The sequence below is a fragment of the Antechinus flavipes genome, chromosome 2 (genome assembly GCF_016432865.1).
Source record: "Antechinus flavipes isolate AdamAnt ecotype Samford, QLD, Australia chromosome 2, AdamAnt_v2, whole genome shotgun sequence".
NCBI classification, from domain to species: Eukaryota; Metazoa; Chordata; class Mammalia; order Dasyuromorphia; family Dasyuridae; genus Antechinus; species Antechinus flavipes.
This window is the reverse complement of record NC_067399.1, coordinates 642,158,515-642,219,462: the sequence shown is the minus strand read 5'-3', so window position 1 is coordinate 642,219,462 and position 60,948 is coordinate 642,158,515. Positions and strand designations below refer to the sequence as shown.

At 43.0% G+C, this 60,948-nt stretch overlaps 1 protein-coding gene across 2 annotated transcripts; it reads left to right on the top strand.

Moving 5' to 3' along the window:
• The first annotated feature begins 1,522 nt into the window (after nt 1-1,522).
• PML (PML nuclear body scaffold) lies at nt 1,523-40,569 on the top strand. 2 transcript variants are annotated; one of them, XM_051982266.1, is made up of 11 exons: nt 1,523-1,669; nt 1,908-2,023; nt 3,065-3,299; nt 9,170-9,645; nt 19,684-20,264; nt 20,643-20,722; nt 21,944-22,021; nt 23,082-23,370; nt 31,819-31,865; nt 33,568-33,721; nt 36,452-40,569. In XM_051982266.1, exons 1-11 carry the CDS (start codon nt 1,649-1,651, stop codon nt 37,519-37,521), a joined length of 3,147 nt encoding a protein of 1,048 aa, XP_051838226.1. In that variant the 5' UTR covers nt 1,523-1,648; the 3' UTR covers nt 37,522-40,569. The 2 variants fall into 2 exon arrangements, with proteins under 2 accessions (XP_051838226.1, XP_051838225.1); XM_051982265.1 differs by having other exon boundaries at nt 23,082-23,379.
• Nucleotides 40,570-60,948: the final 20,379 nt, after the last annotated feature.

Here is a 60,948-nt window from a genome sequence, read left to right as displayed (position 1 = left end):
CAAGGAAGTGATTCAAGACAATTCCATTAGACTTGGCATGGAAAGTGCCATCCACATCCAGAGAGAGAACTATGGAGACTGAATGTAAATGATAGTATAGTATTTTCATCTTTGTTGTCTTTTGCTCGTGTGTTTTTTTCCCCTTTTGATCTGATTTTTTTTTTTTTTTTGGTGGAGGTTGTTTGTTTTTTGTGCATCATGATAAATAGATGTTTAGAAGAATTGCACATTTAATCTATATTGGATTGTTTGCTGTCCTGTATATTTTCAGACTTATTTCATCATTAGGGGTTCTCCATTGATTTAGATGCCAACTCCCTTACATTTTTAGAATGTTCTGGGGCACTGATAGATTTTGCCCAGACACACAACTAGTGTTTGCTAAGACTTGAACTCAGGATTTCTCATGTCCAAGGCCAGCTCATTGTCCTTGTTTTCCTTTATCTCCTATTGTTCTCTCAGGAGTTCCTTCCAGTTCTGAGATCTGAATACTCAGTGCTTAATTTCAGAATTCCTTCTTGGCTGTGGCACTGGCTGGGAGTAGGAGCACATTGGGTATTCTTTTCTTGCCCATGCCCTTTTAATTTACATACCTTGTCCCCTAATTCCCATATGACAAATTTCATTTTCATTCCCAGAACATCTAAAAAGGGTTCTGGCAAGAAAGCAAAGCGGCCTATTCTCCCCAGACAAAGTCTGGACTTCCAAGCCCGAGGGACCTCACTGTCCTCCTAAGGCAGCTGTGACCTTTCAGGAAGCCATTCTAGACCAGCCACCAACCTGCCTCACACTGGTAATCTTTGCTCTCTGCTGCTCATCGGAAGTCCAAGGTGAAGCCTCGGCATTTATAATCCATCATCTGACAAATATTTACAGAAATAATAAAAAATGGGAAGCCTTTTGTAGGTGATAAAGTTTATGCTTCCTCTTATAAACTCAAACTCCTCGAGGGCTGGGATTCTGTTTTGTTCGTTTTTATAGCTCGTAAATTCCCTAGTATTTCATCAAACACATAGTAGGAGGTCAGTAAATGAAAGCATAGTCTGGTCCTTCCTCCCTGGAATCTCAGAATCTGGTTGGAGGAATGGAGAAATATGATTTTAAAAAACCACAGCCAAACAATGGTGTGGAGTCCATCCCTGGGCAACAGGGGGTGGCCAGTCAGAGGCAGATATTCGGAGCCAGAAGTGACCTTGGGGACTGACCCTCCCTTCTGGGAGCTGTGGAAACTGAGGCAACCCAGAGAAATTAAATGACTTGTCCAAGATCATGCAGACAGTGAGCAGCCAGGGTGGGAAATGAACCCTCTGGCTGCAAATCAAGTGCCTTGAAATCACATCTTTTTTGCTTTAGAAACTGGAATCAGCAGAGCAGGTGGTTGAACCAAGATCTACCATTAACTTGTGTGAGCCTCCAGAAACCACCGCACCTTTCTCAAACATTCAGCTCCTAATCTGCAATGAAGGGGCTGGACTACCCTTCCGGCTCTCGAGATCTCTCAGAGTGAGGTAGGGGTGGGGGTGGAGTGAGGGCGGGGCGGGAGTCCCTTCCTCTCCCGCATACGATGATTCAGAGATCAGCGTTGGCTCTGGTGGTCAGAGAAGGCTCCATTTTGAAGGTTGAGGAGGACTAGAAGGAGCTTCGTTCAATGAGTACAAGAACAGAGTTGGTAAAATTGAGTGTGTGCAGAAGGGGAGGGGGGAAGAGGGACACGGAGGAAGGGAGGAGGGAGAGAGGAGGGAGGGGATAGATGAAAAGACCGCAATTTAAGCAAGACATACATCTTGCTCTCCAGCCCCTCTCCCTGTCTGTCTCAGATCCTCTGCATAGACTGGGAGCTCCTGGCGGGCAGGGATCTGACTTCACCAGCAGCTTTTTTTTTCTCCTTCCCCGAAACACGACTCTAGGTGCAGAGGAGGAGCTCGGAAGATTGCTGTCATCCGGGACCACAGTCTGCACTGCCATCCCGCCAGGTCGGACCAGCCCAAGAAGGCCAAATGTCTCAGAACGAGAAGGAATCGGGGTGAGGCTGCCCTTTGCTTCCCATCCCCCACCCCATCCCATCCCCAGCCTCTCCCTGTTGCCAAGCCCCTGGGTTCAGACAGAGAAGGCAGGCGCATCTCGCCGACGCCACGTCTGTGCCTGCGCTGCGGGTCTAACGCCCTGCGGGCTCGGCTGCTTGACAACAATATCTGTCGCGGGCTCTCGGTACCCATCTTGACCCAATATCCTCCGCCTTTCTATCCTCCGACCCTCTGGCAGCCCAGACCCCCGGGGCTCCTGCATCAGCGTCAGCATCCGCATCCGCATCAGCACCTGTCTCTTTCCTTGCTCACGTCTGGCTAGCTGGAGTGTGAGCTGCATCCATCCCTAGGACCCGATAATGGCCAGGTCCCCTTCCTGAACCTATCTAGCGCAGAGCCCTGCAGTATCCATCGGGCTAACCCCATCCGTCCCTCTTTTCCTTCTCATCTTCCTCCTCTTCCTCCTCTAATCCTTCCTCCTGTTAACCCCTTTCTCTTCCTCCCTGTTCTTTTAGATAGGAATCTATCTTCTTCCTCCTCGCTTCCCCCTCTTCTTGTTTTTCTTTTCCTCCTCTTCTTCCTCCTCCCCTTTTCCTTTTTGATTTTCCTCCTTTTCTCCCTTGTTTCCCTCCTCTTCTTTTATCTTCTCTCCCTCCTTTTCTTTTCCTTCCCTCTTCCCCATCTCCCCTTCTTCCTTTTTATCCCCTCCTTTCCGTGTCCTTTCCCTCTTCTTCCATCTCCCCTTCCTCCTTTATATTTCCCTTTCCTCCTCCATTTTCCCCCCTCCTGTCTCGCTTTCCTCCTCTTTCCTTTCCCCCTCCCTTCTGGCTCCTGCTTTGGCCCCCTCCTCCCTTCCTCCTCCTTCCCTCCCCCCTCCCTCCTACTCTCCCTCCCTCCCTACCCCCTTCTTCCCGATGATGCTCTGAAGGACCGGCCTCTCGAGGAGGCGGGTTCGCGGGGTGCTCCTCCCAGATGCCGGCCTCTCCCAATGTGCCTCCCTCGCTGCCTCCCTCTGACCCTCTCCGCCCCGCTCCTTCCAGGTCACCCGCAGAGAATCGAAACCATGGGGGGCTTTCCGTGACTGCAGAGCCCACCCCCAGCCCCGGACCCATCCAGGCGGCGGACCCGCCTCCGCCGTCTTCCCCTCCTCCTCCCATCCTGGTGTCGGTGGCCACGACTTCCACCTGGTCCTTTGCCACCGACCCGGTGGCCCCCAACCAGCCTGAAGCCAGCACCAGCGAAGAGGACCCTAAAGCACGTCCCAGCTCTATGGAGGTGAGGGCGGGGGCAGGTAACTCACCTGGAGGGCGGGGACCAGGGAGGAGAGAATGGAAGGGATATACCCGGATGAGGTACTTACTATGTGCCATGCGCGGAGCCATGCGCTGTACAAAGAGCCTGGCATTTAATAGCAACATTAACGATAACCGATAACTGCATTTCGGGAACATTTACTAGGGGCGGGCGCTGTGCTAAGGATATTACCAATATTATCTCATTTAATGAGAAGAATAAAAGTAGCCAGCAAGCATATAACACTTACTATGAGCCATGCGCAGAGCCATGCGCTGTACAAAGAGCATAGTATTTAATAGCAACATTAACGATAACCGATAACCGCATTTCGGGAGCATTTACTAGGGGCGGGCGCTGTGCTAAGGGTATTACCAAAATTATCTCATTTAATGAGAAGAATAAAAGTAGCCAGCAAGCATATGGCACTTACTATGAGCCATGCGCGGAGCCATGCGCTGTACAAAGAACATTGCATTTAATAGCAACATTAACGATAACCGCATTTCGGGAGCATTTACTAGGGGCGGGCGCTGTGCTAAGGGTATTACCAATATCATCTCATTTAATGAGAAGAATAAAAGTAGCCAGCAAGCATATAGCACTTACTATGAGCCATGCGCGGAGCCATGCGCTGTACAAAGAGCATAGTATTTAATAGCAACATTAACGATAACCGCATTTTGGGAGCATTTACTAGGGGCGGGCGCTGTGCTAAGGATATTGGGAGCATTTACTAGGGGGGGCGCTATGCTAAGGATATTACCAACATTATCTCATTTAATGAGAAGAATAAAAGCAGCCAGCAAGCATAGAGTACCTACTGTGTGTCATGCGCGGAGCCATGTGCTATACAAAGAGCATAGTATTTAATAGCGACATTAACGATATCCGATAACCGCATTTTGGGAGCATTTACTAGGGACCGGCGCTGTGGTAAGGATATTACCAATATTATCTCATTTAATAAGAAGAATACAAGCAGCCAGCAAGCATATAGTACCTACTGTGTGCCAGGTGCGGTGCCAAGCTCTTTACAAACATCCCAGTTGAGCCTCACCCTGCCTTAGGAGGTAGAGCTATTAGGAGCACCCCCATTTTCCAGTAAGGCAACTAAGGGAGGCAGAATTAAGGGACTTGCCCTAAATTTTTCAGTTAGTAATTGTCAAAAGGTGTGATTTAATAACAACAATAATAATACACATACAGTGGTGACTGTTATTTCATATAATACACAATAGTAGTTGTAGTGATTAGTGTGTAATTAGTGCCTATTATCTGCCAGAAACGACACTAAGCGCTTTATAATTATTATCACCTTTGATTCACACAACCATCCTTGGAATTCTTGGAATTCGGTGCTATTATTTCCCCCACTTTACATAAGAGAAGGAAAGAATTCCTGATTCCAGCCCACCACTCTAACCACTTGCCCAATTGCCCATGCAAGCAGCTGTTGCAGTGGTTACAGCCTTGGGCTAGAGCTAGAAAGACTCCTCTTCCTGAGTTCAAATCTGAACTCTTAACTGTGTGACTCTCGGAAAGTCACTTAGCCCTGTGGGCCTCAGTTTCCCCATCTGTAAAATGAGTTGGAAAAGGAAATGCAAACCATTCTAGTATATTTGCCAAAAAAAATTAAGAGAATTCAACCCAACTTCCTGACTTCAAATTCTGTGCTCTATTTGTATCCCCCTAATTATCTTTAGGCAGTTTCCTAAAGGAAGCTGCTGAGACTAGGAAGGAAGGAATCCTGGGTTAAAACTTAAGAAATTCCAAGGTCGTTGATGTAGGACAGCTAGCCAGCTAAAGCCTCTTTATTTTATACCTGAAGAAAACAAGCCCTGAGGAGATTAAGGAACTTACCCAATTGGACTCACAGAGGAGGTAAACAGCAGCAGTGAGATTTGAACCCAGGCCTTCTGATTTTGGAGTCAATTCTCAATTAACTGGACCTAGAAATCTGAGTTTTCCTCTAGAATCTTCTTTCTCCTAGCTTTGTGACCTTGGCCACAATTTTTTTTAACCTCTCTGGTACTCAGTTTCTCCCTTTGTCAAATAAAGGGTTTGGGGTTAGACTAAATCTCTAAAAGAGCTTAGCAGTCTTTCTATGAATTTAGAAGGGCATCAAGGTATGGGTTACTTTATGGCAGGGATTGGAGGTTGGGTACCAGTACCAGTCACTCATCAAGCCATGCTAAGGCACTGGGGACAGCCTCAGCTCTTAGAGTTTAGGTTCTGGAGGTAGAGGGGAGAAGCGACAACACACATCTTTATTGACATATGCAGAAATAGATACTGGGTACCCTCGATGGGGAAGGTGCTAGGAGCTTCAGGACCCCAGGATATGAGCTGAATCTGGAAGGAAATCAGGAATTCTAAGAGGTGAAGTGAGAAAGGGATGCTTTCTGACTAGGCAAAGATACTGAGGTAGGAAGTGTCAGGTGCAGGGAAGAGCAAAGGCCAGTTTGGAGCGATTGTAGAGTACGTGTCTGTTGGTAGTGCATATGGTAGGGGCCAGCCAGCCAAGAGCTTTGAAGATTTTATCCTGATGGACAGAGGAGCCCACTAGAGAGTTTTTGGGGGGGGTTGTTGTTGTTTTAGGTGGGGGTGGGAAAGAGAATGGATTTGAGAAAGGAGATACTTGCAGATCAATTAGGATACTATAGCACCAGTCCGGGGTTGAGACGAGAGCTGACCTAGTGTGGTGGTAATTGTGTGAGTGGAGAAAAGGGGAGAGAGATTCCAAGAGATAGAAAAGAGCAAATTCTCATTAACTATTTATTTATGGTGGGTGAGTGAGGGAGAGTGAGCAGGATACCGAAGTTGCAACCTTGGAAGGTTGGTGATGTACTCTTCCCCCCCAAAACAAGGAAGTCCAAAAGAGGGATGGATCCAGAAAAAAGATAATATGATCTCTTGTAGACACATTGAATTTGAGATGCTATAGGTCATCCCATTGGACATGTCTGGATGTGACTTTACCTCAGGAGAAAGACTGGAGCTGGTTATAAAATAAAACATCTGAATAAATATAATATAGGAACATGAAAAAAAGTTAAAGAAAGAAGGGCAGAACCCCAGGGGGAAGAGGAATCCACAATTAAGTCCAGTGTTCATGAATGTAATGATGTAACAAAGGAAGCTGGAAAAATGGTTAAAGAAGCAGGGGAGAAGAGAAGAGAGGGAGACAGAGCCATGGGGAAAGAATAATAGAGAGAGAAGAAAGAGAGAGGGGAGGAGCGAAGGGGGAGAGGGAGAGAGGGAAGGAGGGAGAGAGAAGAAGAGATAGGGAAGAAGAGAGTAGGAGAAAGAGAGAGGGAGAGAGAGAAAGAGAGAAGAGGGGGAGAGGGAGAGAGGGAAGGAGGGAGAGAGAAGAAGAGATAGGGAAGAAGAGAGTAGGAGAAAGAGAGAGGGAGAGAGAGAAAGAGAGAAGAAGGGGAGAGGGAGAGAGGGAAGGAGGGAGAGAGAAGAAGAGATAGGGAAGAAGAGAGTAGGAGAAAGAGAGAGGGAGAGAGAGAAAGAGAGAAGAGGGGGAGAGAGAGAGAGGGAGGGAGGAAGAAAGAAAGAAAGAGGGAGAGAGAAAGGAAAGGAGAGAGAAGGCGGGAGAGAGGAAGAGAGAGAGAGGAAGGGAGAGGGAGGGAGGGAGGGAAAAAGAGAGAGAGACAGACAGAGCAACAGAGAGACAAACAGAGAAGAAGAAGGAGGAGGAGAAGGAAGGAGGAGAAGCAGGAGGAGGAGGGAGAGAGAGAAAAGAGAAAGATGGAGAAATGAAAGCGAGGAGTGAGGGAGAAAAAGGGGGGGGAGAACAGAAAGACAGAGACAGACAAATCAAGCAAGAGAGAAAAAGAGCAAGAGAAGAGAGAGAGAGAGGTGGGGGAGCAGAGGAGGGGAGAAAAAAAGAAAACATAATTAACAATATCAAATCATCTCCTGAGGTAAAAAAAAAAAAAAATGAATATCAAGAAAAGGCATTTAGATTTGGCAACTATTCTAACCTCTGTAATTCTCTTCCTGTCTACACTCATGCTAGCATTAAAAGTGTTGACAAGTTTCTACTAACTACTGTTATTTCTCAAGAGAAATCTCAGCATGTTAGACCTAGAAGGGACCTTAGTCAAATCATCTAATCTAATGCCCTCATTTTTCAACTTGGGAAACTTGAGCTTGAGAAGGTTAAATGAATTGTCCAAAGTCACACAACTAATAAGGATCAGAGGGACAGCAAAGTACTGGTAAACATTTAACAATAGGTTCCTCCTCCCTCCAAATATATACACATGTGTGAGATATAAAAAGACCCTTACTCAAAATGACTACTCAGAGATCACTTAAAGTAGAAAGCAGAAAGATTGTATTGAATCCTCATGAGATAAAGGGAAGTGAAAGCTCGTGGTAGGAGGGCTAAAGAATTAGTAAAGACACACAGCTTTTATAGATTTTGATACAAGAGATTACATCATAAGTAAGAGAGCATGGGGGGGGGGTGGAGGCATCTAATTGGTTGTTGCTATCTGGAGAGATTGAAATGGAAGGTTTCTGTTTCCCTGAAATCACTTGATTTCTGGGAAACAGAAAATCAGGCCTTTAGGCTTTAGATAATCAAGAAGACATGTTTAAACTAATAGTCTAAATATTGATAAATGTCAAATACTGATAAATGTCATCAGCTCAGGTTTAGTAAATATGTTTATAGCTGGCCAAGGCTCAAGTAAATATGGACCTGCACATATTGTACTTATGCGGGTCACGGAGACACAGAAATAAAGAAAATAAAATACAGAAAAAGAATTCACACATTCCTGTAAGTTCTTCACCGTATCTCTCTATTCCACACACTTTAAGTTTAATTTGCATTTTTAATATTTTCTCCATCATTTTCTTAAGTTCATGTAATCAACCAAAAAAGAAATTAAGTCCTGATTTGTAATGTTTACTGACTTTTTAGGACTAGAAAATCAATCAAACAAATCAAGCCCAATTTGTAGTGTTTCCTGATTTTTAAGTCTATTTGCAAATAGCAAATTAGTATTTCCTTCTTTCTACAACATAAAAGTTTATCCTGAAAATTTAACAATAGGTTCACTAGAGCTGGTTGGAGCCACCTCCAGGTTACCCCTGCAAGGAGGGAAAGAACCCCAAACCGACTCCTAGTCTAGTGTTCCATATAGTTTTCTTTGCATGAACTTGAAAGGGCTACCACCCATGATTTCCATTCAAGACTGTATAGAATTGATACCTACAATATTCTGCCTAGTTGCTCTCCATCTCTCAAATAAAAGGAGAAAAGCATAAATTGTAGGAAAAGTTTAAGCTAGCAATAATTAGTTATTCCAGCCTCCTAGATTTAGGGGTGAGCGGGGGAAGGGAACAGAATAAACATCCATGAATTGCCTCCTGAGGACCAGACTGCTAAGAGCTTTCCACATATGCCTTATTTGATGATAGCTCTGGAAAGGACCTTAAAGGTCGTCTCATGCAATTCCCTGCTTTCACAGAGGAGAAAACAGACCCAGGCAGATCCTCTGGCTCCTAAGTCAGCCATCTTTCCTATAGAATCCCCTTGGCTGCCTCTCTCAAGGTATTAAAAATAAAAGCCATGAAGTGGTCAAGCGCAACATCTCAGAGTGAGAGGGCTTGAGTTCCAGTCCCATCTTTAACCTTGGGCAAAACATTTTTCTTCCTGGTCCTGTTTCCTTCTCTCTGCCATGAGGACTATGTGGCCTTGATATTCCTAACTATTATTCAGACTTGGAACCCCCACGTAGTCCTTCCTGGTTACGGTTGTGACCTGGGACTTGGGCAACCATCGTCCTAAGGTACATTTTGTGATTCTCTGATGTTCTCTCCTCCAGGCCATAGGTGAGGAGTTTAATTTCCTGCTGTGTCACAGCTGTAAATCAGAATCAAAATGCCCCAAGCTCCTAGCGTGCTTACACACCATCTGCTCCAAATGCTTGGAGGTCCACGAGCCGGCTGGGAAATGCCCTATCTGCCAGTACCCCCGCTCCCAGGAGACCAACCTACAGTCCATGGACAACCTCTTCTTCGAGAGCTTGCAGCGGCGGATTTCTGTCTACCAGACCATCGTCCAGGGCGGGAAGGAAGCCTCTTGCAACCGGTGCCGGGAACCAGCTGATTTCTGGTGTTTCGAGTGTGAGCAGCTCATCTGTACCAGGTGTTTCGAAGCACATCAGTGGTTTGTGAAGCATGAGGCGAGGGCTGTGGAGGAGCTGAGAAAAGAATCTGCCAAGGATTTCCTAGATGGCACCCGGAAATCCAACAACCTCTTCTGCCCCAATCCTACTCACCGGACACCGTCCCTTACCAGGTAAGCTCCAGGGATCCCGAGGCATGGGAGAGGTCAGGGACCAAACCACAGCCCAACAGTAAGCATGCAGGGAACCAACCCATGTTTTACATAGGAGGGAACAGAGGCCCAGGAAGGTTAAAAGGCTTATTTAAATGAAACATGCTATCTGCCTCCAGAAAAAATTACGGATGGACTCAGGGGGCCTATTAAAGCAGATTGACTTCTGTTTTTTTTTTTTTTTTCTTGGAACCCAGCTAATAAGGAGATTTATTTTGCATAGCTATACATATTTGTAATGGGTTTTATTTTTCTTGCCTTTTCAGTGGAGAAAAGATAAAGGGGAGGGAGCAAGAAAGAAAAAGAGAGAGAGAGAGAGAGAGAGAGAGAGAGAGAGAGAGAAGAGAGAGAGAGAGAGAGAATTTGGAACTGAAAATGAAGTACTGAATTAAAGCTAAAAGATAGACAGAGACATAGAAAAAGACAAACAGGGACAAAGAGACTGATTTATTTGAGGTCTGGATGGCCTTGGAAGGCCATCTGGGATCCCAGGGAAGGAGTACCTTGAAAATGAGAGGAGTACACAGCTTCCCCCTGCCTGTCTAACCAGTGATTATTATTTGAATTGGTGAGACAAGGTAACAGATAGACTTGTAGTTTGGGGGGAGGGGGGAAATAGCAGATCATAGGTTTGGAGCTAAAAAGGAGCTCCGAGTTCCTCTCACCATCTCTGATTTTGCAGATAAAGAAAGCATGGCTCAGAGAAGGGAAGGGACTGGTTCAGCCAAGGTCAGCCAAGGTCATGCATAGCAGAGCCAGGATTAAAACCAGAGTTTCCAGTTCTGCCTCTGACACTTGCCACTTGGGTGACTTTGGCAAATACCCACCCTGGGTCTTGGTTTCCTCAGACTGGGTATATGCTGAAGTCCTTGCTGTCAGCAGCTGCCCTTGTGGTTTGTGCCCAGATGTTTAGAGTCTCCAACCTCCAGAGAGAGACAACTGGTTTGTAGAAAGTGTCAACATGGGGACAGAAGCATCTAGGAGCTGAGCTCCACCATTTGGCCAGATCCCAAAGCTTCTCTGGTTCTCAGTTTCAGGGTTTCAGAGAGGGATCTCCAAGGTCTCTGCTCTGCTATTTGGGACTCTCGGGTGACCTCCAACAAGATGTTGGACCTCTCTGGACCTCAATATAGCCTACATAAAATGAGGGCGTGTTATACTGGGCAAAGCTTGAGGTTCCTGCTCTGCTCCTTGCTCTGGGGGCCTTTCCCACTTCAGAGCTAAGATCAAACCTTCTGCTTTAGCCACAATTACAATTCACCCCTAGCCTCCCAGTGTGTGAGATCCCAGAACAAACCGGGCAGCCTTCCTCTTGTTCAACCCCTTTGTTTAATAGAAGGCGGTGGAGGGTCAGGAGGGAAGATGGTGGCTGCAGATCCTGAGTGGACTCCTAAATGTCCCTTTCATTCGAATAGTGTCCTATGCTTTTATAATGCTCGAGGGGGCAGGGCTGGGGTGGGATGGGGTGGAAAGATATGTCATTGTTAATTTTTTATTTTGTATTAATTTTGCTGAGACAATTGGAGTTAAGTGACTTGCCCAGAGTCACACAGCCGGGAAGTGGTAAGTGACTTGCCCAGAGTCACACAGCCAGGAAGTGGTAAGTGTCTGAGACCAGATTTGCACCCAGGCCCTCCTGACTTCAGGGCTGCTGCTCCATTGTTATTTCTTAAATAAAAAAGAAATTGTTTTCATTATTTGATCGGCACACTGTATAAAATATGCCCCACACAGATACTGTAAAAACAGAAATTGGTTACTTCTCTGGATACCCACGTGGCCCCTGATGGCAACAGAAGCAGGACTTTGTGGTTGTCCCCCTGCTGTTGTAAATAAGCTTGTGGTTTATGCAGCAGGGACAGACTGTGTACCTAGTCTTGTGCTGCTCTCTTGGGAGGTGAGAGCTGGAACCAGGCTTGACTGAACAGGAGGGTGTGAGAGCTGCTAATTTGCATCCTTTCCTTTCAAGCTACTTTCAGTTGTAGTGAGGCAGCTTGTCTCAAATAATGTTCATGTCACTGTTCCTTTGAACAGGACACACCTCTCCCTCTATGGCATCCCAGCCAAATGGTGACCCAGGCCCTTCTTAAAGGCCTCCAGTAAAAGGAAGCTCTCTGCCTCGGTCCTGTTTTGGGGAGCTCCATTGTTAGGAAATTCTCCCTCGTCCCCCATGGCCAGCATTTGGCACTATTGGTCACTTTCTCCCCGAAGCACTCTCTCTTCTCAGAATTCCATGACACAATGCTCCCCTGGTCCTTCTCCCTGTCTGACCCCTTCTTCTTAGAGTCCTTTGCTGGGCCTCCATCACTGTAATAGCCAAGGTGTGTGCCCAAGGCTTTGTGACAGGCTCTCTTCTTTTTTCAGTCAGTACCATCTCACTTGATGATCTCTTGAATTTGGTTCAGTTTTCATCCCTGTTTCTAGCCCCAATCTCTCTGCTGAGCTGCATTTCCAGCTGCTTCTTGGATATCTTGGATTAGCTATCCCATAAACATCTCAAACTCAACATGTCCGAAACAAAACTCATTATCTTTCCCCTCAAACTCTCCTGCTTCTGAACTTCCCTAATATTGTCAAGTCCAGCAACATCCTTTCATTTGCTCAGGATTTGTCAACCTCAAGGTCATCCTTGGTTGCTCACTCTTTTTATTATCATTATTTATTTATTCATTTCTCTATTAAGGCTTTTAATTTTCAAAACATATGCATGGACAATTTTTCAACATTGACCCTTGAAAAACCTTGTGTTCCACATTTCCCCTCTTCCTCTCACTCTTTCCCCTAAATGGCAAGTAACCCAATATATGTTAAACATGTTAAATCCAATATATGTATGCATATTTATGCAATTATTGTGCTGCATAAGAAAAATCAGATCAAAAATGAAAGAAAATGAGAAAAAACAAAATGCAAGCAAACAACAAAAAGAGTGAAAATGTTATGTTGTGATTAACACTCAGTTCCCACAGTCCTCTCTCTGATTATAGATGGCTCTCTCCATCACAAGATCATTGGAACTGGCTTCAATCATCTCATTGTTGAAAAGGGTTGCTCATTCTTAATCATCTCATACATTTAAGACATTACCAAATGATGTCATTTCTACCTTCATAATGTCTGTTCTATGTATCCTCTTCTCTCCACACACATAGCCACAGTCCTAGTCCATCCTCATTACCTCTTATCTGAGCATTCTTCCAGCTGGGCTCCTAGCCTTGTATAATTCATCCTCCACTGAACTACCAACATCAGTTTTTTTTTTCTAAATCATAAGATTTAACTATTTTATTTCCTTAGTCAATAACTCCCTGTTGCTTCTAGGATCAGATATATCTAGATTTTATTGGTAATGGTTCTAATTTGTCCCCATTATATATGATGCTTGCTGATGGTTTTGTATATCTATGTAGATGCTACTGATCATTTTAAGGAAAACTCCATTTATTCTTATACTCCCTGATAGGAATGGGTGCTGGATTTTTGTCAAATGCTTTTTCTGCATCTATTGAGATAATCATATGATTTTAATTTAGTTATTTATATGATCAATTATGCTAATAGTAATTCCTAATATTGAATATCTGTATTCTTGGTGTAAATTTTACTTAATTATGGCGTATTATCCTGGGGATAATTTGCTGTAATCTCTTGGTCACTGTGTTGATCAAAATGCTGATGTCTTTCAGTGCTTAGTCTTCTTTCTCTTATAACGGTCTTTGTTTAAATGTTTTCCTGCTTCTCTCTGTTCATGTAAGTGCTTAAGCACTTTACATCCAGTGTCACTTTTGATCCTCATAACAACATGCAAGTGCTTTTATCTTGCTTTTTAGAGAAGAGGAAATGGGGATTGAGACAGGGTAATGATGCCCCATTTGCCCCAATGTCTTAGAGTTGGGATGCAAAATAATATCTTAAAGGAAGAGCAGTGTTCTTCCTACTATACAACACGAGGGCATACCTGTTTATACCATTCAGTTAAATTCACCAAACATTTATTAAGCACTTATTCTGTACAAACCGCTAGGGAAGATATTTTTAGTCCTGGGAAACTACAAATTTTAGGGAAACTTTGGTGTTTGTAGTAGATCTATGTTCTCATTCCTGTAAGTACCCCTCCCAGAGATGTAGATTACAGCCCATCCAGCCCTTCATATCTTGTATAATTCTTGTTCTTGTCCCATAAATTTATTTTTACTTAATAATATATTTTTGTAATTATATGTGAGGATATTTTCAACATTCATTTTTGTAAGATTTTGAATTCCAAATTTTTCTCCCTCTTTTCTTTCCTTCCCTCCTTCCCCAAGATAGCAGACAATTCAGTGTTGAGTATACATGTATAATTATGTTAAACATATTTCCTGTTTAGAAAAATTGTATATGTTTAGCATATTTTGCATTAATTTCTGTCTAGAGGAAGGAATGGGAGGAAGGGAGGGAGAAAAAAATTTGGAATACAAAGTTTTGCAAGAGTGAATGCTGAAAACTATCTTTACATATATTTTGAAAATAAAAAGCAATTATCAAAAAATATATTCCTATCTTAGTCATGTTAGGAAGAAAAATAAGAACAAAAGGGAAAAACCACGAGAAAGAAAAAACAACAAAAAAGCAAGAATCATACACTTCTATCTGCATTCAGTCTCTGTTCTTCTCAGGATGTGGATGGAATTTTCTATCCCAAGTTTATTGGAGCTGTCTTGAATTATAGTATTGCTGAGAAGAATTAAGCTTATCATAGTTGATCATCACAATCTTGCAGTGCTCTGTTCTTCTGGTTCTGTTCACTTCACTCAGTATCAGTTCATGTAAATCTTTCTAGGTTTTTTTTAATCTTCCTGCTCATCATTTCTTATAACCTAATAGTATTGCATTATATTCATATATCACAGCTTGTTGAACCATTCCCAAGTTGATGGGCATCCAATCAGTTTCCAATTCCTTGTCACTAGAAAAAGAGCTGCTATAAATATTATTATACAGGTGGATAGTTTCCTCCTTTTTATGATCTCTTTGGTTTACAGTGATATTGCTGGATCAAAGGGTTTACACAATTTTATAGCCCTTTGGTTATAGGTCCAAATCAGTTCACAACAGTGCATTAGTGTCCCAGTTTACCCACATCCTTGCTAACATTTCTCATATTATTTTTGTCATCTTTACCAATCTGATAGGTGTGAGGTGGTACCTCAGAGTTGTTTTAACTTATATTTATGTAATCAGTAGTGATTTGGAGCATTTTTATGTGATTAGAGAAAATTTCAATTTCTTATTCTTTAACTATTTATCAATCCTCCCATAAATTCTTCCAAGAATATCCACTTGACATGCATGTGGCTTTCCTTTTAGGTCTTTTGACATTTTGTGGAAGCCTATGGAGTAGGTCACTTGTACACTGTACATTCCTTGTTTATGACATGTAAACAGACAGTAATATATATATATATAATATCACCGGAAAATTATTGTTGAAAAGATGGGCCTTTGTTTCCAGGAGAAACTTGAGGTCATTAAGATCAGTTTCCCAAAGGCAGCCTAGCCCACCCTCCTCATTTTGCTCATCATTTGTGTTGCTCAGTTCCTTTTTCATGAATAATATGTATCTTAAATAAGTGCACTATATGTGGTGATAGACTATTTCCAAAGATTGTGCATCCAACTGGATGCCATAGTATGGACAATAGGCACTATTTATTCACTTGACTTTTCCACTGTTTTTAGATGGGACTCTGTTGAGTAGCCTGGTGGTTCTCATTTGGAAGGTTTCTTAATGTAATCCAGGATTTGATATAATCCACTCATTGCCATCTGTGAAAAGTAGCATCTGGAAGAGATCACTACTTCCTTTTCCTTGTGCACATCTCCATATCTTATGCCTCACTTTATGGTAATGTCACCAAATAAAACTATCCCTGTGGTTACATATGTCAAGGAATAATATATTAATTTTGAACTATAAATGTCTTCACAACTTCACTTCATTGGAAGAGAGATTTTAAAGTAGCATTTTGCTCTGTCAAAGCAAATTTTTAAAAAATAATCTGGAAGCAATATTCTCTCAAAATCTCTAACTTGTATTTATAACATCTCTCCATCAATTTTATAATTGCCAAAATGTGATCTTTTGTAGAAATTATTCTTCTTATACTTTCATCAAAAATATTCTCTCTTTCTCTCTCTCATATATGTGTATGTATACATACATGGTTCTCATATATATTTTATAGAAATGAAAAAGTAGTCATATGAACTAGTAGTTATTTATATTTTTGGTTATTTCTTTTGGGTAACAACAGGTTTCAAGATACTGTTAAAACCTTTGATAACCTTCCCTCTTCCGGATATTTTATGGATTAATTTTTCTGTGCCCCCAAATATATAGTAGCATCTTTCCTGTTTTATTCCAGTTGTTCTTTTCAGTTTCATTTTCTTTAGTACCATTTCTAATTTTTCAAAGGAAACCAATTATATTGAAATACAGTTATAAAAATATTTATTAGAAAGTTCAAGGGCCCTGGAGTAGCTTGATGACACACTGGACAGAGCACTGGCCCTGAAGTCAGGAGGACCAAAGTTCAAATTCAGCTTCAGAAACTTAACACTTACAAGCTGTGTGTCCTGGGCAAGTCACTTACCAACTGCCTTGCAAAAAAAAGAAAGGACCCCATATTTGGGAACCTCTAGTCTATGATAATATTGACTCTTTATCCATTTCCCAATTTGTCAGACTTAACAATCAGTGTCTAACCTGTATTGCACACCAACTTAGGTCATTTTAATTCTTTTGTTTAATATGGTATTGATTTTGATCTTTGTGTGGTCATTGATCTGGCTGTACATAGGCAGCTGACACAGAAACAACTCACCAGTAACTAATCATTTCTGGCCGTTAGAATAGAATCAATCATTTTCATTTTTTATGTTATTTTATTTCTGACACATCTAATACCACCCAATTTCCCAACTCTCTTCTTGAAGAAAAATATTCATGATATATAAGTTTTGGAAACCAATTTGAAATTATGTGACAAAAGTGACCTATCCCTGTCCTTTGACTTAGAAATTTCACGGTTAGGAATATGGCCCAGGGAGGTCAGTGATAAAAATAAAGGTCCCCAAAAGCCCTGCACACATTACAGATATTTAGAGCAGCACTTTTTGTCATAGGAAAGAGCTGGAAACAAAATAGATGCCCACAGGTTAATCATGGTAAGTGAATGCAATAGAGTGTTATTGTGCTTGTAAGAAGTGATGAATATGATACATGCAGAGAACCATGGGAAGATGCATTTGAATTGATGCAAAGTGAAAGAAGTAAAATAAGAAAATAACAATCCCTCCAGCAATGTGAATAAAAAGAACAATAACAATAAAACAATAGGCACTGAACGTTGTGACACCATCAGGACCCCGCCAGGTCCCAAAGAAGTAACATGAGAAGGTCCTTTTCCTCACTTCTTTGCAGAAATAAAGGACTGCAGGTGAGGAACATGGCGTATAATATCAGACTTTTTCTAGAAGTTGATTGGTTGTAATTAATTAGGTTTCCTTCCCATTTAAAAAATCTTTGCAATAAGGACTGGCTCTCTGGAATAGATTGGGGAAGAGAACGAATTGGGAAATATAAGTGATATAAATGCAAAAGATGTGAATAGAAATTATTTTTATTTAAAGTAATTTTTATTAATTTGTTTTTTTCCAAGGCTTAGATTTCTGCCCCTCCCCCTGTATCTTTTTTCTTTCTCCTCCAGGAAGTATCTCTTATAACAAATAATTTTTAAAAATAAATAGGAAGGAGAGAAAAAATACATACAACCACTCAATACATTGAAAAAAATGTCTCCATCAGCAGATATAGATGCATAAATGACAGCTAGACAGATGATAGATGACTAGTGTCAATCACTAGATACGGATAGATAGATATAGGTAAATCAGTGTAGATAGAGAAGATAGACACACAGAGACATAGGTAGGTAGCTAGCTAGATACCTAGATAGATAATAGATATAGATAGATATAGACAATAGATCAGGATACAGGTAGGTAGGTAAATATATGAGTGATAGTCAGGGAGATAGTAAAGTAGGTAAATCTATAAATTAGTTGGTAAGTAAGTAGATAAATCAATAGGTAGAGTAATAGATGATAGATATTTGATAAGTAAGTTGGTGAATAATAGATGGATAGAGATAGGAAGAGAGATAAGGAAATTGATCAATAAAAAGGCAAATAGTTCAATGCTCTAAGGTAATCCCAATAAACTTTGGATGGAAAATGCCATTTGAAACCAGAGAGAATATAAATATGAATATAAGTTGGTACATGCTATATTCACTTTTTAAAATTTTTCTTCTGTTTTTTCTTCTTGTGGTTTTTCCCTTTTGTTTCGATTTTTCTCTTCTAACATGATTCACAAGGATATATGTAAAAAATTAATTTACATGTATAACCAAAAATGTTGTTTTTACATGTATCTAGGGAAAATAAAAATTAAAAAATAAAAAGGCAAATAGATTGATAAATGAGTAGATCAATAGAAGATAGACATACTAAAACAAACTAGATTTGCTCATCAAGCAAAAATAGATTAAACAAAAAGATCTCTACCTTAGCATATTTTCTCATCAGTTTTATTCCTTAACACACTCAAGTCTGTCTCCTTGGGTGGGGAGTTCTTTCCAGTGATGCAGATGGCAGCTCATCATGTCTAGTGCATCCTGTGTCTGCTCTTAAAACATACATTTTTAGCAGTTAAAATCCTAATATTTCAGTATTATTCTTTACATTACTTTGCCTCTAACTAAATTGTTAAAAATTACATTTGAATACGCCTGGTTTGTTTTTTTGTTCTCAAGCCTGCCTGCTTTCTGAATCTAGGTTGCCTCTCTCAAGCAGCCAGACTCCCTCCCAGAAGAGGGGGAGACCTCAGGTGAGACTTAGGCCGGCCTGTGTCTAAGCTGGGATCCCTTAAGGAGCCCCCACCTGCCCCTGGTCATCCAGGAGCACCTGTTATGGAGCCTCTGGGTCTGACTTGTGATTATGAGAAAATTTCTCCCTACCTAGAGCTCTCCTTCCTTTTCTTCCCAAGTTAGAGCAGACTCCATTCTAGGGCAGCCTGAAGCATCTCCTCTCTGTGTGTCCCTCCTTTGTCTTTTTAAAATGGAGATAAATGATGGGAACCAGTCCTCTTTCCCGGAGTGTGTGACTAAGCAGAGCTCAGAAATCTGATTTTGGAGGGAAGATGTTACGTAGGTTTTAAAACACAATTAGCTTATATGATATTAGTTTAAGTTAACCCTTTACCTTTCTTCACGAGATTACCCAGTGTCCTTGTATACAGCTTTATACCTGCTGGACAGCAAGTCAGACCCAGAGCTTTCTAGTCCCAATCCTCAGAAATTCACCGTGTGACAGTGAATCAGCCATTTTCCTTTTTGAGGGATCCTCCAATCCGATTCTTAGGCCACAGTTTTCTCTCTTTCTCTCCCATTTTTACTGCCATTTATGCCTTTAACTAGGTCATTGATTAAAAATGATCAAACAGCACAGGACCAAATGCAGAGCTTTGGGGTGCCATGTTAGCAACTCCCAAGTTCACGTTGAATTATTGGGCCTCAGAAGCCATCAGCTTATATTTATAGAGTCTTGGGCATCAAAAGGCACTTTAAATCCATTATCTGAATGGGATTTCACCAAGAACGAACAAATAAATAAAAACTAGCTTCTGAGAAGAGTCAGGGCAGGTATTTAATGCCTTTGTTTAGGGATAAAAAATCCCCAAGAACGGAATGAGCTACTTTAGGAGGTGATCAGTTTTGGGGCACAGCAGATGTTCCACAGAGAGCTCTTTTTTGGAATTCTGTAGATAAGATTTGTACTAATGGTTAGAGACTGGACCAGGTGACCTGGGATAGGTGACTTATCTCCATACAACCAGCGGTGCAGATGGAAGACCTCAGAGTTGAGTGTGCCATCCTGGTGTTTTCATTCCCACAGCATCTACTGCCGGGGATGCTCCAAGCCTATCTGCTGCACCTGCGCTCTCCTGGACAGCAACCACAAGGACCAGTACTGCGCCATCAGCTCCGAGATCCAGCAGCGGCAGGAGGAGCTGGTCAAGATCACCAGCGACCTGAAGACCCAAGAGCAGACCTTCAGTGAGGCCCACGAGAAGATCCAAGAGGCCATCACCCACCTGGAGCAGGTGAAGAAGGAGACACAGGAGCTGATCCATTCTCAAGCCAAAATGATGGTGGAGAAGATCCAGGCGCAGGAGAAGGAGCTTCTGGAGACCGTGGAGGGTCAGTACCATGAGAACCACGAGGAGATGGCGAGAAAGCTTCAGCACCTGACCAGCATGCTTCAGCGCATCCACAATGGCGAGCTCTTGGTGGAAAAGCTGCAGCAGTATGCCTCGGACCAGGAGGTCCTGGAGATGCACAACTTCATCCGGAAGGCTTTGGAGCACCTCAACAAGGAGAAGCCTGTGAACCTTCAGACCGCAGTCAAGGTGGAAGAGTTTAAAGACTGCAAGGCTAAGCTGCAGACTCTGTTTACCCGGGTCATCGAGGAGAAAGGTAAAGGTGGCTCCCAGACAAGTAGCAAAGAACTGGGAGTTCTTAGCCTGGGGGAAAGGAGACTTGGAAGGGAGTGGGATAGGAGAATTGCCAGGGGTCTCTGTAACAAGGAGCTTTACGGCTCCAGGGAGGCGCCTTTGGGAGTCCTATGGGAATAAACAAACTACACTTAGAGCTGACTTTACCCCACTTTGCTGTCTCTCCGAGAGGGACGTCAGGCAGACCTGTCAGAGGCTGGTCCCTTAGGCCAGCACTGTGAGAGCTCTGGTACTTGGGGAGCTGACAGGATTCAGGATGCTCCAGAGTCAGTGACAAAGGTCACCTTAGGAGCTCCGGGCCGCTTAATAAGCTTGATCTCTTCTTCTCTAATTTTTGAAGCGACTAATCTTGAGAACGAGGATAAGGAAAAGAAGAAAGACTCTGCAGAACCCCAGAGCGTCCCCATGGAAAGCAATTCGGTGAGATGGTCAAGGCACGGGGGGGTGGGGGGGTGGGGAGGGGGGAATGCACCGGGATAGAGACTGCCAGTCTTAAAAATGAGAATCTCCCCTTGTTTAAAACAAACTCCAAATACTTTTCTTCCCAAATAGTTGCATCTTGGGGAGGGGAGTGGAAACTGAATGCAAACTGGCCACACTCTGGAGCAGAAAGGAGATGGAAATGAAAAAAACAAACAGACCTGCATATCTCAGTTCCCTTCTGGTTTCCTCTTTAAACCAGTTATTTTAATGGAGCATTTTTTATTTGAAAGGCACTATGATGGTGTAGATGGAGAGCTATCTTTGGAGGGTTCAAGTCTTGCCTCCATTGCTAGCCATGTGATCTTGGAAAAATCAGCTTCTCTATCTCAGTTTCCCTACCTGTCCAGGAGAGATAATAATACTATCTTACAGGTTTGTTGAAGAGTACTTTGCAGACCTTATAAGTACCAGCTGTTATTGTGATTTGCAAAACTGCAAGTGACTTTCTAAGACAAAAGGAATCAATATGTCAGAAATCAGGGGGATTAGGGGAGAAGAGGCCACAGATTTAGAGCTGAATGTAACAGTGGGGGCCTTCAGACTTTGTCCAATACCTGGAACATAATAGGTGCTTAATAAGTGCTTGTTCGGTCAATTAAGATCACAGGAAATAACAGGACCTGGATTCACACTCAGCTCTTCTGACTACAAATAAAACATTTTTTTTTTTTTTTACATTCCTTCATTAGTTTAAGCAAACCCTATCTGTGGATATACTTATAGTTGCACAAAAAATTGGTACCTTCTAGCTAAGTTTTCCCTGTCCTCAGAGGTCAGGGGGAGAGCCAGTACTGTTATCAGGATCTCTAGCATCTAACGCAAGCTCTTACATGTAATATGTGCTTAATATATACTTATGAAATCGGGATGGAGTAAATTGAATTGAATTGAATGGAGAGGAACTGGCTCGACATCATCCATCAACCCGTGAGTCTCTTTTGTGTTCAGTCCTTGCTAAATCATGCTGGAGGAGGGACATGAGGAAGAAAGGATGATCCTGATCCTACTGGAGCTTGGGAATACAGGGAAAGGGTCGGGGTAGGAAGAAGGGGATTTACAATTTTAGCAAAATAGTCATTGAAGATCCAGAGCCCAGGCTAGGGTCTGTGAACACCATTTCGTGTTTATTATCAATTCTTTCCCCCCCTGATTTTGCAGAATGAGAAGAAAACACAGAAACAGGGACATGCTGTAGAAAATAGGGCTGGACCGATAGCCCTTCCTGCTCCTCCCTCCGTAAGAACCTCTTCTTTGCCCCTCGGGTCCTTGAGCCGCGTGGTCCCTGGAAGTGGACAGTAGCCTGGTTGGGGGACTAGGGCAGGAGGGGGATGTTAAAGTCCGGTTGGGAGCCTGGATCAGCGAGAAGTGGAGGAGGAAGCATTTCTGGGAGGGGAGAGCAGAATGTGACTGTAGCCCCAGTCATCATCTGTCCCCCTTCGCAAAGCCCCCAGCTCTGCCCTGAACCGCTCAGCCTGTGGGAGCTTGGCCAGGCTGACCGTGCCTCCAGCAAGCTCATTAGAGAGGAGCCGTTGGGTTCTCAGTCTTGGGTGTGGAGTGAGCTTAGCCCCGAAGTGGGGGGGTGACCCTGTAGCTCACAAGGGCTCCCGTGGTCCCCTGGGGGATGAGGGAAGATGCTCGTCCTTCGGTCTGGAAAAGGACCGTGGTATCACGGAGGGGACACCACAGTGTGAGGTGAGGGGGGCTGGGCAAGGGCTCCTGCCTCACTTTCCCCTCCAGAGCCCTTGGGATCCAGGGGCCAGACGTGGATCAGGACACTGGAGGTGCCCCTGGATGCACTGGGAGACCGGGGCCTTTTAAGCTACGGTCTTAACAGGTCTCAGCTGGGGCGAGGAGGCCGGGAGTGATAATTAAGCACCAAGCATGTGTCCAACCCAGGAGCCGACAGGAGGAGCGTGGCTACGGGCCGTGCCCTCAGGGAGCAGCTCTCGGCCTGTTCTGGAGGGACAGGGCTCTCAGAGAGACAAAGCAGAGACAGGGCAGCAGGGCTTAGTGTCTACTAGTTATAGTGATATATATATATATATATGTGTGTGTGTTTTTATATGTAGTTTTATTCATTCATATATGTAATTCTATATATAGTTAGTTAGGAGGGAGAGATCCCTGAATCCGGGGATGCTCAGGGAAGACTTTCTGGAAGAAGCCAGGATGAGAATGAACAGGATTTGGGGGGAAAAGAGAGGAAACCATAGAAAACCATTTCTGGAGCGTGGGGCAGGCCCCCAGGGCAGGTCCCCTTCTCCTTCCCCACTCCCTTCATTCTGCCCTTTCCTAGGCCTTCCGCTGGGCTAGAATGTGTGTTCCGGTGCCCCCCGTACCTTTCCAGCAGGGGCAGCAGCCCGGCCCCCAGTCGAGGAAGAGGAAATTACCCCACGGCAACAAAGTAACCATGCGGAAGATAATCAAGAGGGAGACTGGTGGAGACAGCGAAAGGCAGAGGGCAAGGGTCTTCAGGCCCCAGACCGGCCCCTTAGGAGCGAACCAGCCCGCCAGACCAGGCGCTGTCCCCGGCTTGGCCCCGGGCTCTGGCCAATCCGCGATGGACCCCAACAGCGAGGAAGGAGGTAGGCAAGGTGAGATGGGAGGAAGAAAAAAGGAGAGGGGGCGTCCATGGCTAACTCTCTCTTGCAGCGTCCGAGGGCCCCGTCTGAATCTGGGGACCCAGTCGCCAAACAATAATAATAGTAATAATGCATTAATGGAGCTCTTTGTGTTTGCCGAACACTTCTCTCACTACCCTTTGTGGTGGGCACTTAGCCGGGCATGGGGGCAGACTTGGGAGTCGGGATTCAAGTCTTGCCTGCCACAGGTTCATATTAGCTGGGCAAGACCCTTTGCCTCAGCCTCCTCATCTATAAAATGGGTGTAATGAGAGCATAAGGTACCTCACAGAGCTGTTATGAAGATCAGTTGAATTGAATTGAATTTGAATATTTGAATTGAATTGAATAATAATACGAAAAGTGCTTCACAAACCTCAGCATGTTACATACTCCTTAGCTATCATCATCATCATCATCATTACTAATTTTCACCTGCTTACATTTAGCCAAGCAAACTGAGTCAAAGAAAGCTTATGCCGTTAGCTGCCGTCTCAGGGCTGGTGAGCATCAGAGGAAGCCCGAGTTTCCTGACTTCCGGTTTCAGGCTCTCTCCTGTCCACCCTGTTGGCTGCTCAGGTGCCAGGCCACCTGGCTCCCTCGTGTCGGGGGGACCAGGCTAGCTGGAGGAGGAGGTTCATGGAGGTATAAAGAAGGCCTGATCCCTGGGCGAGGGCTGATGTGTGGTTCCGAGAGGGAGATGAGAGAGCGTGCAGGAAGTCAGGAAGGCCCCCGGGCTGGGCTCCACCCTGGAGGGAGGTTTGCGGGAGAATGCTGGGTACCCCACTCCAGAGGCACAGCCCCCAGATCTGCCCAAGGAGGGCCAGCCTCAGGTCGGGGGGATGAGCAGCCAGAACTTCCATATTATCAGTTCCCATTGGACCCAGGAGTGGCTGCTGCACTTCCAGGCTGGGAGAGATGGGGAGACGCAGTCTCTGAAAAGAAAAATGAAAAGGAAAGGCTTGCTCCCGCTTCTCGAGGGGAGGAAAGGCACCTCAGGAGGGCCTTCTGAGGGGAAGTCTCTGAGAAGCACCAGGTACTCGGCCTCCAGGAGGTCGTGGTCATTTCCAACCTGGAGACCGCCTCCCTTTTCTCCCATCCTCTTCCTCAGCTCTAGCTGCAGGCCCGGAATCTGGAGGACGATTCCACCATCTTGTGGATAATAGAAAGTCCACCAGGTGGTCTCTCAGGGCCAAAGGGAGGCACAGAGCCACCTCAGCCCACATTCGGAGACTAGTCTTCCTCAGGGAGCCTTCACACATGTGCAGACCCCTGTTCTCCCCCTTCGGGTCCACGGCTTTCTCTCTCCTCCTTTCTTTGCCTCCAGGCTGGGCTCTTTGCCTCCAGGCTGGGCTCTTGCGTTCCCAGTGAGGTGCCCCGCCTCTCCAGTCTCCGAGAAAGAAACCATTTGTCCCACTCCTTTTCCTACATCCCGGCCCTTTCACTCAGGCCGGACGGCCTTGCCTTCAGCCCCAAATATGGAAGGCTGAGGTAGCAAGCCCTCTAGGGTTATTGCTACTAGCCAAATGAGGGCTAAGAAGAACCTTAATGAAAGGCAAGAATGAAACAGGAAAAATGGATCGAAGAGACCAGTGGAAGTCAAAAGGCTAGGATCCCATGGTCAGTCCTTGGGTGAGGAATGGGGAGGAGTCGGAGAACCCAAAGGCTTCAAGCTGGGTGGCCCACTGACAAATCCCAGATTCCCAGCAGCCTATCTCTCAAAATTCTCAGCTTTCACCCCATGTTTCTAGTGAGCTTTGCTCTCTAGTCTTTGTGAGGGGCGCTGGGATCTCCTGGCTCCCCAAACCGTTCAGCATGGGGAGTGAGTCAATATAGTCATTGCAATCTTAGCGTGTAATTCATTTGCCAATACAAGTCTTCTTTGAATATGGAGATAGTCTGGCCTGCCAAGGATAGCCCATAAGACTGGGCCAAGGGAGCAGGGATGGGAAGATAGAGGGAGCAAGAAGCGGCTTTTCTTTACAAAGTTACAATAATAATCGCCCCCTCCCCTCATTGCTGCCCACCAGCCGCCCCCGCTGGATATGACCACAGCTTTTATCATCACTCTTCTGATCTTGGAACCTCCTGGTCAAGAGCTTTGGAACAGCACAAGCCACAGCCTCCGACTGACCTAGACACCTGTGAATGGTCTGCTTGCTACCACGAGGAGATGAGGAGAAAGACCCAGTACCAAGTCCTGGGAGAAATCACTGCTCCCCCCAATCCAGGCCAGGCCATGTTAAGAAGTCTTTCTTAAGATCTGGTTTGATGCAGGATACCCCAAGCTTCTTAGGTAGAGCACTAGATAGAGTACTTAATGGAGAGGAAAGAAATCCTCGGCTGAGATCTTGCCTCAGATGCTTACTGTCTGTGTGATCTTGTATGACGCATTTAATTTTTTACTTTCTCAGTTTCCTCCGCTGAAAAACAGGTATGATAATAGCACCTACTTCACAGGATTGTTGTAAAGGTAAATGAGATAATACACATAAAATGCTTTGCTAATCTTAAGCCATTATAACTTAGTTTTTTGGCAGACCTCCTCATACATTACGAACCGATCACTTTGGCAGTTTGAGGCAGTCTGGGAACATTGCAAGAGAATATTCCTGTGGTGAGCACCATCTGTGCCCTCCTCCTCTGATGGCACATCATAATTCCTGTCACAGTGACAAATAGCATAGCATCAATCAATCACCTGATGTTAACTGGGGGCCTCTTATTGCTTAGATGCTGGGCGGGAGTTTGAAGTCTTGAGACTGGTGGCAAAAAAGTCTAATGACCAATCAAAATTCAAAATCAGAAAATGCATCCAACTCTATTTATTGGGAACTGTGTGGGGTACAAAGCTCAGGTGATTTGCTCTCAGGGAGCTTCCCACTAACAAGGGGAAGGAAAGGATGTACCCCAAAATGACCTTAATTTAAAGTAGGAAGTGATATGAGAAGAAAAAGATCAATACTCAGTGCCTTCAGTGCTTTTCTCTGTATTGTCTTGCTAATCTTTTATCCACTATAATCATTAGAATAAGAAATAAATGTGTGATTTATAGAAAAATATAGATCCAAGTGAAAAACTTGTGTGTAAGCAATCTATGATTTAGTCTTAGGGAAATTCCTGTGTTAATTAACTTAGACGTATAGCTAAATCGTTATAAAGTGTGTACTTAAATACGAGACCATAATAATCATACTTCTATATTGATCTTCATTTTAAAATGTCGTTGTTTGCCCTGAGCTTCTGATTAAAAAGCATCATTTTTCTTAAGAGCCTTCTTGAGTTAAAAAGACTTTGCAAATAGCAGCTAGCTGGTAAATAGATAGACCACCGGCCCTGAAGTCAGAAGGACCTGAGTTCAAATCCGGCCTCAGACACTTAACACTTCCTAGCTGTGTGACCCTGGGCAAGTCCCTTAACCCCTATTGCCTCAATAACCCCCCCCCCCAAAGAATTTGCATACCAGGCAGCTTTTTTTTTTTTTTTTTTTTTATCCTACATGAATCAAGAAAGCTAAATAACTGAATTGCATATCTCAGGCTCTCAGACCCGTACTGGGTGAGCTGTAATCTCCATCTTTGTTTCTCTTGAGAAGTTGGATCCCATGGAAAGTGCAGTGCAAAATAAGTATCTGGAGTTTGGATGGAACAGATCTGAATCACTGTAACTGGGCAGCCATTAAGAGATTCTACCAGTAAACTTGCCTTCCAACTCATAAAAAGGGGCCTGTGGGGAATGGTGGATCCAGTTAACCGAATATGGGTGGCCATTAGTGTCTGTGCTTTTTGTCACTCAGGTCAGTCTTATAATCAGCATATTTTCTTAGGTAAGTTGCTTTTGGAAGTTAACCCTTGGCCTCTATCCCATTTGAACATCTCTAGATGGACTGTTACTGTGCCCAAATCAGGCATTTACACACATTGTCTTGTTCTTGTAGACCAACTCCCTTATCTAGCGCTACATCAGCCTTTGTTGCCAAGATTATCCTCCGAGAGATTGTCCCCAGATTTGCCGAACTCTGTGCTTTCATTGATTTAGATGGAGGAACTCATTTCACAATCTTTTTTTTCCTTAGTATTTTTTTTTCCAAATACATGTAAATACAGTTTTTAACATTTATTTTTATAAGACTTTGTGTCCAAATTTTTCTCCCTCCCTTACCTCCCTCCTTCCCAAGACAGCAAACAATTCGATATCCATTAAATATGCACAATACTTTTAAACATAATTTCAAATTTGTCATGTTATATAAGAAAAATGAGCTCAAAAGGGAAAAAACCATGAGAAATAAAAAAAAAAACAGACAACAAAAGTAAAGTAAAACATTCTTTTGGGGGGGGGGGTTGAGGCAATAGAGGTTAAGGGACTTGCCCAAGGTCATACAGCTAGGAAGTGTTAAGTGTCTGAGGCCGGATTTGAACTCAAGTCCTTCTGACTTCAGAGCCGATGGTCTATCTACTGTACCAGCTAGCTGCTATTTGTAAAAGTAAAAGTAAAAGTAAAAACACTGCACTTCAATCCATAGTTTTTCCTCTGGATGCAGATAGCATTTTCTATCCCAAGTCTATTAGAATTGTCCTAGATCACCACATTGCAGAGAAGAGCTAAATATATCACAATTAATCATCACATAATCTTGATGTTACATACAATGTTCTCTTGGTCCTTTAATCAGCATCAGTTCATGTAAATCTTTCATGATTTTTCTGAAATCTACTTGCTTATCATTTCTTATAAAACAGTAGTATTCCATTATATTCATATATCACAACTTGTTCAACCATTCCCCAGTTGATGGGTTTCCCCTCGATTTCCAATTCCTTGCCATCACAAAAAGAGCAGCAGTATATATATTTTAAATTATTTTATTTTTAACAAACATGCAAAGATAGTTGTCAACATTCACCTTTGCAAACTCCTGTGTTCCAAGTTTTTCTCCCTCCTTCCTCTCACTCCCCTCCCTTAGACAGTAAGAATCTAATATATGTTAAACATATAGTCTATACTTATTTCCACAATTATTATGCAGCACATACTGCACAAATCAGATCAAAAAAAAAAAAAAGAGAGAGAGAAAGAAAAAAACTAAGCAAACAGCAACAAAAAAGGTGCAAATACTATGTTGTGATCTCCATTCAGTCCCCACATCTTCTTTCAGGGTGGAGATGGCTTAGGGGTATATTTTTAAAAGCATAGTTTAAATCATTCCATGTTATTATCATTGACATGTTATTTAAATCAAAATCCAACGCAGTTACAATGTAGCTTCAAAATTCTCAGCCCACTTGATTCAATGGTGGCAATAACTAAACTTCATTTTTCTTATACTAGGAAAGGTTAAGTAACTTGCCAGGGTAACACAACCAAGAGGGCAGAATGATTCTTTATTTTACCCATACATTTTTGCTTTGTTTTCATTTTTTCTTTTATGACCAAATTTCTTACTTTTGCACTTATTTTGAGATTATTGTATTTATTTTTAGCAGTACACTGACTTCATTTGTTTCCTTTTCCATTCTATTTTATATACGCTCAGAGAAATAAAGTTTATTTTGTTGATTTAGTTTCATACTACAAATGTTCATGTATTGTCTTATTATAATTTTATTTATTACTTAGATCATTCATTACTGTATTTCATGTTATTTCTCTTAGATTTGTCTGAAAGAAACAAATTGAAGTAATTTACAATTACTGTTAAAGCATTTAGTTGTTTTTTTCCTCAATCTTTCTGTGAATGCCTATGATAATATGCCATTTGGCCATCTACATTGAATATTGATACTACTCCATGGTCTATTATGCCTTAGAGCATAATAATAAGTTTATTTTTTCTTTCTTGACCAATTTGATTTTGCTATTGTCTCACCTGAGACAAATCCTTTGCTTTTACTTTTCTAATGACCGTGATATCAACTATCCTGGTGATAATGCTCTCCCTGACTACTCAGGTCCTCCACCATCTTCCTACTAATTCTCATATTCTGCTATTTCCCGCCGTTTAGTCCCTCAACTCATCCTGACCCACCTGAACTTCAAGCCACCCATCCATTGTTTTAAAAAAAACCCTTTCTGGTAAGGGCTGCCCTTTGGTTTTGTATCACCTATATAAAAGTGCCCTCTTTAGAACTATATGCCATGCTTAGACTGTAATCAATCCAATTATCAATAAATTGATAAAATAATTGAAGGGGGAATAGAAAGGGAAAAGCTTTCAGTGCTTTGCTCTGTATTGCCTTGCTAATAATCTTTTTTCCACTATAATCATTAGGGTAAGAAATAACTGTGTGATCTATAATAAGAATATCGTTCCAGCTAAAAAACTTGTGTGTGACCAAACTATGATGTGGTGTCAGGGAAATTCCTCTGGAAGATGAGTCTTCTTGACTATGAGATAAATTAATCTCATTGGTAAATGAAAAGATGACTCAATGACCTTGTATTTAGTTCTCTTCTAGTTCTATTAATTTATAATCTTTTGAACATACTTTTGAGTTTGTGCAGATCAGTTAACCTCTTTGAGCCTTCATTTTGTCATCTGTGAAATGATAGAGTTGGGCTTGATTGACTTCCAAGGTTGGTTTCCACCCTTTTGTAAAGTGTTATGCCTTGAGTATGGCTTGACCTAGTGAAAATATGGATGAAAGAAAATGTGATCAGCACCAAAGGATGGGCAGGAGGGAAAGGATGCTTAGAGATAGAAGGGGAAAGTGACAAAGAGGTTGCAAGTACAAGGGAATGTGTCAGTGATGTAATAGGAATTCCATAGGGTACCATGGAAGGGACAAACAGAAGTGTGTGGGACATGGGAGGTTATAGTGGCAATGGATCGAGATGGACAAAAGTGTATTTGGGGTGGGAAGCAGTTTACTCATAGGCAACCTGGGGTTTCATTTCACTGGGACTGAGTGAAGAAGAGGTGGCAAGAGTTTTCCCCCATAGGGGATGAGAGCAAACAGATGGCGATAAATCACATCTCTGCTGACAGCTGAGGATCCAGTGTCTTGGCGCTAATTCAGCCCATCTTGATGTCCATCACCTCATTGTGTCTCATCCATGGCCACTGATCGATTACTTCAGTAGGTAGCTACTGATCGATTCCCTCATCCATTAATCCCAGATAAGGCTCACAGATTACACAATGTGCCCAGAATCACACAGGAGAAAAAAGATGAAACCTAGAAAGACCTCCATGGAATAATGTCAAGTAGAAAGAAAGAAGGAAAAGGAATAGGAATACACTTATCAAAGTGACAAAAATGAAATGGACAGTCAAACAAGGGCTGATGAGGAAAATTAGAAAGGCTGAAAATAATAATTAATGGCATATTATATGTTTATATATATAACTATAAATATATAAATATAAATGTGTTTAAATAAAAATAGTTGCAATTTAAGTTTAATTGGTAGAATTTGTGTTTGATGTTATTTATAATAATAAAATTTTAAGAGAAAATTACTGGACTTGCTATCAAGAAAGATCTGAGTTTAACCCCAGTTCCAATCATTTAGTGGTTTATATGATCTTGATCTAACTCAGTTTCTTATCTGTACAATGGTGATATCAAATCCCATAAGTTAAAAATGGAAGCAGAAATCGAAAGTCAATCAAGGAATTGTGATGAAACTTAGAGACAGTGACTGACAAAAAGAGTTGTGTCATATAATTCACTGAAATTAGTTTATATGGAAATAATTGCCAAGTCAGCTTATTTGGTAGAATTGATGGTTAGTATTGCTTATAATACATTAAAACTTTTTTTAAAAAAGATCATTGGATTCATTTCAGGAAAAATTTGGGTTTAGTCTCAGTTTCAACACTTACCAGCGGAGTGATCTTGGCCATGTCAACTTTTCTGAACCAGCCTCTTTACCTCTCAAATAGACATACTAATATTTTTGGCACATACCCCGTAGCACTGCTATTAGAAAACGGTTTATAAACTTGCTGTAGAAATCTGATCTCTTATGTAATGTCTTATGATTTAAAAAAATGTCACTGTTACTTATATGGTTCACACCCCCATAAAACCTACCGTTATAGCAAATACAATCAAGCAAGATGTTTGTCCCATTCTGACCCAGTTGTCTACCACAGGCAAGGGACATGTTGCACTTTAACCATACAGTTTTCTGAAGTCAGGACTGGATTCTGCCTCGATCACAGTTCCCAAAGTCTCTCAGCATTGTCGTGGTCATTGTGTAAATTGTTTTGGTCCTGTTTGCTCCACCCTGCCTCAGTTGCCATAATGCTTTTCTTTGCATCCCTCACAGTTGTCATCATGGCGCAATCGTGTTCTGTTGTTGGTCTGTGCCTTTGTTCAGCCATTTTCTATTCAGGATCGAAGCCCACTGCTGTGTCTCCCAGCACAGCCCTGGGGCTTACTGACTCCCCTTTCCATTTTGTAGATAATCCAATTGTAATCAGCAGCTCTGAAGAGACCGAAGAAAGTCAGGTGAGCCTTTTTTCTTCCTCTCTCCACTTGTTCTGAGACATTCCCCCATATTCTCTTTGGAAGAGGGCAGGAATCACTCCCCTCCATTAGCTGTGAGCTCCTAACTTCTCCAACATGTCTGAACTCCCATGTCTATGTTCAGAGACTCAGGTGAGAAGATTCCCTGAACATCCGGGCTTATGCCCAGTACAGGAGGGGCGGGTGTCAAGGTAGTAAGCCTTCCTTCTAGCCTTAGGGGTCAGGTCTTGTAAGCTGTTTCTTGTTTCCATAGTACTTTCCTCCATTTCTGATTTTCTCAAAGAAACAGCTGTTTTCCCCGAAGGGTTTCCATGGCCATAGTACCTGGGAACTCTGGGGCTTGGAAGGGATAGGAAGGGGGGACTCTTTTGGTGATGAGTTTATTGTGAGTTGGAGGCTGCCCGTAGTAAATATTTGTAATACAGCAAGGGGTTTGTGGATAGGATCATGTCTCTTGTGTCTGTAAAAGAGTGGTTTTTTTCCCCCATGGTTGCAATGAATGGAAAACCGAGGGGTTGCTCATCTATTGGGGAATGGCAGAATTGGGGTAACGGCATGTGATGGGATAGTGTTATGCTATCAGAAATGAAAGGGAAGGTTTCAGAGGAATCTCTATGAACTGATTCAGAGTGAAGTGAGGAGACCCAGGAGAACAATTTGTAAAAACAAACAGCTTTGAAAGACTCGAGAACTCTGAGCGACAGTGACCACCTGTGATTACAGAGAAACCCTGAAGAAGTGCTCCCAATTTTCTGACAGATAGACTGCAGGTTAAGATTGTTTTTGGACATAGTTAAAGTGGAAATTGTTTTTTGCTTGACTGCATATTTTTGAAAGGTTTTTATTTTTATTTTTTTCTAATAGTGAGGATAGAGAGTGGAGAAATGGGAAGGAGAGAAAAGGGATTTTTGCCAATTGAAAAAATAAATTGGAACTGACTTTTGTGAATTGATCCTCCTGGCTCAGTATCAGGACTGGATCAGTCCTGGACTGTATCCGGGCCTGGAAGGTGAGAATAAGAGGCAGCACTAGGTAGCTTGGTGAAAGCTAGATGCACGATGCCCAGGGAGAGCAGATTTACTCTGGGTTAGGAGGAAACTTGTTAAACCATATTTCTATTTGAGCACCAACCAGGATGGGTGAGAAACAAGAGGACTAAGAGCTTATACGGTGCATGATTTGTGAGTACTTGGAAAGGGAAGCGGGGGGCCACTAGGGCAAGGAAAGTTTTTGGTGAGTGGAATGATTCTTGGTGCTCGGTTCTCTGTAACTTAACCAGGCTGGCCCTCCAGTTAGCCTTTCCTAGAATGGTAGAACTGCCATAACTTGAAGTCCGGGGTTATAAATCCTTAAGAGAATCCAGGGTTGCCTTGATGCCCCAGTAAAGCATCAGAGGAGAACCCTAGTAATCTCCAGCATCTTCTTCGTGAGACAGCCACATAACCTTGCTGCCCTTTGCTTTTCTCCTATCCATGTACCTTGTTCTGGCTCTATTCAGGAGGTCGATGGATGAGTTCCTTTTGTTGATACCTTTTGTTTTTATATGACAGTCAGCATTTCCTGATATATCCCACCCCCATACACAATTCCTCTTCCTTTTAATGAAAAGAAAGAGCAAAACCATGGCACATTCCGCACCCACAGACCCCTTCCTGAGCTAGTCACCATGGTTGCTGTGTTTCAGTCCTCCAGTGATTACGGGGACAGCAGCGACCCTGAAGATCTCATGGAATGTGCAGACGGCACACGGCCCGCTCCTGGCCACCCCACCGACAGCTTCAGAGACGGGCAGGAAAACCGAGCCCTGGTGTTCTTTGACCTCAAGATTGACAGCAAAAGTGAGTCTTTCCCCTTGCCCCTCCTGCTTCACCTACAGGGTCTCAGGAGGTAACAGGCCACATGGGTATTCTTATGTCATCTCTGAATGGGGAAAGCATCCCCAAGCTGGCCCAGTGAGGTGGTCAGCCAGGGAACATTTGCCCACAGGTCTCTAAGAGTGTGGAGGTCAGAACTAAGGTCCTGGGGAACGAATCACGGATGGATTCCAAATCCCACAAGTCAACACTTTCATAGTTCCGAGGGATTTAAACCTGGGAGGGACCTCAGGGAATCATCTGATCCGATTAATTTCTTTCTGAAAATTGAGACCTAGAGACTTCAGCAATTTGCCCGATTTTCATGCAGGCAGGAAGTAATCCAGGTATCAGCACCTCTGCCCAAGGGACACTTAAAGATCTTAAGTCCGGTTCTGACATCATTTTAGGGAGAACAAACCAGGGAGGGGCAACTCACTCCCCATCTCAGTTTCCTTATATGAAAAAATGTGGATGTTTGAACTAAATGATGGTTAATACCATGAGGCAAGGCAGGTTCCCCAAAATTCCAGCCTCAAGAGGCACTGAAGAGGAGGAGGAGGATTAGTTCTTCAGCTCAATTCACCTCTTCCTGAAAATAGAATCCTGCCTCTGATTTTTATATGATTTTTCTATATGGCCTCTGGGGTCCTTTTGAACTGTAATCCCAGAATCTTAGTTAAGAGGCTGGTCCATGGGCTATAATGGGGGGTGGAAATAATGGGCATATAGAGACAGATTTTAGACATCCCTGTAAACTGATGAAGAGGAGAAAATTTAACATGCTTTCCAAGCCCTAAACTCTAAAGTAGCCCCCTGCTTACTTTAGTCTGCAAGGAAAAAATCATTTAGCTAGTACCTACTGTATACCAGGCACTTTTTACAAATAGTATCTCATTTGATTAGCATTTCCCAAACAACTCTGTTATGAAGGTCAAATGAGACAATATTCATGAAGTGCTTTGCAGACCCTAAAATATCATTGAGATGTTAAATAATAATATTATTATTATTTTCATTGTTGTTAATATCGTTTCCTCAAGCAGGTAACCCAGACTGGGAGCAAAGCCAGGTTTGTAATGAGGTGCTAGTATAGTTAGAAGAAATCCCTGAGGGACACATTGTCAACGTAATACTGAACCTGTATCCCCCTTGGTTTCCTCAGCTATAAAATGGGGATAACCATCACAGGCTTGTTGTGAGGATCATATGAGATATATTTGTTCTTTTTTTTTTTTTTAAACACATTTATTCTTGGCACATAGGAGGCCTTTAATAATTGCTTTTTTCTTTCAGTTAACAAACCTTTATTAAACACCTGCTCTGTGCCAGTCATGGTGCTGACACAGGTTCCCCTGTAATATTCCTCAGATAACCTTCATCAGAGAAAGGATCAGGGATTGGTGGGTCGGTCATACATAGGAGAGGGATTAGGAGAGACACTGGATCTAGGACTCCACTGAACAAGGGTACTCCTGAACAGGGAAAGGTCTTCTACTAGTGCAAAATAGTCATAATAGAATTCTAGAATCCTACATGGCTACCTGGAGCACTAAGAGGTGAATGGATTGCTCAGGATCACATAGCCAGTATGGCTGAGTCAGAACTGGAACCAAGTCAGATTTCTGACTCTTTCCACCATACCATTCTGCCTCACATACTTTTAGCATTCAACAGGTGCTTAATAAATACTAATGTATTATCTTTCCCACCCCCTCCCATGCCTTTTTCCTCCCTTCCTCCCTCCCTTTCTCCCTCCTTTCCTTCCTTCCTTCTTCCCTTCCTCCCTTCCTTCTTCCCTTCCTTCCTTCCTCCCTCCCTTATTTCCTTCCATCTTTCTCTCCTTCCTCCTTTCTTTCCCTCTCTCTCTTCCTCTTTCCTTCTTTCTTAGCAGATGATGAGAGTTGGGAGGGAGAAAAAATGAATACTTATGACTGAAAATTTTTTTTAATTTTATAGAGAAAAAAATACTGGTTATTTGATTGACTAATTGAAAGAGGTGATGACCCAAGGGTCTCACTTTTGCTTCAGATGCATGGATTCCAAGAGAGAAGAGTTAAAGACCAGAAATATAAATGGGGTCTCAGACAACTATTTCAATGTCTCTGACACTGTCCATACTGACCTTTCTTGCATCTTCTTCCCTTGCCACTCCATGTCCTGTGCATTCTGATCTCTTTCTACCTCTCTCTCATTCTTTCTTCTCCTCTTCTCTTTTGCTCTTTTCTCTCTTTCACTCTTCTGTCTCTTTCTATTTCTTTCTCTCACTGTTTCTTTCGTTCTCTCTCTCTCTCTTGCTCTCTCAATAGCACTTTTTTTCTTTCTCTACCTGCTTCTCTTTCCATCTCCTCTCCCTCACTTCCTTTCTTCTTTCCTCTTCTCTTTTGTGTCTGTCTTTTCCTTTCTTTCCCCTTTTCTCTCCCCCTTTCCTGTTTCTCTCTCTTCCCTCTTTTTTTCGGTGTGCTTGTCACTTCTCCTCTCCCTATTTCTGTCTCTCCCCCCTCTCTCCTTTTTTTCTCCCATCTTTTCTCCTCCATGCGCTGTCCCTGTTTCTCTGTCCCCATGTCCCTCTCCTTCCTGTTTCTCTGTCTTTCTCTCCTCTGCCCCTGTCCCTCTCCTCCCTGTTTCTCTCTCCCTGTCCCTCTCTCTGTCCCCCAGCCCTGTCTGTCTGTCTGTCTCTCTCTCTCTCATCCTTTCTCTCTCTCTCATCCCCAGCCAAGAAGATCAGCCAGCTGGCCGCCGTAAATGGCGAGAACAATTTCCGCATCATCATCCAGCAGGAAGAAGCCCTGTTCAGCCTCTTTTCCAGGGGGGTGGCCATTGAGGACGGCCTGCAGAACTTCCTCTGCTACCTGCGCTCCTCCTCCCACCCCATCCTGGCCGGCTACAAGCTCTGGTCCCCCAACATCACCGTCTTCTTCAAGGCCCTGGAGACCTTCTCCAAGAAGGGGGAGTTCCACGAGACCATCTCCGGCTTCCTGGACATCCTGCCCCTGGTGCGCGACAAGCTGCCGGGGGCCAGAAGCTACAAGCTGAAGAACCTGGTCAAGACCTACCTGTCTCGGAACATGAACGACAACAGCGCGCTGGCCTCGGTGCGGGCCATGCGGGACCTCTGCAAGGTGCTGCACATCCCCCTGGGCCAGAACCTGGGCCGCCGCGTGCTGCCCTTCTCCAACCTGGACTGCTTCGCCTCCCTGCAGCCCCTGGTGCGTGTCAACGTGCTCTCGCGCACGCAGGCCAAGATGCTGGGGCTGCGCAACGTCAGCCTTACCGAGCTGCAGACCTCCTTCCACGAAGACCCCGAGTGGGGGCTCAGGAAGTACAGCCGCTACCTGGCCTCCCGGAGCTCCCGCTCCATGCCGTCCCTGCTGGGCCTCCGGACCTACCTCGAGAGCCTGATGGGTAACCCCAAGCCCGATGCCAAGCAACCCGCGGCGGCGGTGGCTGTGGCAGCGGCTGCTGCGGCGGCGGCGGCGACAGCGACCGCACCACCGACCACGACGCAGACCTTGATGCTGACCGCGGCGCCGACCGCGACTCTGACCGCGACGCCCACCGCAATGGTGACCGCGACTCCGACCGTGATGGTGACCGCGACTCCGACCGCGACGGCGACCGCAACACCGACTGCAACACCGACCGCAACACCGACCGCAACACCGACCGCGACGGTGACCGCGACACCGACCGCGACGGTGACCGCGACGGCGGCGGCTGCGGCGGCGGCGGCGGCGGCGGCTGCTGCAGCGGCGGCGCCCAGCCCGGCCAAGACCGGGGAGTGAGCGCTCCCTGGCGCCTGGGGGCGAGAGGGGGCGGTGCCCCCCTCTCACCTGCTCCCCTCGGGCCGCCCCCTCCCCTGCTTCACCGGCTTTCTCCTCATCCGCTTGGTCTGCGGGCCTCTGTGCGATTCATCTGGCTGTGCTCCCATTCCCCAACTCCCAGTCCGGAGGGGCTCCTGCCGGCGCGCGCGTAATTGTGTCTTTGTGAAACCGGCTCGGAGAGAACCTCTGGGAACGGCCGTGTGTGTGGTTGTGTGTCTGTGTGTGTTGTTTTGCATTTGGAGAGGTCACCTGGGACACGAAGGCCAAAGGGCACCGGCCTGGTGAGCGCGTCCGGAGCTGGACAGTCACTGACTGGGCTGATGGTCGGGACCTTGTACGTCTCTGCAACGCGGGGAAGAGGGGGGAGGTTATGGGGGGGAGGGCGTCCTTCAACAGTCACTGAAAGAGCAGCCGTCCCTTCGGAAAACACGGGTCTCTCCAGCTCGCAGAGCTGTAGAAGCCCCCACGCTGAGGGGCGGCCCTCGGAGTCCCAGCCTGTCTGAGGGTGGAAGGAAGCTGAGTCTGGAGAGTGGAGGTGACCGGTCTGCTGTCACTCAAGGAGCGGTGCTGGGGGGCCCGAGCCCCTCAGTGACCTGCTCCGGGCCTTCCCGGCAGCTAGGTGAGTGTGGGAGGGGCTGGGGAAAGCCCCGGGAGTTTTGAGAGGCTGGGCAATGTTGCGAGGACAGGGCAGAGGGTCCCATCTCTCAGCCACTTGTCTGCTACAGAATCAGATCAGTTCCCAGGGAGATGTGAGATAGGAAAAGGCGAATGGAGAGCTGGGCCTGGGGAGGGACGGACGAGGGGGGCAGGACTGAGGACGGAACCACAATCACCGCAGCCAATAACTCCGGGGTTGGATTCTCAGCCAAGCAGAGGGCATTCGGGGGTGGGACATCCGGGGGCTGCCCGGGGCTTAGCAGTGAACAGCCTCAGGCGCTGAGAGGGAAGTGAAGGGCCGGAGGTCTGTGGGACTGGAGGGGCCTGCTGGGAGAAGTCTGAGCTGGGGCAGAGGGAGGCCACTGACTGTCCTGGAAGCTCTAGCCTTTCTGCTAAGTAATCTGGGCCCACAGGGGAGAGGGGCTCCTAGTTTATGCTGGAACCTGAAGAGGGGGTGAGCGGGGTTCAGAGGCAAAGCTCCCCTTCCTACACACACCCACGCCTCGACCCCCTCCTCCATCTTCAGTAAGTCGGAGATATTCCTATGGCAAGAAATTCAGCAATCCGGCCTGTCCGTGGGCATCCGGAAATGGTGGGTGAGGGCCCCGGTGCTGCCCATACCCAAGGATTCTGGTTTTAGAAAATCGGGTGGACGCTAGATTGACAGCCAGGAAAAACGGGCACAGGGTGACTTCGCTCATAAAAGGGCGCTTCCGTTTGCAGAGGGTTTTGCCACCTCATTCTTTTTTTTAATAGTTTATTTTATTTAATGATAATTTTATATTGACAGAATCCATGCCAGGGTAATTTTTTTACAACATTATCCCTTGCACTTGTTTCTGTTCCGATTTTTCCCCTCCCTCCCTCCACCCCCTCCCCTAGATGGCAAGCATCGCCACCTCATTCTTATATGGGGTCATACACCTACCAGGGGCCTGGATCTAGGATTAGTTTGCTGAGTCCTACAGAGCAAGTCAGCTGACCTTTCTGGGTAAATGGGCACAAAAATAACGTCCTTCTCAACTCTGTTGGTGGAAATCAGACGAGGGAGATGTTGAGAAGCTGCCACTCGGGGCCAGGGAGGGTTTTAATAGCTCCCTGGCATCTGTAAGATCCCAAATTACTTAGAGAGGCTTCAGCTTCCACAGCTGACACAGCTTTTAGGCAATGGAGCTGGGCAGAGGCCACCGGCCTCACGAACTGGAGCTGTTTGTCAGGAATCAGGGGCTTGGGTCCTAAGTCCATTGGGTGACTGACTTCAGTACTGAAAGTGTTCCTGGCATTTTCTGTAGGAAAGACAAAAAGCCCTCTTCCCCTCTCAGTGATCTCACTCCCAACATTTAGTGGTTCCACCATCACCTCGGGGTCTGGGGTTTTCAGATTTGCAAATTCTGTGCGATAACATTTACACCAAAAAAGTGATTTATTGTTCTCTCTCTGTCTCACATCCTAAGACAAATCTGCATCCTAAAAGCTGAGCTCACAGATTGCTGACTCTGCCCACTTAATGAGGAGCGAGAGATGCCCCCTCTTTAATGCCATGTGTCTTTGCCCAACCCCAAACCCCTCTGTAACGTGGGAGGGCAGAGTCTGATTTTTAGAGCAGAACTTTTCTCGTTTGGGCCAAAATCCTTACCTGATGTTTGTAAACTGTCGGAAATAATAGAATTCATTTCTCCCCATGCTACAAACTAGTTCCTCTTCCTCACTTCTTTACTTCTGTTAACGAGACTGCCGCCGTGCTGGTCTCTAGAGAACGATTTCGAGCAGAAAGACTTTCTTGGAAGATCCAAGTCATCTCCTGGACCAAGAACAGACTTGAATGGTTCCCGTTCCTGGTTAAGAAGTGGTCGGTGATTCTTGTTTGGAATGATGGGTGTTCCTGTTTTTGTTTTTCTGCACGGGTGCTTAGCTGCAGCCGATGTCTGTATTGTTTTTGTTGTATTCTATTGGTCATAGTAAGATTTGTTCATTTGTGCATGTACTCATCTGGCTGTCAGTATCCGAGGAGAAGGAGCCAATCCCTCCTCAATGGCCTACAGATAATTTCATGTTATAATACAGGGTAGGCCGGGGGGGTTATTCAGCCTAAGGTGAGGGTGGGGGTGGGGGGGACCTTGTGATCCGACCAATTGTCATTGTCAGTAATATCTGCCGGTGGATGCTTCTTCCTCTATTGAAACCCTAATTAGTAGTGGAATTAGGTTGTGTACTCCATCTTTTATCCTGTGCAGTGTGGCATCCTTCTGGTCAGATAAACCTGTTGTATATCCCAAAGTTGGGAATCTTAGGTCCCACAACTCCTGTGTATCTTTGTTCTATTATCATCATTAAATGATTTAATCCTTGTGAGTGTGAGTAAGTTCTTTCCAGAAAGAATCATAAACAACCATCGTCGGATTAGAAACTAAAATTGCCTGATAAAGCCCTCTCCCTGATCTCCCACATTCAAACATGTCAATTCTGTGAGTTCTGGGCCTATAATTTACCTGGTTTTGTGAAACCTTCTTCATCCTACTCTTTCTACCCTTTGCCATCTTACATTTGGACAATGGTCTCCAACACAGAAGTATTCCCCCTCTCCAAACCAGAATCATCGTCCTAAGGTAATAGTCTAACTCCCTGACTCAAAAACCTTCATTGGCTGCTTACTGTTTACCAAATAAAGTCTGCACCTACTTAGTGTTCAAAGATTTCCCTGATCTGGCCCCATCTTGAACCTTTGCACCCTCTTCTCACACTTTCATGTCCTGTAGGAAATAAGAGCCCTACAGAGGCTGCTAACCAACTGATTTGGATGGGAGATTATAGCAGTGAGGTCCTTAGAAATGGAAGCGGGCCTTTGAAACGTGGAAATTTCAAAGAATTTATGGTGTCTCCATCCCAATCTGGGTACATGGGTGGGGGAGACTGACACTCAGATCTCCCATAAGCTCTCCTTTTCTTGAGAGTGAAGAAGCAGCCTAACAAACACAAATCCCAGATTCACCCCAAACAAGAGAAAGACAAGGGTCTTTCTCCTCAGACCCTCCCTTCCCAACTTTCCTCTTGCAGTCGAGGGCACCACCATTTTCCCAGCCAATCAGGTTTTCTCCACCTTGGTGTCAACTTCAGCTATTCAATCCTACTCATTCCATGGATTTAATATATTGTCAATTCAACCCACAAAACTTTGCCTTTCTCTGTACCCACAGAATTGCCCAGTACATGCCCTCATCAACTCAAACCCGGATTGTTGCAATAGCTGCTGGTTAGAGACCCTACCTCAAATCTCTCCCCCATTTCAGCTGCCAAAGGGATTTTCTTAAAGTACCATCACCAGGACTTTCATTATTCAATAAGCTCCAGAGGTTCCCTGTCGCCTCCAGGAAGAAAAAGTCTGATGTTTAGGATGGAATTAACTTATTACCGGGTCTCTTCCTACCTTTTTAATCTTATATTTTACTCCCCTGTATAAACTGTGGGCTACATGCTGCTGCAACACACACATACACACACACACACATCCCTCCTCTACTGACTCCATGATTTTTTACAATCTGACTTCCATACCTGGCAAGTTCTCCCCCATCTCCTCCCTGACTTTTTTCCAAGACTTGCTTAAATGGAGTCACAGGCATTTTCAAGGCGTCTTCCCTCTGAAGTGGTCTTCCATTTACACTGTACAATAAATCACAAATCACACACAAATAAAGTGATTTATATAACATCCCTCTAGTTATATTGTGAACTCCTTGAGAACAGGGACTCCGTTTTGCCTTTCTTTGTGTCCTCAGTACTTAGCACAGTGCCTGGTATATGGTAGCTCCTTAATAAATGCTCTCTCTGTCCCAGGCTCAAGGAGCTGCTTCTTCCAGCTATTTTGGTACCTAAGCTGAGCACCTCACTTATTCCTGCCTCGACTAACTGCTGGAGAAACTTTAGGATCACAGAAGTTCTAAGCTGAAAGGAACTTCAGTAGCCAGCTTCCCCAACACATATTTGCCTGTATGTATGTGTGTACATACCCTCTTCAAGATCCCTCTAAGTAGTTCTCATTCGTTGCTTAAAGAGCTCTAAAAAGGAGGAACCCACTTTTCCCCGAAGCATTTCAACCCCTTTTGGTATAAGTCTAAATAGAGAGGTTTGCTTTACTCCAAACCTAAATTTGCTCTCCTTTTCCTCCACATTCTGCTCTCTGGAACCAAGCACAGTCTAGATAACAGACTTTCAAGTACTTGAGAACTGCCTTGTTCCCCCAGATTTTCTCCTCTCCAGGCCAAATAATGAGTTCCTTCAGCTGACTTTCCAGTACTTTCATTAACCTCAGGCAGTTCACCAACTTGTCACTGTTTTTCTTAGACTGGTCATTAATAATTGCAATAAATCAAATATACCGGACCAGGGAAGAGTACAAAAGGCCTATCACCTTTTCCTGGGATAGTTCCTGGGAACACTTTCTCAATTAGAATGTAGCCTGAGATGGTGAGCCCATGTCCACATCTTCATATATAGTGCTATATCTGTATCTCCCCATCCTATATTGTCATAGCTGATATCTTGAATCCAAGTTTAGGAGTTTGTATTTAAGCCAATTTTGTTGTTGTTGAGTTGTTTCAGTCATGACTCCATTTGGATTTTCTTGGCAAACTTACTAGAGTGGGTTTGACATTTCTTTCTCTGTCTCATTTTATAAATGAGGAAACTGAGGTAAAATGGAGTTAAGTGACTTGCCCAGAGTCACACAAAATAAACAAATGAGGACAGATTTAGGCTCAGGTCCTCTAGACTCCAGGGATGCTCTATCTACTGTGTCACTAACTGTCCCTATATATAATGATGTTTTGGTCTGTCAGTTTTTATTTTTACTCTCACATATCCAGGATACTCAGCTCCAGCCAGAGGTTATCTCTGCCTTTAATCAACTATTAGGTGCTTTTATACCTCATATACACTGAGATCATCCTACTATCTGGTATTACAGTTACTTATGTGCATGTCTCCTGGAGGGCAAATACCAAGTATTTACTTTATATTTTCATAATCATCTTGCCTCTCATGGAGGAGACGCTCAATATGTGTTTATTGAATTAATGAATGTGTGTTCTGTGCTGGGGGGAGGATGGTCAAATTCCACAGTAATAGCCTCTGCTCACAGGTGTGCTGGTCAAGGTTTAACAACCAGATCTTTTGGGGAGGAGTACAGAGGAATGTGTCTTGACACTTTTAAGTTTAATTTTCATTATCAACAATCTATTCATTCTTTTCTTAAGTATAGATTATCAAAAATAATCAAGCCCTGATTTACAGGATTTGCCCATTTCCAAGACAGAAAGGATCCCACTGAAAATTTAACAATTAGATAAGGATACTCCTGTCTCTACCCCCTTCCAAAAAGCAATCTATTTCCAGATAAAAATCCTCTCCTTAATGATACTCTCACCTTTTTATACACTAAATCACAGTCTTAACACAACCCTAATTCTGATAAGATTTTTGAATTCAATCCTACCTTAGCATAACATAAAAAACACCCAATATAATCTTCCTAAAACAAATCCTGACTGAACTTTTGTGACTGATCCCAAACAGACTCTTCCTACAGGCAACTTAAAACTCTTTAGAGAAGCAAGATGATACCTTATGGTCAAGACCCCGAGACTTCTCAGTGCCTCAGTAGGATGCTCCTAAAAAAAGCAGAAGGATGGTTCTGACCTGCTTTGGCAGGCGTTTCTTCCCTGAAAGTTCTCTACGCCCATGGAATGGCAGGTTTGGATGTAAATGCCCATCTATATTCACACACAAATCGCCATACATGCAATAAGTTGCTCACACATCCAGCACCTTTGTGATAGCATTTGTGCAATTGCTATTTGTAGCACTGAGAAAATATAGGAAGAAAAAAGGTCACCCAGAATTCAGCGCTAGGACAAAGCCAGTGAGCCTTTGCTCTAGAAGGGGACCATGGCAACAGGGAGGTTGCCACATAGCTGAGCAAAGTCTCTAGGCTCTCTCTCCATCAGTCAGGGGCAGGATATAGATCCAGACCGCTGGAGATGGCCCTGGATGCAGGGGGAGATCTTGACCTTTTTCAGCTGAGGTTTTTAACGGGTCTCAGTTTGTCTGAGGCAACACCCATTCAGTGATTAAGGCTGGTAAGAACTGAAGATTCTGCAAGAGCCTGACCAACGTGGTTTCCCAAACTCTGCCACAAGAGGTCTCTGCTGCACCATCTATTTGTATCACAAGGGGTTCATTCTCAGGAACTCTGGCTTGATCAGGCAAGGTGGGATGGGAGGCCAAAGGGATGGAATGGGAAGAGAAGAGAGAGGGGATGGTTTGGGCCCAGATTGGGGTTAATGAGGATTAGGGGAGACAATCAGGTAGCACCCTTTTATGGGAGGTCTTCAAATAAATGTTAGGTAAACACTGGGGAATCTTATAAAGGGACATTATGTTCATAAATAGGCTGGATTAGAAAGCCTCAGAGGTCCCACTGGGTTTAATTAAAAAGGTGGGATTCCTGCCTCTTTTCTAATTAAATACGAGATTTGAAGCAAAACATGTTCACTCTTTAGCTCTCAGATTCTTGGTCTACAGGAGAGGAATCCACAACTTTTATTTTGTCTCTGAGAAGTTGTGCCTTAGTGTTTTCCAGTTCAGAAAAGATGCTTCTCCCCCCCTCCCCAGCTCTTCCCACCGCCTTAGTCAGAGCCTCCATTGCTAGATACATTCCTCATGAAGCTACTTGTAGCTCCAAGAAAGGAGTTGATTCTCTTGTACCCAAATGAAAAACTACATTTATCCCTATGCAGTTCGTCTAGTTAGAGTGAGACCCATGTTCTAGCCTGCCAAGACCCTCTTGGATCCTATCAACTCTAGTGCTACAATTATTCACCTTAGCTTAGCATCATTTGCAAATCTGATGAGTGGAACATCCATGTTTTCATTCAAGTCTTTGATAAGAGACAAGGTACATCCTCTTCTTTCAGATTCCTTTTCATTTCATTTAATCCACCTGCTGATCTCACCTAGGTAGGTATTTTGGTTAGGTACAAAGAAAATGCTGGAGGATGTTGGAAGAAGCAGCATATTGCCATAATGCTCCCAAATTCACCTCCAAACAACCATAAAACAGTGTCTCCAAAACAAATCCCAGAGCAGCAGAACAAGCAAAAAGATGAGATGAAACAATCTTTTAGCCCAAGCAACGTGAAAGATCAACAAGAAGGGTCTGTATCACTCAGGTAAAAGAGAAGTTCAATCCAGGACAAGAAGTGTCCCAGTAAGCTAGCAGGAAGTCCCATCTTAGCACCAGATAAGCTGCCAGACCCCTACAGCTTCCAGCAGCAGCAGCCAGCCCCCATCCCACTCCAGCACAGACACAAAGATCCCCTCCTGGGTCTCAGGACAACATCATTGCAGTCCCAGGTTAACAGCCAGGTTCTCCTGCCACCGGCACAAAAAGTTACCTAATACCTTTATATCACAGGCTCAGAAATTGAGGCTCAGAAAGGTGAAAACATGTGTCTTCCAAAGTGACACGTGTTCCAAAAGGCAGTTCTGGGATATGGGCAATGGGCTTGAAAATTGGAATAATTATAATGCTTACCTCCCAAGGTTGTGCTTGCCGTGTCCTACTTTTTCAAGCCCAATGCTCTTTCCATCCTGTCTCAATGCTTTACAAAAAATTACTTTTCTAAAACCATCCTACCCACTCTTTTTATGAGTTAATGGTGGACTTTAAGGCAACTGAAGCAAAAATGGAACTATAATGATTGACTTCCAAGCAGCAGAAGCAAAATGAAGTTATGAGAATAGACTTTCAGGTAGCAGAAGCACAGATGCAAGGATAAGGTGGACTTTCAGGCAGAAGAAGAAAAAGGAAACTGTAATGGTAGATTTTCAGGTAGCAGAAGCAAAGATGCAGTGATAATGTGATTGTCAGGCAGCTGAAGTAAAAATGAAACTATAATGATGGGCTTTCAGGCAACAGAAGTAAAATGAAGCTATAATGATGGCTTCTAGTCAACAGAAACAAAAATGAAACTATAATGGTGGACTTTCAGGCAACAGAAGCAAAATGAAGCTATAATGATGGATTCTAGTCAACAGAAACAAAAATTAAACTATAATGGTGGACTTTCAGGCAACAGAAGCAAAATGAAGCTATAATGATGGATTCTAGTCAACAGAAACAAAAATCAAACTATAATGGTGGACTTTCAGGCAACAGAAGCAAAATGAAGCTATAATGATGAACTTCCAGGCAACAGAAACAAAAATGAAATTATAATGGTGGATTTTCAGGCAACAAAAGCAAAGATGCAGCAATAATGTGGACTTTCAGGCAGCAGAAACAAAAGCAAACTATAATAGCAGGCTTTCAAGAAGCAGAGACACTAAGTCTGGCACAGATATGCTGAACCCCTGAGAGCAGAGGTCCACCAGATTACCAGTAATGGGGTTGATCCAGTGAGTGGTGGGTTGCTGCAGTTCAGCAAAACATTTGTCAGTCTCTCTGTTATTATTCTTGTGTGTCGGAAGGAGCAGAGGTGTCAAACTTGGCCCAGCCACTAGAACCAGATTAAAATGCAATTGGGAAATACATGACAAAATAATTAAAAATACACTATTACCTAGATGATATGAGTGTGTGGCTTTCTAAGTCAATGTGTAGAGCTTCTATTTGAGTTTGCCAAAATTAGACACTGGTCTAGATCGGGAAGTGATTGCACAAAGATGTATCCTTAGCCTTGGGCTGTTTAATATGAGTCTACATTACTATCAAGTACTAGAACCATCATCAAATGACTTTTCTTGGAGCCTAGGAGATGAAGCCTATGGATCCCTTCTCAGAAAAATGCGGTTTAATAGGATGATTTCAGAAAGGCCTGGAGAGACTTACACGAACTGATGCTGAGTGAAATGAGCAGGGCCAGGAGATCATTATATATTTCAACAACAATACTATATGATGACCAATTCTGATGGATCTAGCCATCCTCGGCAATGAGATGAACAAAATCAGTTCCAATGGAGCAGTAATGAACTGAACCAACTACACCCAGTGAAAGAACTCTGGGAGATGACTAGAACCATTACATTGAATTCCCAATCCCTATATTTTTGCCCACCTGCATTTTTGATTTCCTTCACAGGCTAATTGTACAATATTTCAAAGTCCGATTCTTTTTGTACAGCAAAATAACGGTTTGGTCATGTATACTTATTATGTATCTAATTTATATTTTAATATATTTAACATCTACTGGTCATTCTGCCATCTGGGGAAGGAGGGGAAAAATTGGAACAAGAGGTTTGGCAATTGTCAATGTTGTAAAGTTACCTATACATATAACATGTAAATAAAAGGCTATTAAAATAAAAAATGGGTTTTTTAATATCACTTTTTATTTACAAGTTATATACATGGGCAATTTTACAGCAGTGACAATTGCCAAACCTCTTGTTCCAGCTTTTTCATTCTTTCACCCCATCCCCTCCCTCCAATGGCAGGTTGACCAATACATGTTAGATATGTTAAAGTATAAGTTAAATACAATATAAGTATACATATCCAAACAGTTATTTTGCTGTACAAAAAGAATCAGAATTTGAAACAGTGTACAATTAGCCTGTGAAGGAAATAAAAAATGCAGGCAGACAAAAATAGAGGGATTGGGAATTCTATGTAGTGGTTCATAGTCATCCCCCAGAGTTTTTTCACTGGATGTAGCTGGTTCAGTTCATTACTGCTCCATTGGGACTGATTTGGTTCTTCTTATTGCTGAAGATGACCAGGTCCATCAGAATTGGTCATCATATAGTAGTGTTGTTGAAGTATATAATGATCTCCTGGTCCTTTTCATTTCACTCAGCATCTGTTCTTGTAAGTCTCTCCAGGCCTTTCTGAAATAATCCTGCTGGTCATTTCTTAGAGAACAATAATATTCCATAATATCCATATACCACAATTTATTCAGCCATTCTCCAATTGATGGGCACTCAGTTTCCAGCAGAAAAATGTTTTTTAATGTTTCAAATAACTTGGAGAAAGGTTATCAATTACACACTTATCCAATCTGAAAATGACACAAAATGGGGAAGTAATAATTAGCATCTGAAGTTACAGTGAACAAATCTAAACCAAACTTGTTAGTTTAAAATAATAAAGATAAAATTGAATTGAGACAGATACAGTGTCGTGCTAGTAAAAAATTTAACAACTACTTCTCTTGGGAGGAAAAATGTAAATTTTTAATGAAATTTGCATTATTAACATTTTCTCCACCACTTTCTTAGTTCTAGACAATCAATAAAATAATAAATCAGGTCCTGATTTGAAGCCATTTGCCACTGTAAATGCTCAGATGGAAAAGTTAATAACTGTCTCTTGCAAACCAGTTCAACCTGATTCCAGCATACTCCTGGAAAGATGTAAAGAATAGAAAAGATCCTAAGTGGCAAGGTAGATAGAGTCTCAGAACTGGAAACTTCAAATCTGGCCTCAGATACTTACCAGCTGTGGTATCCTGGACAACTCATTTAACTTCTGTGTGCCTCAGTTTACTCATCTGTAAAATAGAGGTAATTTTGGCTCTTACTTCCTATAGTTTCTGTTTTAAATGAGATAACATTTGGAAAGTACTTAAAACATTATGTATATGCTAGATAAAATCTTAGAAGTGGATTTTTAGAATCAGTTTTGCTGCCACAATACAAGAAATATAGGGTCATGTAGCATTTCATCTGAAAAAGATTTGAGATTTTGGTGAACTGCAAACTCTCCAGGAGGCCACAGTGTGGCACTGGAGCAAAGGCTCCATCATTCTCCACCCCAGTCAGGCCACATGTAGAGCAACATGATGATCTCTGGGCCCTCCAAATTTAGAGAGGACTATCAGGATAATAGTAATTAACAATTACTTTAGCACTTTAAGATGTGCAAAAGACTTCACATGTATTATCTCAGATGCTCATATAATAACTCCAGATGCTATCATTATGTTCATTGTAAAGGAGGGGAAATTGAGGTTTAATGAGATTAAGTGACTTGCCAAGGGGATAGTGACCGTCTCAAACTCAAGATCATGTGGGACTATTTAAAGAACAAATAAAGTTCAACCCAAGGAAGGAAAGACTTAGGGGACAGCAATTTTTTTTTAATATTCTAAGAATTGTCACAAGGAAAAAGGATAAAATTTATCTCTTCTATTTGTCTCTAAAGGGCAGAAATGGAAGCAATGGGTAGAAAGTGAAGAGAGGAAAATTGTGTCTTTATATAACCTACCAGCTTCTGATGAAATGGAGTACGCAGGGATGGGAGGGATAAAGATTACTTCTCTTTGGAAAGAAATGGCTGCATTACCACCTGTGTGTGCAGCAAAGGTTGGCCATGTGCACCAGAGCATCCAAGTGGGCAGGAAAGGAAGTTAGGAAGGAGCTGATGGATCCCTTCGAAGAAGAATGTTTTTAAAGGTTTCAAATAAAATACAAATGATTCCAGAAGAAATTGATTATATTCAAATACACTTATCATTTTTTTTTCAAAAGCTCATGGACTCCAGGTTAAGAACTCTTGAGTTGAATCCTTCTTATTTAATAGAAAGGGAAACTGAGGTTCAAAGAGGACAATTTGCCCAAGGTCATTCAATAAATTAATGGCAAAGGTTCCCTAATTATTAATCTTGGATTCTTTCTATTTTCTACTTTCTTGATATCCACTCTTCTGTTCCATTGTCTTTCTTTCTTTCCCTCTTCTTCCTCACATTTTCATTCCCTCCCTCTCTCTCCTCTTTTTTCCTTTCTCCTTTCCTTTATTGCTTCCTTTTCCTCTTCCTTCCTCCCTTCCTCCCTCTCTTTCATTTCCTAACCTTCTTTCTTCCTTCTTTTCATGTTTCTCCTCTCCTCCTTTCTCCAATCCCTACATAGCACTCGCTGTCTCTTTCCCTCTCTATTTTCATCTCTCTGTACTCCCCACCTCCTATCTTTCCCCTCTGGGGATCTCTATGTTCCTCTCTATCTCTGATTTTCTGACCTTATTTCTCATCTAGTTTGCTAGAAATTTTATGAGTGGGGCTTCCCCTCCTTTATCTCTCATCTTGTATGGGTGTCACAGTTCCCAAACAATCAAGGGCAGAGTGATTACCAGCATCCCCTGCCCCCAGCACTACATCTTACCAAGCCGGCATGGAAAGGAAGGTCATTTTTTGGTGCTAGAAGCACAGACAGGCGGGATAGACTCATCCCTGGGAGAAACAAATAAATCCGTCAAGTCCCCAGCTGGCTAGGCAGATAAAGGTCTATCATAATGAGACTGCCTTACATATTGGCCCCACTCAAGTTCACCCTTTCCATCTGCTCTTCCTCTTCTTTTTCCAATGGAGGGTGGCTCCTGGGGAACTCTAAGGAGGGTATTAAAGAAACACATCTAGGTGATACCTTTGGGAAAGAGTGCCAGCCTCAGGGGATTGATCATATTCACATGAAAACAAGAATATGAATAAGAAGGCCAGGTGACCCAGTGGGTAGAGGTCTAGATTTCAGATCCTGCCCTTTGACTAGCTGTGTGACATGGACAAGTAACTTAACCTTCTGTCACTCAGTTTCCTTATCCACAAAGGTTGGACTTGATGCTCTCAAAATATCTTTTCTAGACCTATAACTGTGATCCGTGAGTGATGAGGATAATGATAATACCCTAGTATTCATTCTTATGGTGCTTTATATTTCCCAAGGTCTTTTCACATAGAGAGGCATGGGATTATTGAGGAGGGTAATCACACCCCAAAGAAGTCAAGGCACTTTTCTTATATTACACACAAGTTAGTGACAGTCAGAATTAGAAACTAGATCTCTTGATCTTCATCAATTCATAGTAGAGAGGATTCTTCTGACACTAGCTAGCTCTATAACCATTATCTCAATGAGTCTTGGTTTCCCTAATTATAAACAGGAATAATAGGGAGTATCCACTTACAGGGCTGTTGTAAAGTCAAATGAGATAATTCATGTGTATGGATGGGATTAAAACCAAACCATTTGGCTCTGATACTTGGAATCAGGAGAAAATACTTCTTTAATAAATCCACCAATCAGAAGTGAGTATGAACAGAGTCCATACATCTTCTTGGATCAATCAAAGCTGTTGTGTTAGAGACTAAGTCGTTCCTTAAGCAATTCTATAAGAGACATAGAATGGAGGAAGAAGAGAGTCTGAGACTTGGACTTGAGAGGTTCTGTAAGCATTAGGGTTGAGCAGAGGAAGTCAGAAGAGAAAGCCCTCCAACTAGTTGGAGAGCAGAGGCACAGACAAGGCTGCCCCTCTCACATCCATCATTCCCATCCTTCTATCACGGGAGAATGATTATGCATTAATCTTGGATAGAAAGGACCAGGTACTACCTGGTGGACCCTGGGACTTTGGAGCGGGGGTTCCTGAAGAGTGGTAAAAGGGCAGCCCCAGAGACAAGCTGAAGACCTCAGAAATAGCTTGGGAAATGGAGCCCCTAGTTTGTGGGTACTAGAATAACAGACCAAGCAAAGGGTTTCAAACCAGGTGAGATTCCTAGTGTTCATTTCTTAGTAAAGGACATCATGGGTATAATGTCACAGTATGTCAGAACAGTGGGAGGTATGGGGAGGGGGAAGAGAGGAATGCTTTACAACCACTTTTCCCACTCCATCCCTGGAGTCTGAGCACAGTTTGATTTATAAGAAGCCTAATAGAAGCTTTTTTTTTTTTTTTACTTCCCATACCTAGCCTGGCTGACTCATCTGATTTCCCCCAACCAATGAGATCACTAGGAAAGGGGGAGGTGAGGGCTTGGACTGGGTTGTAAGAAATGAAGGGCAGTAGGGGAAAGAAAATGCTGACCTTTCAGAAGCTAGAAGAACGAGAAGGGCCAAATTCCCTTTAGTAGCTGTGCCATCATGGGCAGATTCTGACGATTTCCATTCCCCTCCTTCTAAAATGAGTGGGTCAGACCAAATGAACGATAAGGTCATTTCTAGCAGTAACATTCTGTCTCTGCTTTTGTCAGTGTGAAAGAATTCCCTGAGGCAGAAACTTCCCTTACCAATGCATGCTGACATTTAGGATTAGGATTGCTTTGGACACCGTGAGGTTAAGTGACTCAGATACTAGCTATGTGCTAGCTGTGTTCCCTGGGCAAGCCACTTAACCCTGCCTCCATTGTTCATCTACAAAATGAGTTGAAGAAGGAAATGGCAAACTGCTCCAGTATCTTTGCTAAGAAACCCCAAATAGACTCCCAGAAAAGGAGACAAGACTGAAATGACTCAACAATGTCTTGCGGACTACAGGCAAGACCTATAGCCAACAGCCACAAGCCAAGAAATATAAGAGACAGGACCTGAATCCAGATCTTTCTGACTCCCATACCAGTCCTATACCTACATTATTTTCATAATTAAGTAATTCAATATATAACAAAATAAAAACATGTAAGATATTAATAGGACTCCATGGAAAAAACACATTCAGCAGTGTCCTGAGTTCATAGGATAGATTGTCAATGACATAACAATATCATTTGTATTCAGGAAATATATAATTCTTGACATAAACCAAGGAAATATAGAAAACTGCATTTTTGAGCTTGACTCTGGAGGCCAAATTGAACCAATGAGATGAAGATAATATTCCTTGGTCTCAAAGCATAAGGAGCGTAAACATATCAAAGATAAAGTTGTGGCTGGAGCTTTAAAGTGGACCATCCAAAATTTGGAAAATATCCTATGGAAAACCCACACAATATTAATGAAATACAGGTCATTGCTCCCTAGTATCCTAAGAGACTATAGAAAGATTAGCAGTTTCCCATCAAAAAGGGAGAAATAACATTAGAAAACATTCTCAGAGTTCAAATTAAGCAAGCCAAAAAGCAACAGAAATGCTTTTGGAACATACACCTTCTTATTAAGTAATAGAAGAGGGTAACAGGAATAAGTGTGGAATCAAAAGGTTCCCACTAGATGACGTCCTCATGAGTTCATCTAACAGCATATCGACAAATAGACATCAAACAAGTAGTTGAGTCATAAAGATTTGTTTATGGGAACAGATGGAGTTCGTAATAGCATATTAGGATGAGGTCATTACCAGCAAAAATTTCAAAGAGATTATCCTCAAGGAGTCTGGATTTAGTGATCAATACAAGCACAAAGAAATGGTTAAAAAAAACAAAATCTGTCTCTTTGGTGGATATGGATATTGTCTGGTACTAAATGGGGCATATCCTGCCATTTTTTCCTGGAAGGTAGGATACCTCACTTAGGAGTTAACAAATAGATGATCCTATCTCTTGTCCTACCACGGAAAAAGAAATTGTGGGAGTTAATCCCTTGTGGATAGATTGGTGACACAGTGGATAGAACACTGGCACCGAAGTGAGCAAGACTTTTATTGTGGCTTCAGATACTAGCTATGTGCTAGCTGTGTTCCCTGGGCAAGCCACTTATTATTGCCTCCATTATTCATCTACAAAAGAGCTGAAGAAGGAAATGGCAAACTACTCCCATATCTTTGCTAAAAAACCCCAAATAGACTCCCAGGAAAGGGGACAAGACTGAAATGACTCAACAGTGTCTTGTGTCCTCACAAGTGAGATCTATAACCCTCAGGCCAACAGTTGTGACTGGCTGCCATTGAGAGAAATTGCTTGTGTTCCTCCTTTGATCATGATGCTCAATATCTTTTGACATTATTAGATTAGAACGATCACTTTTTTTTGTCTTGTTGGGATATTGGGTAGTACAGTAGACAGAGTGCCAGGTTTGGAGTCAGGTGGACCCATCTTCATGAATTCAAATGTGGCCTCAGACACTTACTAGCTTTATGACCCTGAAGTTGCTTTCCTCAGTTTCCTCATCTGTAAAATGAGCCGGAGAAGGGAAGGTCAAGAACTACAATACCTTTGCCAAGAAAACCCCAAATGGGGCCAAAAAGAGTCAGATATGATTGAAATAAAAGTCTAACTTTCCCATATTAATGAAAGACAAACTAAGGTTCAGAGAAATGGGATACCTTGCTCAAAGCCATATAAAGCAGACTGGAGAAATGAATCTATTTGTCTTAACTCTGTGCTCTGTGATTTTCCATACTAAATGTAAATCCACTTTGAAACGGCATGAGATTTTTGTACAAATGTAAAGATTATGATTATAGTATTGCAGATTTAGAGCAGGAAGAGCATGTCCGATTTCTTCATATTAGCGATGAGGAAACAAGACAAAGGACGTGAGTTGAAATCACCCAAGTCCAAATGATCAGGGCCATCTCTTAGATGAAAGTTAGACAGATGTTGAAATCTTCCAGCCAGGCAATAAATTTCTCATCTGCATTTCCTCCCCTAAGCATTTATCATGTTCTCTGTACCCGAGATTGGAAGGTTTCCTTGAACAGTTCTGGTATCCCGGCCCCGCCCCCTTGCCAAGGACTCTGGAACAGCTGTGTCAAGGTCATCTGCCCATCAGCCTGACTTCCTCCATCAAAGGCTTTCCCCTTCCACGGTCATTGCTTCATGCTTCCATGAAGGTCGGTTCATCAGAGAGCCCGACTTTGTCTTCCTGATCTCTAAGCCACGTGTCTCCTTGGAGGACGGTGGCTGGTTGTTGTTGGTGGTGGTAGTTGGTTGAAGGGTAGAGGGAAGAGGGGGCGGAGAACAGGATGGGAAAGGAGAGCAAATAGCTGTCTCTACAGAACTCGGAATAATAACTCACATTTCTAATAGCACTTTAAAAAGTGTTCAAATTCCAAGTTTTCTATTTATTTCCTATATGATCCTGGGCATGTCATTTTTTTTATTGGGCCTCAATTTTCCCACTGGTAAAATAAAAGATCTGGACTAGTTAGATGATCTCTAAGCTCTAAATGAATAATCCTGGGACTTCTCTTACAAATACTCTTTTCTGAAGATTCCCTTGAGGAGACAACATGATATAATGGAGAGAGGTTTTCCTCAGTGGGCCTCAGACATTTATTATCTGAGTGGCCCTGGGCGAATTATTCAACCTCTCATCCTTAGTTTTCTTATTGTAAAATGAGGAAAAAAGAATCGTTTCCTTACCTCACAGCATTGTCATGAGGCTCCAATGACATGACTCAGCACCTATTGAGTAATATGTGTCAGCTGTTAATATTGCTTTTTGAGAGGAGGTAGTTGAATTGTTATTAGCCTTATTTGCTCCCCTGAGGCTTAAGTGACTTGACCAGGGTCACACAGCTGGGAAGTGCTAAGTGTCTGAGGTCAGATTTGAACTCAGGTCCTCCTGACTTCAGGGCTGGCTCTCTATCCACTGAGCTACTAGCTGCCTCTTAAGGAAGATAACCAGAATAGTTCAACAGAAAAGCAGATATTTGGCTACACTCATATTTCCTACCTCTTATTACATTCCATGTTCCATAACACAAAACTATATCTAATAAGCACCTCTACCCACCAGTCTCGGATATGCAGAGAAGAAGTCCTAATCTGATGCAAAGATCACCAGGAAAACCCAACCCCAAATTGGAGGAACTGCAGTTCCTCTCAGAATTTATTTAAAAGTGGATGGATCATATATTGGATTTGACATATATTTTAACACATTTAATATGCATTGGACTACCTACTTTCTAGGAGAGGGGGTGAAGGAGGGGATAATTTGGAACAGAAGGAAGGGTCAATGTTGAAAAATTACCCATGTAATATTATTATTCTGTAAGAAATGACCAGCAGGATGAATACAGAGAGGCCTAGAGAGACTTACATGAACTGATGCTGAGTGAAATGAGCAGAACCAGGAGATCATTATACACTTCGACAACGATACTGTATGAGGATGTATTCTGATGGAAGTGGATTTCTTTGACAAAGAGACCTAACTGAGTTTCAATGGATAAATGATGGACAGAGACAGCTACACCCAAAGAAAGAACACTGGGAAACGAATGTGAACTATTTGCATTTTTGTTTTTCTTCCCGGGTTATTTTTACCTTCTGAATCCAGTTCTCCCTGTGCAACAAGAGAACTGTTCAGTTCTGCACACATATATTGTATCTAGGATATACTGCAACATATTTAACATATATAGGACTGCTTGCCATCTAGAGGAGGGGATGGAGGGAGGGAGGGGAAAAATCGGAACAGAAACGAGTGCAAGGGATAATGTTGTAAAAAAATTACCCTGGCATGGATTCTGTCAATATAAAGTTATTATTAAATAAAATAAAGAAAAAAAGAAAAATTACCCATGCATATGTTTTGGAAAAAAAAACTTTAATTAAAAAAATCAGAAGCAAAAGAAAAAATGTATGGGAAACAGGTCATTGTTTTTAATAGAACTGAGATGGTTTGTTTGTAGCAGCCCCTTTGGAGGTCACCAATTTAACTGACACTGGTACTTGTCAGTTGGGGCTTAATGTGACTTCTTCTGGCCTGCAGGTATAACTTGGAGGGACTGGTGTAATTCCATATTTGGAATACTTTCTGAGCATTACAACTTAGCCATCTGCGTTTCTTTAATAATCACACTGCTTTGTTTGAAGAAAGTACAGAAGAGGGGAGGGGAAGCCCAGATTACTTGGTAAATTAGCAGTTAACAGCCCATAAGAACTGAAGAACTCAGAGGAGGCTGATCAACGAAAAACAGAAAGAGTGGCTTGGCTGAAGCTCTAGAAGTAAGAATCAGGAGCATCACCGAAGACTGGGCAGTGTTTGGGTGACCTCTGTCCGGGTTTTAATGTTAGTGTTCCTCAGTTAGACCAGCCCACGCTTTCCAAGAGGTTTCCCGTTACATGTGAGAGAGGGGGTAGGACCATTACATGTGAAGCCCTTGGAGACTTACACCGGTCCCACCAGGGTGGTCTTGGGTTGCTGCTGTTGTCTATCCGGGTGGCTGTGTGTGTGTGTGAGTGTGCTGTCTTTCTCCAAGAGCAGGTGGTCCCGGGAATCACTGGCGTTCCCCAGGATGTAAATCAGATTGTGAAACCCATAGCCAGGTCCTGGACTGTTTAGGAATCAGGAAATTAGAGGATTTTAATAGTGGCCATATGTCCTCCAGATTCAGTCAGAGAACTATGGATCTGATCCCCTCCCCCTTCCAGTCCAGTTCCCCATCCCTAGGGACAATTATCCTGTGGTGGGTCTACCTCTTTGTTTAGAAGAACAAACTTGGCTATTCTCACTTAGGGATGGATTTTTCTGCCTTTGAACTGAAAAATTCAAAGAAAATTAAAAGAACAATAATTAGTCTTTGATTGTTCTTTTGTGCTTTTGAGAAGAGACCAAAGTGACTTTCCCTGAGGTGGGGAAAAGAAGCAGAGCCCAGGAGCCGGCCAGTCTGGCTTGTTCTAAATATTTCAGCAAAGTCTAAGAGAGGCAAACTTCTATTAGACCAGAAGGAGGTTGACACAGCTAAACTGCAGTTGTACTTGACCTGTGGAAAATCATGAGGGCCAGGCACTCGGCCTGGGGGCTGTAGCTGGATAATAAAGGCAAAGAAACCTGGGTGATATCCAATCCAAGGTTTCTTTGATACCTATTATTGATGTTTTACAACTTATGTTTGTTATTTGTGGATTGTGTGTAAATAAATCCTAAAAAAAAAAAAATTCTTGTCTAGAGTACAAGAGAAATAAACATCAAAATCAAGACTCTGAGTGCTAATAGTGGTAGACAGAGGGAAAAAGATAATTAGGTAATTTATTGAACAAGTTTTTATTATGTTAGATCCTGAAGATATGAAGACAAAAGTAAAGCTGTCGTGCCTTTAAGAAACTTTTATGGGGCATCTAGATGGTACAGTGGACAGAGTGCCCCACCTGAAGTCCACCTGAGTTCAAATCCAGCTTCAGATATTTAATACTTCTTATTGTGTGATTTTGGGCAAGTCATTTAACCCCAATTGCCTCAGCATAAAAATAAAAGAAACTTTTATGAAGGGAGAAATTGCCATAACTCATGTGGAGGGGTGCACCTCCCAACTGGATGGGGGATTAGAATGAGCTTCCTACAGAAAGTGGAACATCAGCTAACCTTTGAAAGAATCAGACCAATTTTTTAAAAAAATAGTACTGAGATATTTTATTTATTGTAGGTTGGGTCTCTAGAAAGTGACATCAATGCTACTTCTTCCAGGATTTCAAGTGTAACTCTGAGAGGCTGAGTTTCTAGTAACATTTGTACTTGAGCCCCCACTGGTGTAGTTCCAAATTTGGCCCTACTAACCTAAGTCTCATTATCGTTTTGGCTAAGTCTCAAGATGGCCCAGAACATTCTAAGTTTTCATATAAGTTTGTTTAAGCTTTATGATATGAATCTCTTGCACATATGCTGGATTTGCATATGGAAACTCTGAGGGTCTTCCCCTCCCTAGGCCATCTTTTGTCTCAATTCTTACATCTCCTTCAATTATTAAGTGGACGTTGCCTCAAACAAATTGAGACCTGGGAAGGACTAGCTTGAACAAGTCAAGGTTTCTCACTGCATCCAGGGTCATCTCCAGTTGTCCTGATCTGTGTCTTGCCTCTGGACCTAGAAGGCCCTGGGGGAAAAAGTGAGTTTGATGACTTTGCATAGTCCTCCCTCATTTCAATTCAATTTATTTACACGACAAGATCTGACCCCACTGATGTTATCAGTCCCCTTCGAGAATGAAGGATGAACAACAATTTGCTAGTAATAAGCACAAAGGACAAGGTTTCTATATATAACAAATATATCCCTCAGCTGAACCCACATGACTCAGCTTGGGGCAGATAAAGTTATAGAGGTCAAAGCCACTCAATCCAAAGGATCCATGAGAGAGAAAACTTCAATTCCTAAGCTATTTCTGTGGTCCAGCTTGTCTCTGAGGGTGCATTCATCCTTTTTTCTGCCCTTTTAATACCTCTCCAGGGCCTTGACTCCCACCCAATCCCAGAGTCCACCAAACGTAACCTGGTCCTTCCTGTCCAGGTTTAATTTATGCTTACAAGACTTATTTATACAAATGGTATATTGGTTGGTGAGACCAGGTGAACTCTGGTAACAAAAACATGTAAATATTAATAAAGAATTTAATAGGTAGATCCACAAGAGCATGCGTGTGAGGCAAATGGAGAAAGCCATAACTCATAATTTCAACACTGCAAATTCTTTTTTCCCTTTGTGAAGTCCTCATTAAGTTTTCTGAAGAGCTTTGGTAATGAAAAATTACTCAGATAAGTGGAATCAGGAAAATAATGACCATAATGCATATGAGAATGTCGGTGGAAAACAAGGACAAGGATAACAAGCAGAAATGACATTCTATACTCATAAATGCCAGGCTTAGCTCCAGAAAGGAGATGAGAAGTTACACCTCCCTTTCTCTTTTGCAGAGAACTATGGGTGTGGAATTTTGCAATGTGCTGACAGATTCAGTTGATTTTTGTTTAGTTTTGCAGTGACTTTTCTCTTTTTTCTTTTTTTTTCCATTTTATCTCTAAAAGATTGCTTGCTGGATTCAGGAGGGGATTAATTTTAGAAATCAAGGTGATAGGAAAACAGGTAATAAAGAGATCAGGTTGAATTTTTTTCTGGTGGATTGTACAAAGAAGCCCCATTCTTTTCTTGGTTTCAGTCCAAGGAACAATATGGGAATTGGGTGGAGTGGGAAGGGGGTGGAAGTGAGTTTCTGGTCATGTGTGACTCAGGGGCATCTGTGATATGATGATTTAAAGCATTTTAATTGCCTGCAGAAGCCAAAAACCCTGGTAACTCAGGTGTTGCTGGAAATGAGTAGGAATACAAGAAGTCACCTACTCCATGTCATGGATTTGGAGGCTGCTGGTGAGGATTACTTTGAGCTGGTCAGGAGGGGGTCAGGTAGGAAAGGGGTGGTAGTCCTCTCTCCCACCAAGCCACAGCAGCTTGCGTACATGACTACTTTTGTCTTGTATGTGTTTTTTCTCCTCTTGTGTTGATTATTCTCTGGAGAATCTCTTGAGGAGGTTCTATACAGACAGTGACATTATGAGTATTACGCTGTCTGGACATACTGCAGAGTGACCACTGGTACCTTAGCCTTCTCTGACAGAAGGGATCGGAGGAAAGAGTGGTGTAACCTAACAGGACAGGCTCATCCTGGCAGGGATTCAACTTGTCCAGCAATTTACTCAGCAAGGGATTCTCATTTTATGTGTTCCGTATGAGAAGTTTTATGCTGCATATCTGTTTCTGCTTAAAGTGGGGCTGTCTCCATTTGCTTAGCTCATCTTATACTAATAGGTGTTTTCTCAGAGAAAAAGACAAAAAAGATTTCTTGAGGAAAAAGGCATTTTTCAGTTTAGCACTGAAAATACTTCACAGTTATTCTCCAATTCTTTCCTGATTGATTTCCCATTACTCCCCCTTATTTATTCTATATCCTTGCCAAAATAGCCTGTTTTCTCCTTTCTTTCCAAGACATCCAGTCTCTTATTTCCATGCTTTTTTTTCAAAGGCTGTCCACCTGGTCTGTGGTACCATCTCTTAAGTAAAGCCTTTCCCTACCAGGGTCCAAATTATTTAATTTTTGCCCATGCTTTGTATGTTCTGAATGCTGCATACAGAAAGGAAGACTGACTCTGGATTGGTGGAGAGGATGTTGAATACAATGTAAATTGAATACCTAAATTTCAGAGTGGAGTTAGTGCAAGAGCTTTCCTAGGAAGTGACACATATAGTTTTAGATACTCTTTGGGAGATTAAAAAAAAAGATTTTGGAAGCTGCAGATATATAGA

Excerpts from the sequence above, each read along its gene's own strand:
- PML (XM_051982265.1), top strand. The coding sequence starts at position 1,649 with ATGAGTACAAGAACAGAGTTG. Across the intron at positions 20,265-20,642 it reads CCGGGTCATCGAGGAGAAAG|CGACTAATCTTGAGAACGAG; the intron begins GTAAAGGTGGCT and ends TAATTTTTGAAG. Across the intron at positions 33,722-36,451 it reads CCTCAAGATTGACAGCAAAA|CCAAGAAGATCAGCCAGCTG; the intron begins GTGAGTCTTTCC and ends TCTCATCCCCAG.